Below are 69012 nucleotides of genomic sequence, written 5' to 3'. Positions count from 1 at the left end.
TCCTTCAGAGACACTGTGGAGTGCAGGCAATCATAGCGTTCTGGTATCATCCAGCCTGTCATCCCAATGCCGTCCCAGCGTGGGAGAATTATCCTGCACACCCGGTGACATCATTTGCCGACACCGCATGCGCAGGAGAATTCTCCCATGCTGTCAGTGACGTGCATGAGGTGACCTGAGTTCATTAGACATGAACTCGGCTCATCTGGATGCCATCACAGCGAGACAATGAGAAGCTTCTCAGTGTCTCTGCGGCATAGCAAGCTGGATGGCAGCGTTCTGCTACGATCCAGCCTGTCATCTCAATGTAGCAGAGCTGAAGCCGTCCTGAGTACCATGGAAAGGTAAGGATGAGGTTGGTTTATTATTTTACTATTATTGCAGAAGACATTGGCTTCAGCTGGAATAGGCGATACGGTAAGTAGAGTTTAATTTAGAACATTAAAGAAATGTGTGTTTATTTCAATTAAAGGATTTTATTTTGGGTGTTGGTGTTTTTATTTCACATTTCACTTTCACTATGGGGTTAGTAATGGGGGTGTCTTATAGACACCTCTCCATTACTAACCTGGCCTTGATGTCAGCTGGCATTATAAGCTGACATCAACCCCAGCCCTATTACCCCACTGCCACCACTACAGGGCGGTGGGAAGAGCGAGGGTAAGTGTCAGAATTGGCAGAACCTATGGATGCGCCATTTCTGGGGCGGCTGATGGCTGGTGTCTCTACCCTGATAGGGGGTCAATATTCATGGCACCCTTCCTGGGCTATTAATATCAGCCCCCAGCTGTCTGCCTAGCCTTTGCTAGCTATTAAAATAGGGGGAACCCACGTCAATTTTTGGGGGGTCCCCCATTTTAATAGCTAGTAAAGGCTAGGTATTCAGCTGGGGGCTGATATTAGTAGCCTGGGAAGCTCCATGGGCATTAACCCCTTACCAGGCTTCAAACATCTGCCCCAGCTGTCTGCTTAACCTCCGCTAGAGACTAAAATTATGGGGTACACCATGGCAATTTTTTTTTAGTAAATCCTTTATTTTAACACAAAATGACAAGTACAGTAACCAACACTATCACTGTACTTATTCTATCTGTGACTGACATGTTTCTATCTATCTAACCTATATGTGGTGCTCTATTCTTTCTATTCTAAATATTCAGGTACCAATGAATGCCGCTGATGAATTGCCGGCTTTTTTAAAGAGACGAGTGCATGAAAATCGGAGGGCACTAGTGTGTTCCAAGTGCCCTGTTTTGTTTTTCATGCACCTTCCTATATACCCTGCCTGCCTGTCTGCTTATATATTCTGCCTACCTGACATATAACTGAGCACTGTTCCCATCGATGTGGGCAATTTTTGACATTCTGCAGACCGCCGGGGGGGACCGCCAGAAAAATGCTAGAGTTTCCCATAGACTTACATTGGGCTCGTTGCTCGGGTCGAGCACCTTAGTATTCCAATGTGCTCGACCCGAGCTTCGAGCACCTGAGCATTTTACTGCTCGCTCATCAGTAGTCATAAGGCATTTGGCACAAAGACTTTTCCTAAATGTAATGACTCCATCCACAGGAAGATGAAAACCACAGCAACCGTGATTTTGACACTATAATCCATTTTGGACCTGAGAGAGCCACCTTCGTGGAAGTATCGACATAAGCAGCCACGTGCATGTTCCTGGAGAACCAAAAGACTGTGACCTGATTGGATGATTCTATTATGTGAGGATGTTATAGGGATAATCAATGTATGAAATATGTTTGACTCTGTAGCTTATATTAAGGAAGCACACCAAGCTAGCTAGGCAATTCCCAATTTCCACTACCCTTTCTTACTACCTTTTCCTTTTCCTTGTACCCTTGTTCCTTAGGTTTCCCTTCTGTACACTGATGAGCAAAAGGGTAACAATGGTTTGAACTTTTGACTTTCATGCTCCATATCTCACATCCACTGTAGCTTCCAACGTGAGACTATGACCATTTTATAGACAGCCATCTTGGCTATCTCGTACATAAATTTGACTTGAAACTATTTAGTATATTATTAGTAGAGATGAGCGTTGTTCTACTCGAACTGTTCGCCAATCTCAAATTCGAGCTGTTTTGGGCGGTGTTCGAGCCGGTCGGCGAACACGAACAATTTGAGAAAAATTCGGCTGTTCGAGGTTATGTTCGATAACTGTTCGTGCACCAAAATCATAACTGGATTTTTTCTCAGTAATGATGAAAATTAATGTTAATACGCAGTTTGAGTGTACAGCGGGGCGGGGGGAGGGGCAGGGGATGGATCTCTGCAGGAACAATGAAGATCTCCATTTTTTTTTCTCTTTCCCGCATTTGCAGTGGGGAGGTGCAATCTGTCAGCCTATCAGCAGCGCACACACGGAGCGAAGTGCTTTTTTTCACACAAGCAAGGGCATGTGTGATTGGCAGTGTATGTCACATGTCCTTGCCCTATAAGACCAAGCCATTTTCCCCGTCGCCACCATTTTCTCACTGCTGCAGCTGCGTGTTAGACGGCACCGCTGTTGCTGTGTGCGCTATACCTTGTTAATTTCAAGCCAATTTTCGCACAAATATACAGATAGCTTGGGAGTAGGGAATAGTTGTGATTGCAGTCATTTTAAGGACTAGGTTACAGCATTTCCTATGACTTTTATCAGGCAGGTCTGTGCTCTTAAATAGATAGATTGTGGGAGTAAAGACTAATTGTAATTGGAGTCCTTTTCAGGACTAGGTTACATCAGTTCCTATCAGTTTTTGCCAGGCAGGTCTGTGCCAGTGCTGTGCAAGTTTTTTTCACAGCATTTGGCTGAATCTAGCAAAGCTAATCCTTTTTGGCCTATTGCAGAGTGTGTTAGTCAGTGGAGTAGCCTATCTGTGTTGCAAGATATACCACCTGTGTATAGAATACCAATTTTTTTACTGCACCTAGTGAAGTAAAATCTTTTGGGCATAGCATCATTCTATTAGTCCATCTATACTGACCTCCATCAGGTTGCAAACTGAATATAATTTTTTTCTGCATCTAGCTCTGAAAAAATATTTGGGCTTCTAGCAGTGTGTGGGACTTGGTCTATTAGTCCATCTATACTGACCTCCATCAGGTTGCAAATTAAAAATAATTATTTGGGCTTCTAGCAGCGTGTGGGACTTGTTCTATTAGTCCATCTATACTGACCTCCATCAGGTTGCAAATTAAAAATAATTTTTTTCTGCATCTAGCTCTGAAAAAATATTTGAGCTTCTAGCAGTGTGTGGGACTTGGTCTATTAGTCCATCTATACTGACCTCCATCAGGTTGCAAATTAAAAATAATTTTTTTCTGCATCTAGCTCTGAAAAAATATTTGGGCTTCTAGCAGTGTGTGGGACTTGGTCTATTAGTCCATCTATACTGACCTCCATCAGGTTGCAAATTGAATAAAAAAAATTTCTGCATCTAGCTCTGAAAAAATATTTGGGCTTCTAGCGGTGTGTGGGACTTGGTCTATTAGTCCATCTATACTGACCTCCATCAGGTTGCAAATTAAAAATTATTTTTTTCTGCATCTAACCCAGCCAATAGTTTTGGCCTAATACCACAGTTTGGCCACTCAGCTCTGCTCGGTTACCATCCATTGTTTTTTTGTGCAAACAACTCCAGAGTTGTGAATTAGTTAACCACCAAAATGAGTGGAAAAAGGCCTGCTGCTGCTGGAAAGGGGAATAGGCGTGTTGGGAAGGGGAAAAAAGGTTGTGTCCGTGGGGTAGGTGCAGAAGAAAGACCATCTTCCAGCCAAACTAAAATGTCTACTTCTTTTAGCGGACAATGTGATAAGATCCCTTTCTTACGGCCACGCCAATCGCTACAAATTCCAGATGAGGCACAAAAACAGCAGGTGCTTCAACGGATATCAAGTGCTCCTTTAAGTGGGCTCTCCTCCACATCAACTTCAACATCACAAATACTCCAGTCCTCAAAGGTGTCACCCAAATCGCACTTGCTTCCTCACAGCTCCCAAATCTCCAGCTGCCCGTCTGAGTATGAGGTAGAACAGATGGTTGAGTCTGCAGAGCTGTTTACTCATACTATAGCCTGGGAATCAGAGGTCGACTCCAGCGCTTCTGTGAATCCAGACGAGGAAATGATCTGCACTGATGCCCAGAATCTTTATGAGTCGGATCCAGGACCAGACGCAGAAGGTTCTGACCATAATGTAGACCCTCATTCCCAAACTGTAACTCCTGTTGGTGGAGACAATGAGGAAGACGATGATAAGACTCAAATACCTGATTGGAGCGACAACTTTAGTTTTTTGTCAGGGCAGGAACAGGTTGGCTCTGAGGACGACGGGTGTGATAACGCACAGGGTGATGATGATGAGGTCGGAGATCCCACTTACTGTCAACCCACAGTCAGCCAAGAGATGAGGTCAGCAGAGGAGGTGGAGGAAGATGCTAGTGACAACGAGGTCAGGTTGCGCCTTCCTGGACAGAGACGTAGTACTGGAAGCACGTCAACAACTGCATCCTCAAACACAACTCTGCCTCTCACCACAAGTCGTGGTGGCTCTTCAGGTCGCATGGGTGCTAAGCCTTGCATAGCCTGGGCATTTTTTCAGATCGATAAAGATGACCCAACTCGTGTTATCTGTAACATTTGTCAGCAAAAGCTAAGTAGAGGCCAAAAAATACATAGTTTGAGTACTTCATGCATGAACCGGCACATGGACATGAAGCATAAGTTGCAGTGGGAAGCTCAGTGTGCTACAATGCGGTCTAGCCGGCCGGGCCAACCACCGTCTGCCATATCTTGTGCATCCGCGGCCTCTTCATCCTCTGAGACTGGGGGGACAGCAGTCACACCTGTTTTGGGGCGCAGACCTGCCACCTCTTTACCCGCAACAGCCAGCGTGATTGGCAGGTCATCATTTTCTTTGGAGGTGGTAACACCAGCTGGTCTTGAGCGCTGTCCGACATCGATAGCACCACCTTTGGATCAAGGCAACCTAACATGTCCGCCTGCATCTTCCTCACAGACCGGCAGTTTGCCGGGGACACCCTTATCAACCCCGTCTAAGCACAATAGCCAGCCCTCGGTCCCTCAGATGTGGACAAGTAAATGATCATTTCCTCCTAGCCATGAGAAAGCTAAGAGGTTGAATTTCACCATCTGCAAGCTCTTGGCTACAGAAATGCTGCCTTTCCGCCTGGTGGACACAGAGGATTTTCGAGACCTTATGTCCGTCGCAGTGCCCCAGTACCAGATGCCCAGTCGGCACTACTTCTCAAAGAAAGGTGTGCCTGCGCTCCACCAGCATGTCGCACACAACATCACCGCTTCTTTGAGAAACTCTGTGTGTGACAGGGTGCATTTCACCACAGACACTTGGACGAGTAGGCATGGACAGGGGCGTTACATGTCGCTGACTGGGCACTGGGTAACTATGGTGACAGCAGGACAAGGGGCTGCTGTCCAAGTCTTGCCGTCCCCACGAGTTGTGTGTCAATCCTCTTTATGTCATTTTTCCTCCACTGCTTCTGCCTCCTCAACCTCCTCTCGGTCTTCCACCTGCACCCAAAGCCTGTCTGGTCATGCCACAAGCTTTCTAACTGCGCAGAAGGGATCCTGCACACCTCCTTACTATGCTGGCAGTAGGGCTCAACGTCATCAGGCGGTTTTTACATTGAAATGTCTGGGAAATGTGAGTCACACAGCTGAGGAGTTGTGGTCAGCTCTGGAGAACCAATTTCATGAATGGTTGTCTCCACTGGACCTGAAACCAGGGAAGGCCGTGTGCGACAATGCTGCAAACCTGGGTGTGGCCCTTCGCCGGGGCAATGTCACACACGTGCCTTGTATGGCTCACGTGTTGAACCTGGTTGTCCAGCAATTTTTAGCCCACTATCCCAGACTAGATGGCCTTCTGCAGAGGGCACGGTCGCTGTGTGCTCACTTCCGCCGTTCGCATCCCGCAGCTCAGCGACTTACATCTCTACAGAAGTCGTTGGGCCTGCCACTTCACCGGCTAAAATGCGATGTGCCTACCCGGTGGAATTCAACTCTGCACATGTTGCAGCGACTGTGGCAGCACCGACAAGCCCTGGTGCAATACGTTCTGACGTATAGCCTGGGCCAACGAGATTCAGAGGTGGGGCAAATCACGCTGGAGGAGGGGTCTCAGATCAGGGACCTATGCACCCTTCTGCACAGTTTTGAAATGGCGACGAAGATGTTTAGTGCTGACGATGCCATTATCAGCATGACTATTCCGGTGATTTACATGCTGGAGCACATGTTAAACAGAATTCGGAGTCAGGTGGTGGCACAAGAGGAGGTGGAGGAAGTAGAGGAGGAGGAGTTGTATGCGGAAGGGCTAACATCTGCAAGGTCCAGACGGTCGGCAGCACCAGGGCGGCAGGCATGTGAGGGTGGGGGAAATGATTTTACCAGGGCGCATGGTAGCAGCCAAACTAGTGAGGAAGGTGCAGGAGCCCAGGAAGAAGTGGAGGACGAACTGATGGAAGACTCATCAGATGAGGGAGACCTTGATCACATTTCTGTTGTGCGAGGTTGGGGGGAGAGGACAGATTAAGGAAGCATGATTGTTACCTCGCCACCAACACAACAGGGACTTGGTGCTCCTGGATGCGCAACACACATGAGTGCCTTCTTGCTGCACTACCTGCAACATGACCCTCGAATTGTGAGAATTAGAAATAATCCTGACTACTGGGTTGCCACACTGTTAGATCCCCGGTACAAAAGTAAATTTGCAGAAATTATTCCTGCCATAGAAAGGGATGCACGCATGCAGGAGTATCAGCAGAGACTGTTGCAGAATCTTACATGTGCTTTTCCACAAAATACCAGTGGTGCACGTAGTGAATCTCACAGTTCCAACTTGCCAACCGTGGGACCGTCAAGTGTTCAGCACTCAAACCGTAACAGAACCACAGTATCTGCTGGTAACATCAATTTTGCGGAATCATTTCACCACTTTTTTAGCCCATCCTTTGCAAGGCCACAGGAGACAAGAAGTCTGACACATAGTCAACGCCTAGAGACGATGGTACAGGAGTATCTCCAAGTAAACATTGAAGCCACGACTGTGTCACTGGATCCTTGCTCTTTTTGGGCTTCCAATCTGGATAAATGGCCGGAGCTAGCCACATACGCCTTGGAGATCTTGTCATGCCCCGCAGCCAGCGTTCTGTCTGAACGTGTGTTCAGCGCTGCTGGTGGTGTGCTGACAGATAAGCGCACGCGGCTCTCCACTGATAATGTAGACAGACTCACGTTCATAAAGATGAACAAATCATGGATCCGAAACGACTTTCTACCCCTGTGTCATCCTGGGGAGAGTAAAAGCTTGATGATTGGTTAAAATCACCCTACCAACCGTTTTAAGCTTTCAAATTACTAATCATGTTTATCTGTATCTTGACTGGAAAATAATTTGGGCTTTGTAGCAGTGTGCAGCACTGATCCTATTAGGCCATCTATAATAAGCTTCACCAGATTTAAAATTAAAAATAATTTTTAGCTGCATCTAGCCCGGAAAATAATTTTGGGGCTCCGAGATGCGCAAGACACATAAGTGCCTTCTTGCTGCACTACCTGCAGCATGACCCTCATATTGTCAGAATTCGAAGTAATCATGACTACTGGGTTGCCACACTCTTAGATCCCCCAAACTTTTCGATCAACCTTTTCATTTTAATAAAGACCAAAAAAATGGTCATTTTTGAAATTATAAGCATTAGCAGGTTGTTAGAAACTGAAATCAAACAGTTTTCAACTCAAAACTTTATTCTAGGTGATGTTACATTTTCACATAGGACCCCTTGTTCGAAAGGAGCTTCTGAACTCTCTCGTCCATTGAATTTGTCAGGTTTTGGATGGTTTCTGCTTCAATTGTTTTGCATGAGGACAGAATACCCTCCCAGAGCTGTTGCTTAGATGTGAACTGCCTCCCGCCATCATAGACACTCCTTTTAATGATGCTCCAAAGGTTCTGAATGGGGTAGAGGTCAGGGGAGCATGGGGGTCACACCATAAGTTTGTCCCCTTTTATGCCCATATCAGCCAGAGATGCAGATGTTTTATGTGCAGCATGAGATGGTGCATTATCATGCAGAAAAATGATCTTGGTGTGAAATACACGGTTCTTCTTCTTGAACCATGGCAGGAAGTGCTGTTTGAGAAAATCCACATACATTATGGAGTTCATCTTTAGCGCCTTCAGGGATCCTAAAGGGGCCGACAATCTCTCTCTCCATGATTCCAGCCCAAAACATTACTCCACCTCCTCCTTGTTGGCGCTGTAGCCGTGTTTGCGTGGGGTGTCCATCAACCAGCCATCCTCCGCTCCATTCATCTGGACCATCGAGCGCTGCACGGCACTCATCCGTGAACAAAACAGTTTTGAAATCAGTCTTCATGTAATGTTTGGCCCACTGGAGCCGTTTCTGCTTGTGTGAAGTGGATAGAGGAGGTCGACAGGATGGCGTATGCACAGCTGCAAACCTCTGAAGGACCCTGCATCTTGTTGTTCGGGGGACGTTGGAGGCACAAGCAGCTTCAAAAACTTGTCTGCTGCTATGACAAGGCTTTTTTGCCGCTGCTCTTTCAACCTGACGTAATTGCCTGTAGGAAAGAGTCCTCAATTTGCCCTTATCAGCACGCACACGTGTGTACTGTGAATCAGCTACATACTTCTTGATTGCCAAGACACTTCATCCTGATCATCGCACAATGTTGATTGTAGTCATGCCTTGACCTAAACACTCCACAATTTGTTGCTTCTCAGCAGCCGACACATCCTTTTTCTTTCCCATTTTGGCAGAAAATGTAGGCTGCTTAATAATGTGAGAGAGCCTTCTTAAGTAGTCTTGCCTTTCATTGGACACACCTGCCAAACTAATTAGCACAGGTGTCTGCAATTGCTTACAGTGATATAAAGAGCCCTGACACACATCACCATCAATGAGTTTAACTGACAAACAAACAAATTCTTCCCTTATCACTCCTAAACACTTTTTGCATAATAATTTGGAACGCGGTGTACATGTGCTTTTCCACAAAACACCAGTGGTTCACGTAGTGAATCTTACAGTTCTAACTTGCCAACCGTGGTCTGTATGGAATTGTTCAAGAAAGGGCCCAAAATTAAGATAACATAGATGGGAGAGGTCTCTATGAATAGGAATTCCTAAGTATTTGATACCCTGTGAGGGCCAGGCAAAGGGAAAGTTGGACTGGATGGAATCCTATATGGATTTAGGGAGGGAGACATCGAGGGCCTCAGACTTCGCTGCATTGATTTTAAAATTTTACCATGTAACAAAGTGATCTATTTCAGCCATAACAGCAGGGATGGATATATGTGATTGAGTGATATATACTAGGACATCATCAGCAAATAGAGAGCACTTGTACTCGGTGCCTCCCACCTCAATCCACCTAATATTGGGGTTATGGCGAATTGATGAGAGCAGGTGCTCCGTCACTAGGATGTATAAGAGAGGGGACAGAGGACATCCCTGCCTTGTCCCATTGGTGATTGTGAAAGGTGATGAAAATGTTCTGACGCACCCCCTGGGCCTTGGGACACCCGGAGCCGGACCCTTTTTGGTGGATGCTGGTGGTTGTAGTCTTCGTGGCGGCGATCCGGTTCCGTGGCTCAGGGCGGTCAAACCAGTGGCGGAACTATTTATGTGGTTTTGATGTTTAAATGTCCGACTATGCCACCCGTGGATTGCGGTCAGAGTGAACCGCCGCTACAGGGCAGACCGCTAAGGTTGGTGTTGTGGGTGCAGCAGAGCATAGCATAACTCCCCACGGGAGGAGTATAGCCTCAGGGCAGTGTATGCGGAGGATGGGGGTGATGGTGCAGGGCAGCAGCAGTAACGACACGGAGTCAGTGATGCAGTTCAGGGCCTTTACTCACAGTTCTTATTATCCAGACCACGTCTGCAGGTAACGGCTGCCCACGTCGTACTGTGCTCACCAGGTGAGGGGCTCAGACAACTCCCAGATAACTTTGGAGCGCTTCACAGGACCCCCTTTGTGTGTCCTTTGTCTGGCCTTTCTTACCAACACTTCTGTCCGGCTGCCTCGGGCCTCCTCTTGGTAAACTTGGCGCCAGTTTCCCTGACCCTATGTGGTGCCTTCCTAGCGGGTGGAGCAAGGGGCTGCGCCACATAAAATGTCAGAGCCTCCGGTTTCTAGCTGAGGGTCGTTTCCTGCCTCCACTAGTTCGGGGACCGGTCTCCCCCTTTGGCCTGACCCCTCCACGCAGGTGGATTCGGGCGTGCGGTGGCGACTCGCCCGTCCGCACCCCTGGGATCCCTTCATTCCTCGTTCCTGGAGCCTTCTCCGCTCCTCTTCCTTCCTTCTCCCTCTTGCAGGCCTGGGCCTCTGTTACTAGGCCCGCCTCCGGAGCAGAGCTCATGCAGAGCCCCTGCTCCCTGCCACTTCTGCTCAGACTTCTCTGCACTGAACTAAGATGGTGCCCACCTTTTATACTCCCTTCTCAATGCACCCAGGAACTGCTTCCTCCCTGCTCCTGCACTGCAGGGTTCCCCTTCCTCAGTGTTCCCTCCCCCCACTCCAGCCAGGGACAGGGACTGTCGTGCCCATCTCAGGGGCATATTGGTCGCCCTGCCCCACGGCAATGTGGTGTAATGCATGCAGGTGTCGGGTCCTGATCCACACTCCATCCTTATCTGAGAGTGAGATATCACACCTCTGGGTGAGGTGCAATACGTCTGTAGCAACCGAGCCCTCGGTGCTACAGTTCCATTTATCTTCAGCCTAGGTGACGTATTGTGATACAGGGCCGTGATTTTGGCTATAAAAGGGTCCCCTAGACCCCTACACCAAGCTTTTTAAGAGAATCATATATGGCGTGCCAGGAGACTCTATGGAATGCTTTCTCAGCATCCAACGAGAGTATCTACTTACAAATTTTTAACTGCATCTAGCCCAGGAAATACTTTGTGCCTAGTAGCAGTGTCTGCTAGTCAGCGGATTATCCCGGCTGTTTAGCAAGCTACACCACCTGTAGTTTGGACACTTAATTTTTTCAAAGGAAATGCTTCGGGACCACGGGATACTTAGTGAAGAGCATCAGGAGGCACCCCAAGGCATAGGGGCTGGGACTGGCACTAGGATGCCTTGCGGTGGACAGCCGAGCTCGATCCTTATAAAAGCTTTTTAACTGCAGCAGCTTTAGTGGACGCTACTGGAGCTGGAATTACGCGGCTGCTGGCATGAGACTTGCCCTCCAATAGATCCTTGTAAATGGATTTAAAGTGTATTGATTCAAATTAGAGGGACAATTTAAATTAAAAAGCTTAGAGCTGCCTCCACCACAGGGGGGCTCTCTCGACCCACCAGCGGACAGGCACCAGTATTGGGAGAGGGGGGCTGGCCGTCAGGGTTCACCGCGGCTCTGGCACAAACCCGGCGACACGGAGGTGGCACGGGCAGGAGCGGACTGGCCGTCTCGGCTTCTCACTTTTTGGATTTTAGAAGGGCATGACATGCCTATATCTGCGTCTCCCCCTCCTTTTACTCCTCCACCTCTTTTCTTTTCGCATGACTATATGTACTTGTCACTTTTCCATGTGTTAGTTGTGTCTTCTGAGCAGTTTGTCAGCTTTTGGACACCTTTGAATGTGTTTTCTATGTGTTTCTATGTGTTTTTGTTTGCCTGCCATTGGTTTTAACGGTGTTCGAAGGTGTTCGACGAACAGTTCGACGAACAGTTCGGCGAACACACGGGTGTTCGACGAACCGAACCGAACCGAACTCGAACACTACGGGGGTGGCTCAACACTAATTATTAGTTATGCAGATTCTTGTCTTGTCACTGCATTCATACTGTTTTGCTCCTAAAAATCTAAATTAAAATATTTATTATTTACTCGTTCCTAAGAAAACAAAAACTATCAAAACTTAGATGGAAGAGGGACTCAGATACACCCTGTAGTAGAGATAAAGGAGGGCCTTATGCACATTCTGTTCAAATTGTCATGTAGTGGTACTCCTAGACTAATAAAGGCTATGCACTAAGTGCAAAGCCTGCCAAAAATTACAATCAGGGTAATCCATACACCATTGAAAAGACCAACTGTAGTACTTCATTCAAATATTGTGAACAAAGTGTAGTTGTTTTACTTCCACACTCATAAAATCTCTGCACACAGTGCAAAGCCTGCCAAAAATTATAAGCAGGGTCACCATACACCTTTGAAGGCACGAAGTAGAGTGTGTCATAAAAAAAAATTAAGAAAGTCTAAATGTGGCACTTCTACACTCATTAAGGCTCTGCACAAAGTGCAAAGCCATGAAAAAATAAGGGGTGGCACATGTTGGGGAGCTGAAACTCCAAAACCCTTCATCCAATTTTAATGTGGATACCCTCAAATGAAAGCAGAAAGTCTGAACGTCAACTGCATCTGAATTGTTTTGTTTAAAATTCATTGTGTTAAAGTCTAGAACCAAAATTAGAAAAATGTTGTCTCTGTCCAAATATATATGGACCTAACTGTAAACTCCAAAATGTACCACACAGCATGTAATATTCTATGGATGAGCGATTGAATCCAGAAAAAAATTCTCTGCTTTTTTGGAGTGTTATATGACACCGAAATGTACCACAAAGCACGTAATACTCTATGGTTGAATAACTGAATCCAGAAAAAAAATCACCTTTTTTTGGAGTATTATATACCTCAGGAATGTACCACAAAGCACGTATTACTCTATGGATGAGTAATTGACGTCAGAAAAAAATTTCATTGCATTTTTGGAGTATTATATACCTCAGAAATGTACCAAAAAGCATGTAATTTTCTAGAGATGAGTAATTGAATCCAAAAAAAATGTCAACGCTTGTTTGGAGTGTTATATTACACTGAAATGTACCACAAAGCACGTAATACTCTATGGATGTCAATTTATTACAAAGAGAAAAAAAAATGTGATCAACTGCCGGAGCTATATATTTATCTTTGGACTGCAAAGCCCTAAGTCCTGCCTAGAGACTGTATTCAGCCACTCTCCCTGCCCGTGCAACTGTCCCTCCCTAGACTAAATGCAAAATGTATCTGAGACAAACAGCAAAACACAAGATTAGCCCCTAGAAGGACTGTTAATAAGATTGTTCAGCATCAGTATCAACACTAGAGGACTCTGATTCATTAAACTCTGCACACATAGGCCTGGATAGGCACTCTCTCCCACCAATAAGAAGTGTCTCTGAGCTGTGCAATGATGTCAGTGTGCCAAGCCTGGTGGCTCTTGTCCTTTTGCAGCCCATGTTAATATCATAATGCAAGCCAATCACAGTAATGCTACTATCAAGATGGCTATTGCATCACATTGACCAGCAGGCAATCCCCACATGTTTATTGGCTGTGTAACAGAAGCAAGACATGCAGGGTGGGGATTCGAGTTTCAAATACGAACCCCACCTAATGTTCACAGAATACCGAGCACATCCAAGCACCAAGATACTCTAGTGATACCTGATTACCACCAACCATGTTTGCTCATCACTAATTGTCACTCTTTGGCTTGTCAGTGTGTGTAATTATATATATCCATTTTGTATTAAATCCCCTTTTAAAGATCCAGTAGTTCTTGTTAATTATTATTAACTGGCATCCCAAAATTTGGCAGATTCTACTTATATATTACTCCATCAAAGAATATAAAAATAAAGTTAATTGTATTATTCTATTTTTTTCTGCAATAACGTGTATCGAATACAATTTTTTTTCTTGGAGTAAATGACCTGAGTGATCAAGGGGACAATTATCTTCTTACTACTCCATTTTATTTTCTCAGTAGACTGAGATGTAAGAGGTATGAGATAGAATGATATCTACAATTCCCTTTAGTCTTCAGGGTATATATACCGGTCCTCATGCTCCATTATGAGGCTGATAATCACACATCATCCCACGCTTTGGTTTATTTGTGAAAATTTTCTTTAACTTTGAACATTTATTTCAAATGGATTAAGAAAAATTATATCGACTTACATTATTCTTATCAGTAGAAGATAATGGATACACTTGATGTAAGAAGTGTCACGGGCCCTTACTTGCATTGAGACCATGTGAAAATAAACAAAAACAGAGGGCGCTCCATGTGAAGAATGTCACAACACATGCGATGGGAGAAGAGGTGTTCAACTCACCTCTGATAGTTGTGCATGCCGGGCACAGCGCTGATGCTAAGCAATGTAAAGATGGCGGTCCTGGAGCGCTGCAGCACCTTCCGCCTGCTCCTGATGTCCTGCTCAGGAGCCGTGATGCAGTAAAAAAATGAATAAAGGTGGTAAATGGATGTCAACCGTCCACCCTTTTCATTTTTTGTCTTGAAACCTGTAATTCCAAATAATCTAAATTATTAATTTAACTTATGATGTATAAGGAAGATAAATCTAAGAGTTGCTGAGACACATTACTGTAGAAGTAAAGCTTTATTCTGTAGGTCATTTGTCATTGTCTTCATTGGGTAGACTTGCTCAGTGACTAGTTCTGGAAATCGTGGAGATGCAGGAAGACCTTCAAAGAATCATCATGTTGTAGATGTGTTATATCCGTTACTTGACATAAATTGTGCTTTTTATTTTTCCAGATCAGGTGATTTTTTTTTTCCCAGTGCACACCATCACTAAGCAAATTATTCTAGAAAATCTTCTCGCTAAAACTAGTATTGGTATTTCAAAAGTTGCCAGTAATCATTTTGTAGCGTGATCTTGCCCCTCATCGACAGCTTTGTGTATTTCACCCACATTAATTCACTATACTTTTATACAATGCTTCCTTTAGAGCACATTTCTGACTTTGTATGTATGTCTGCCAATGTTCAGCTCTGAAATGGTCTTCCTTTGTGACTGTATTTTCTTCCTCTCTCCATGTCTCTTTGTTTTTTTTTTGTCCCTTCCCATCTAGCTTCAGCTTTGTTACTAGCCTCCCTAAATCTGTATCTCACATTTTAGTCAAAACTAAAGTCAAGGAGTCATTAAAGTACCAAACAATGAAATATGGCTGCTGGTAAAATGGTGCCATAGTAGTTGTGTGTCCTCAGTATTGTGATGGCAATATCAGATTTGTATCATACCTGTTTGAATTGTAATTTAGGCTAAATATTACAAAGATGGGTTAAACAAAATAAATAAATTCTTTGGCATATACTGTAACTGCTTAAGAGTACAAACTAATGATATGTGGATGACTGCATTAAAAAAAGAAAACTAAATATAGCTAAGAAAAAAAAAACTTTAAAGAAATGAACCTCTCCTTTATCATTAAATATAAAGAAGGGGTTTAGTGAAGCTTTAGTTACCCTAATCTCTGTTGACATCAAATGAAACAAAATACTATTAGGAATAAAATGCAGAGTCTGAAAGTTTGTATTTATTGCAGGTCTGTGTTTCAAAAAAATCTCATGTAAAGCAACAATTACCAGCACTCTGATGGTTAGCTAAAAGGGATCAGAGTTTTCTATTTCCCCATCAGCAGCAGCAGGAGTGAGGCAGAGTATTACATTCATCCATCAACCAATGATTCAATGGTGACAGTGGCAATATCCATGTGAACGCATAGTGCCGGGCTGCCTGAGCACCTTAGTCATCGGGGGTGTAGAGGAAAGTTAGTAGGACTAAATCATCAAAACTGAAACAACCGGATTACTTGGCAGTTATTGAAATTGTTTTCTAAAACATTGAGGTTGAGTTTGGATAAATTATAATGATTCTTTTACATCCTTCTTTTTAATGATGTGATGTTCAGTTAATTTACTTATGCAAGTGCTTGACAATGACATACAGTGGGGGAAATAAGTTCTTGATACACTGGCTATTTTGCAAATTTTCCCACGTACAAAGAATGGAGAGGTGTGTAACCTTTATCGTAGGTTACTTCACCTGTGAGAGACAGAACCTTAAAAAATCCAGAAAAACACATTGTATGAATTTTGCATAATTAATTAGCATTTTATTGCTTGAAATATTTGATGCAATAGAAAAACAGAACTTAACATTTGGTTCAGAAACCTTTGTTGGCAATTACAGAGGTCAGATGTTTCCTGTAGTTCTTGATCAGGTTTGCACACACTGCAGCAGGGATTTTGGCCCCCTCCTCCATACAGATTTTCTCCAGATCTCTCAGGTTTTGGGGCTGTCACAGGGCAAGATTGTGTTTTAGCTCCCTCCAAAGATTTTCTATTGAGTTCAGGTCTGGAGACTGGCTAGGCCACTCCATGACCTTGAAATTCTTCATATGGAGCCACTCCTTAGTTCCCCTGGCTAAGTGTATTGGGTCATTGTCAGGTTGCAAGATCCAGCAATGACCCATCCTCAATGCTCTTACTAAGGGAAGGAGGTTGTTGGCCAAAATCTCGCGATACTTGACTTCATCCATCCTCCCTTCAATACGGTGCAGTCATCTTGCCCCTTTTCAGAAAAGTACCCCCAAAGTATTATGTTTCCCCCAGCATACTTCATGGTTTGGACAGTGTTCTTGGGATTTTACTCCTTATTCTTCCTCCAAACACGGCGAGTGTAGTTGATGCTGAAAAGTTCTATTATGGTCTCATCCGACCACATGACATTCTCCAGTGCCTCCTCTGGATCATCCAGATGGTTATTGGTGAACTTCAAATGGGCCTGGACATGTGCTGACGTGAACAGGGGGACCTTGTGTGCCAAGCAGGATTTTAATCCATGATGGCGTAAACTTTCAGACCTCTCCATTCTTTGTAGGTGGGAAAACTTGCAAAATCGACAGTGTATCAAATACTTATTTTCCCCACTGTATTACCCATCAATTGGATTGGAAGATAAACGGAGCTTTCAGCTGAATAATCATACGGCTTTCTAATGTTTGCATCTCTCTAGCTGAACCTTTATACTTCAACAAACTTAGCTGGTGTCAGATCCAAAATCTTTTATTGGTGCGAGTCTTTATGTCTATATGACTTAACGTCGACAGGAACTGAATAACGTTACGCCTTTTTTCCTTTCCTTTTAAATACAGGGAAGAAATCTTACTGTGGTCACAGATTTTTTACTACTAGGATTTCAAGCAAGCAAGAATTTAGGAATTTTGCTATTCTGCCTTTTCCTATTGCTTTACTGTGATACAATATGTGGGAATCTCCTGATCATCACCCTGGTGTCCACCAGCAAGAACCTCCATACCCCAATGTACTTCTTCATCTCACAATTATCTATCGGTGACATATTGGTGATTACAAATATTGTTCCTAAGATGCTTCAAATCTTTCTTTATTGTGGGAGAACCATTACTTTTATTGGTTGTATGACCCAACTTTATATCTTCTGTGCCTCAGAAGCATTTGAATGTCTTCTCCTCGCAGTTATGTCTTATGACAGATATGAGGCCATCTGTAATCCCCTCCATTATGCATCTATAATGACAAGGACTTGTTGTATGAAATTGGCCTTTATTTCATGGAGTTTTGGATTTTCCCTTTCAGTCATTCCTACCTCTCTTAACAACGATGTTAACATTTTGTGGACCTAATATAATTGACCATGTCTTCTGTGACATGAATCCTCTACTGGACGTTGCCTGCTCCGATACTTCCATTGTTCACCTTGAAATCACTTTGTTAGGTACTCCTACAGTAATGATCCCAATGATAATAATAATTGCTTCATATGCCAAGATTATTGTTGCCATATTAAGGATCTCATAAAGTACCGGTAGACAGAAAGCCTTCTCCACCTGTAGCTCCCACCTCACTGTGGTCTCCATATTCTACTGCACCATGTTCAGCGCTTATGTTTTCCCAACAAAAGGACAAACATCTACAATCAGTAAACTCCTATCATTGCTGTATACTGTGTTTACTCCTTTTATCAATCCCATTATATACAGTCTAAGGAACAAAAATATAAGTGAAGCTGTAAAAAAAAAAAAAAAAAAATTGTGTAAATTTTTTTATGTACAAAAATCAATAGAATAATTTGGATTCTTTGCATCTACAGTATTAGTGGCATGGTTGACAATCGTTCAGATATTTCAGGACAGTCCGGAAAAAGAGAGCGCTTTTTTGCTCAGTCCGTTAAATAGAAATTGAGGCGTCTGTGATTTTTTGAAGTTGAAGAAGGTTATACAGATTATTATGACCGGGAAGTTCACTGTGAATGCAGCTCATGTCTTCATATCAGAATTCTAGACTACGGACAAGTGTCACTTACAATCTTATTGATTTAATATAGTTTTTCAAAGTGTCAAAATTTTTTGATAAGTTGTCCAAAAAAAAAGGCAAAATGGTAACCCTGACTAGCGTTTATCAGTTTTTTAATTGACACATATCACATCTATTGGCCATATGTCAGTTACATGTATTTCAATGAAGAACTTGATACAAGACAAATGTTCTAGCCTGATAGTCAAAAGATAACTTTCCTTTTTGCACAGTGAGTCTAAAGCAGGACCACAGCAGGTCAAAGTATATTTATTAGACCACAGGGGAGCTTTAACAAGTAAATATTTGATCACATGGATAATAAATCGCACTAACTGAGTAGCGTGGTGGATTAGATCATGTTATCAAATTCTTTTTTTAATTGCGTAGAAATCAGCATCTGATAGATGTAGAGGCCATTGTTTAGTTCTCTTTTCCAAAGCAACATATCAACATTCCTTCATCGGTGTATGTGTGTGTGGGGGACAAATCAACACTCTTCCTTTATCAAACTCCTCATGTGCTTCTGTCCCTACTAGAACAAGTAAGAACAATGATCATTGTGGTTAAATTACAGCAGTAGCCTAACTACTAGGTTCAATAATAATTCTGCTAAAATTGCACTCAGCCAGATTTGTAACTGAGTTTAACAGGGTCATAAAGATGGTGGCACTGGAGGCATTTATCAGACCTTTAGGGTACCATGAAAAATTCTAAAATTTGGTGGAACACCAAGATTGCACTGTGGCGCTGAGACAAGCCGTGAGACAGGGTAGTCAAACGTTCCGAAGTGAGATACCAAGAGAGCACGTAATAAACTAAAGGGGAAAGAAAAAGGCAATGTCAAGTCATGGTCAAAGGTCAGAAAACCAAAAAGATAACTGATTATCGCAAAGGGAATAGGCAAATGGATGGTCAGAATGAGGTCTGAGGTCCGGCATGAATACATCAATAAACATAAAACAGAAATAAAAATAAAAACACTGATTAGATGTTACATGGATAATCACCTGCAACAGGGCACACCTGTAGGAAGCTCAGCACTTCCCATACTCAGATTGGACGGCTGAGCTGTCCATCAAATCAACAACAGCTCAGCACACCACTGCACCAGAGTGGATGACTGAGTTGTCAGGTTGCCATGTCCAAGACTCACTGATAGTATGAATTGGGTCAGTACCCCCTCTTCTAGGGGGGCCACCGAACCCCCAGATTTCCCAGTAAGTCTAAGATGGAAGACCCTGATCAAATATTCAGCCATCACAGAACGAACCAGAAACCAGGATTGTATCCCCATGAACCAGATATTGCACCTCATATTCTAAATGTAGAGTGTGTTTTTTTCTCAGGAATTTTCTGAAATTGGCGATTTCCAAAATCAGCAGCGCGAACAAGCCCACAAATCCTTCCTGATTTCTATGATACCCTACAAGAAATAGTGTGAAGAGTATGCAGAAAAATTAAAGTTGTTCAGAAAAAAGTATCATGGAAAAATGGGTCATCACTTTAAATTTTCTACTTTTTTTTCACCTTTTTTTCCTCTTTTAAAAAAAATGATATCTTGTCCCTAAATCTCTTTACGCATGACCTAAAAATTCAGACAGTTACACTTTCTTCTCCATTTAAACATATGGAAGTGATAATCTGCCCCAAATTAATAGGGGGGATACATATATACTGATCAATGAACTCTGGATAGCACCAAAGGTAATCAAAAGGCCTGCATCAAACAGATAGACCATAGGCTGTGAGGGGGTTGTAAAATCTATGACATAGGAGCCCAATTTTGTATCCAGTGGTGAACATTAGGTATAGGTATCCCTCTGTTCAGTTGATAGATTAAAGAGTACACTATTGATGAACGAGCATGCCCGTCACTACTCGTGATTCGCCTGAGCATCACTGCGCTCGGGATGTTCGTTACTCAGCGAGTATTTTTTGAATGTTCGGACAAGAGCTTGATTCCCCGCCCCGCATGGTTGGCTCTTTTTAGAGAGCCAATGAACATGCGAGGATTGCCTGCCAGTCACTGTATTGCCATAGCCATATTGGTTGTGGCATTACAGTGATTGGCTGGCCTCATAACGTCATCAAGTCTATATGAGACCCGGGACCCTATGCTCGTCACAGTCTACCCAGGAAATAGGAACAGAAGGGTGAGCTGCAGCTGAACGAGGGAGAGAATATTGACATGCAATTAGGCAGGGATTCCACACCACTTTTATTTATTTTATCTGCAACAACAGCCCTTGTAAGGGCTCATTGTAATCAATATTAAGCCTGCTGTTAGGGAGAGTTTGTGGAGGAATAGCGTAGGACAGGTTAGGGTTCATTGCACGTTCAATCAGCTGCTGGAAATCATATCTATAGCACTTCTCAGGTGATAATAATATTCTTTTTGCTCTTAATCCTGCACATTGTTTTGTAAAGAAATATAATACACCATTTATACTGGTACATTTCTGTGTAAAAAGCATGTAGCCAAACCTGGTAGATTTGAATAGCATGGCTATAAAGTAGAAATAGTGAAAAAGTCCACCTGAGTTGTGCTAAATTTTCAGCAATCCAAATACTGCAAAGTTTTCTTAGCAACAAAAAATTCTATGCTGTTCAAACTGCGACAGTTGTGCGTTTAACACAGATATAGATACTTGTCCAGTAACCGCTAGCATCACTATATTGCTAGTTCACTGTACCAAGATGATCTGAGGTGGGCAAATTTTACTGGGCATAAATACTGCAGTTTTCTCAGCATCTAAAAATTCTACACCATTTTATCTGTGCCAGTTGTGCATTCAAAATTTAAATCCAGACTTTTCTGGTGACCAGTAACATCGCTATATTGCTAGTTCACTGTACCAACTTGTTCTGAGGTAGGCAAATTTTACTGCTCTAAAAATAATGCAGTTTTTTCAGCATCTGACATGTCTGACATCTGTGCTATTCTCCAAAACTTTGAGGACTCGACAAAGATGGTGAGAAGCTATGATGCTATAATCAGTGTAAACATCCCGCTTCTCTGTCTATTGAAATGTGTAACATACCTGGCGGCATCCTTGCATAGTGGTCCATCTCCCACTGTGCAAGAGCGTGCACTTGATCTAAAATCCAGTCTGCTAGCCTGGCTTCCCTCCATGCTGTCTGCTTGCCTCTGTTTCTGCAGCTTAAGGGCGGCGCCCGATCACTTCCTGTTTCTTGTACCTGCTGCAGACACACTCCTGATGCGTCCTCAGCCTATTGCTGTCTGTCACCTGGTATTTAACCCAGCTCCTCCCAAGAAACCCTGCCTGAGCATTGTGTTCTGTCAGTTGGCTTCTGGTCACTGATATGCCAGGTCCCGTTTATGTTTCTGCCTTCGGTATCAGTTCCCGTGTCAGAACTGTGTCCTGTCTGTATTATCTTCTAGCCTGTTGTCTTCTGCCTATCTTGGAGGCTGTATTTCCAGGCCTGTGTGTACACGCTAATAGCCTGTTCTTTCCGCCTTCTAGGGGCTGCATACCTAGACCCGCTCCTGTATCTTGTCAGTCCTGTCTGAACACGCTCCTAGCCTGTTCCTTCCGCCTTCTAGGGGCTGCATACCTAGACCCGCTCCTGTATCTTGCTACTGTGTCTGTTCTTGTCTGAATACCCTCCTAGCCTGTTTCCTGTTTTTCTCTATGTCCGTACCTTCCCTTTTTCTGCAGAGTCTGAACTCGTACCTAACTCCTGCTCGTTGTCACTGTACTTCCGTTTGTGAGTTTGTGGTCCACTCACTACTTCACTGAAAGTACCTTGTGGGTATCTGGTTCTGCCTTTCCCTTCCTGTCTGTTCCATGTGAACAGAGCCCTGTCCCTCCTGCTCTGCCTTGCTCACCGCTCCGGCGGTTCTAGCCTGCTCTGCCTTGCTCACTGCTCCGGCAGTCTCGCTCCGCTCTGACCCTTTGCTCACTGCTCCGGCAGTCTCGCTCCGCTCTGACCCTTTGCTCACTGCTCCGGCAGTCTCGCTCCGCTCTGACCCTTTGCTCGCTGCTCCGGCAGTCTCGCTCCGCTCTGGCCCTTTGCTCGTTGCTCCGGCAGTCTCGCTCCGCTCTGTCCCTTTGCTCGCTGCTCCGGCTGTCTCGCTCCGCTCTGACCCTTTGCTTGCTGCTCCAGCAGTCTCGCTCCACTCTGACCCTTTGCCCGCTGCTCCGGCAGTCTCGCTCTGCTCTGACCCTTTGCTCGCTGCTCCGGCAGTCTCGCTCTGCTCTGACCCTTTGCTTGCTGCTCCGGCCGTCTCGCTCTGCTCTGACCCTTTGCTCGCTGCTTCGGCAGTCTCGTCCTGCTCCTCTCTCGCTCACCGCTCCAAGCGGCCTTGTCCTGATCTTCTCTCGCTCACCGCTCCGGGTGGTCTCGTCTTGTTCTGCTCTTGCTCACCGCTCTGGGCAGCCTCACTCTGCTGTTTGTCAACCGCATCTGCGGTTCTGTTCCTGAGTCCCAGTCTGTACTGGGTCCTATCCACTCGGTGCTCCAACCTGTCGTACCTGCCAGTACCTCCCTGCCTTCATACCAGTCGTGCTTACCAGCATCCACCCGTCTGTAATCCAGCCGTGTCTGCCTATACTCACCAGTCGGTGTGCCAGCCTAACCTGCCTGTTCCAGTATTCCCCTGTGTGGGTCAACAGCCGTGTCCGGGGTCTGACCTGGAGTAGCACCTGGTCCCTCTGCCCGGTTCCTCCCTGGTGCACTGGCGTCGTATGCCGTTGTGCGACCTTGGTCGGATCGGGCAGATACTTAGTTACGCCCCTCCAGGCACTCTCCGGTTCATGGCACAGTGGAATCACTACATACACAAGCACACGCCACTCAGCCCGGGCATGTGCATTACAAAATGCTTGCTGCTCACAATTAAAGAGGAGGCTTTAACTGAACCGAAATGCAACCGAAAAAAAAATCTTTTCTATTTCCTATTAATACCCCTGTTAGCTGCATTTTGTATAGGGACAGGTGCTAGGTATCAACTGCTTGAAATGAGTGTTGATTGTAGTCACATACATCTTTTATACTGTCTATAACTTGATTGCTTTTTTACAAAAACTTATTGACAGATTCATGTTATTTACTGTTATCTGCACTCAGAAAATCATCAAAACATGCAGGGTTGCTTGCGTCCATCCATAGTTTGTTGCTGCAACGTGCCAAAAAACTCTTTTCTGGGCCAGTTAAAATCTATTTTATATTCTACAATATTAATTCTCTTATCTGCAACACATGTACGGTGAGCTATTGCACAAGGGATAGAATATTGCAGGCATCTAGTCCGGGACTATTGGCTTATAGACCATGGTACTGCACCCAAAAAAAGAAAAAAAAGAAAAACAAATCTAATATATCCCCTATTAATAACACTGCTATCAGCATTTGATATAGAGATAGGTGCTAGGTATCATCTTCTGAAAATGAGTGTTCATTCTGGTCACATATATCTACAGAAATTCATCGAGGTTGACAGAAATGTAACAAAGTTTACAGAAATTCATCAAAGTTGACAGAAATTTTTCAAATTTGACAAATTCATCAAAGTTAACAAAATGTACTGATTTAATGTGTCACTAGCTGTTTCTCTTCAGCATTGCTATGTAAGAATTAGTGGTGGGAGACGTGACGCTACTGGAGCTGGAATTGCCACTTCAAAACTCTTCAGTGCTTTGTTTCCATCCATTTCTGGATGCCTCTTGAATTATGTTTAGGGTCATTGTCCTGCTGTAAGACCCATGACCTAGGATGCAAACCCAGCGTTCTAACACTGGGAACTACATAGTGACCCAAAATTCTTTGGGAATCTTCACATTTCATGATTCCTTGCACACAGGCAATTCACCCAGTGCTTTAACAAAAAGCTCCAACTTGGTCTCCTCTTTCCACAAGATGCCTGCTGGCAGTCTAAAAATAGTGGGGGCCAGCTGCTTACACTCTATAAATTGTGATGGCTACCGGCTGACCCTCCAAGTTTCAATCTGTACATAATATACAGTATATACGAAGAAGAAAATTTGACCACCTTTGATGGATCCATTACATTGCAGTAGCAATATACTGCTATGCAGAGCATAGCTGGCTGCTAGCCTTCCAAAAATGCTTAGTGAGAGCTGGCTGCTGGCCTCTAAATATGTTTAGTGAGGGCGAGTTGTTGGACCTGTAAAATTTAAGTGAGGGCCAATGGATGGCTATATGACAGTAGTGAGGGCTGCCTGCTGGCCCTCTAATAACAGTAATGGCCGCCTGATGGTCATCATAAATAAAACAGGATGTGTCTGATAATGTGTCACACATCACATTGCCAGATAAGGTTGTAAAATGTTAAAATGACATTTCCCGGTGAATGCATTTGTCTTAAAAAATTACGTAAAAAAACAAAACAATAGGATCTTTCTTTAGCATAGAAAACAGCGTCACCAATTTAACCTCAATGTAATCACATTGTTCCGCTCATGCACCTCCTCCTCCATCTCCAAAATGACCCCATCAGTCACAAGCTGACAGCACTTCAGCACTGCCTTGGGCAAGCGGCAGCAGGCTGTGCTGAAGATAACATGCTAAATGCTTAATTGACAAACCGCCTAGCTCTGCAGAGTTGTTGAAAGCTGTAACACAGCAGCCTGATCTGTGGCTCTCATCGAAGAACATACAGCCAGGCATGTTCGTGTGTGACAATGGGCGGAATCTGGTGATGGAGAAATGACAGCCGGAGTAGATACGGTTTCCCTCTATTGCAGTCATTTCACCGAACTAAAGAATATGGCTGTGGTAAAATACAACTCCCACTGAGAAGCTGTTTCAGATTGAAAAACATTGTGCTCACCAGAGGATTTGATTCTGAGGGCTCACCTTTCTCCCCCACTCAAGAGCCCCATAGCAATTGCATAGTTAGCGCTCTCATGAACTCTCCTGAGGTAGAAGCCAAGGCACACCAGAGGATTCTCTGGTGGGACCGTCCAACCCTGCCAAGAAGCAGTCCTCGCTAAGAAAATTGTGAGGAATGGTTCACGGACACTCTATGGCTGCTTTTTTAATGTGAAGCGGCAATGCTTAAGCATGTTATTTCTCAAAACGCATTACAGATCAGGTCATTGTCCAACTCTGTATTCAAGAAATTAAATGTGCAAAGAAAGATGTGTGTGTGTCAAAGCACCACCGACAATTGCGAGTTGATGTTGGACGAGCTGCCATTGCTTCTGCAACAAGATCAATTACAGGACTTCATGGGAGAAAAGACAAGCAGGGTGCATACAGTTTCCCTCTATGCCAGTCCTTTCACAGAGCAAAATACAACTCTTAGGAAAATAAGTTGAGGACTGGCTCCGTACCGTCCCTGGCCAAATTCACCTGTCCACGTGCTTGTGGTTAGGTGGTCCTTCCAAGTAAATGCACTGGGGAGGGCACGGGTAATGTTGTGGGACCCATTCTTGTGGCGATACCGGAAAATATAGTGGCGGCTGGGTACCGAGTATGGACACCTGGCCGCCGCCGGCATGAGGTTGTGAAAAGCTTCCGCCTCCACGAGCTTAAAAGGCCTTATTTCAAGTGCAAAGAGCTGCCCAGAAATCTGGCATTTTAGTGTTGCAGCCTGTAGGTTTGTGGGTGGCTGGTAGTGTTGAGCCACCCCCGTAGTGTTCGAGTTCAGTTCAGTTCTATGTTCGCCGAACTGTTCGTCGAACTGTTCGTCGAACACCTTCGAACACCGTTAAAACCAATGGCAGGCAAACAAAAACACATAGAAACACATAGAAAACACATAGAAAATACTTCAAAGGTGTCCAAAAGCTGAAAAACTGCTCAGAATACACAACTAACACATGGAAAAGTGACAAGTACATATAGCCATATGAAAAGAAAAGAGGTGGGGGAGTAAAATGAGGGGGGGACACAGATATAGGCATGTCATGCCCTTCTAAAACCAAAAAAGTGCGAAGCCGACACGGCCAGTCCGTTCCTGCCCGTGCGACCTCCGTGTCGCCGGGTTTTGTGCCAGAGCTGCAGTGGACCCTGACGGCCAGCCCCCCTCTCTCAATACTGGTGCCTGTCCGCAGGTGGGTCGAGCCCCCCCGCGGTGGGGGGGAGTAACATCTGCAGATGAAAGACCATCTTCCAGCCAAACTAAGATGTCTACTTCTTTTCGTGGACAATGTGATACGATCCCTTTCTTACGGACACGCCCATCGCTACAAATTCCAGATGAGGCACAAAAGCAGCAGGTGCTTCAACGTATATCAAATGCTCCTTCAAGTGGGCTCTCCTCCACCTCAACTTCAACATCACAAATACTCCAGTCCTCAGAGGTGTCACCCCAATCGCACTTGCTTCCTCACAGCTCCCAAGTCTCCAGCTGCCAGTCTGAGTATGGGGTAACACAGCTGTTTACTCATACTATAGCCTGGGAAACGGAGGTCTGCTCCAAATCTTCTGTCAATCCAGACGAGGAAATGATCTGCACTAATGCACAGAATCTTTATGAGTCGGATCCAGGACCAGTTGAAGAAGGTTCCGAGCATAATTTAGACCCTTGTTCCCAAACTGTAACTCCTGTTGGTGGAGACAATGATGAAGACGATGATGAGACTCAAATACCTGATTGGAGCGACAACTTGACTTTTCGGTCAGGGCAGGAAGAGTTTTGCTCTGAGGACGACGGGTGTGAGAACAGACAGGGTGATGATGACGAGGTTGGAGACCCCACTTACTGTCAACCCTCAGTCAGCCAGTCGATGAGTTCAGCAGAGGAGGTGGAGGAGGATATGACTAGACAAGGGGATGGGGATGACTCGGTAGCCAGGCCTTTGCCTGGGCTTTGGGATGACGCGGTGGTCGGCTCCCGGGCCCGTACCCTGGGGTCAGTCTATAAAAGGGTGGATAATTGTTGATTTTATAAGAGTTTGTGATGCCACCTGTGGTATCTGGTGAGAAGCACCAGCGCTGCAGTAGTCCAATGAGGCCGGTGATAAGGCAGCTCGATGGTATAGCTCCCCACTGGTGGAGCTAGGCCTCAGAAAAGCGTATGCAGGGGGAATGCAGGAAAGGCGAGACCCAGCTGGGTCAGAGCAAGAACGGGAATGGACACGGTAGTCACTTCAGTACCTTTAACTGGTGGAAATTCAGTCACATCCCGGAGCACTGTAGGGTGAAGGGTGCATATCAGGATCCTCCCCAATGAGCGGGTGTAGGGCCTCCTGTTGCTTGCCTCTGCGTAGTAAGTTTCTGACGTGCCTGGAGCTTGGCCTAACGTTGTCTCTGTCCTGCGCTGGCTGACCTTGTGGTAGGGCCTTGTCTTGGAGTTCACGCTCCCAGTATGCGGGGCCTAAGCGTCTCCTGGCTCTGTTACGTATTAGCACCTTAGCGATCCTGGAACTTGCAGTTCTCCAGGGATTCCGGTTATGCCTTACTGGGTCATAGAGATCCCGGTAAGCTCGGATCCGGTGTCCGGTTAAAGCTTCGGGGTGAGCTGGTTAAGCTCCTCTGCCCCTTATGTACTAACTCTCTACTCGCCTTCGGCCTACTCGGGCCCTCACTAGGCTATACACACTAACAGCAACATGCCGCGCTTCACCGATCTTATGGCGCCGGCACACCTTAAGCTCTAACTGGGCTCCCTGAATCTAGCTAAAAGGAGCCTCGTGCTCCACTGCTGAATTATTAACTGACTTCTCTAGACTAGGCTGAGCTCCACTGCAGACTGACCTCTCTTATGCTTCTCTACTGCAGGAACTCTTCAGAGGAACTGAACTGCCTAACTCCACCTTCCCTATTTATATCCCTAATGGGCTCCCTCTGCTGGTCTGAGGTGGAAGGTGGAGATGTGTGAATGTTTATGGGGGCCTCTTGTGGAGGATTCCATCAATGCACTCTTGTAGGATCTGTGATACCAAGCGCAGCTGGGCATCAGAGATGCTATTGACGATGAGGTTAGGTTGCGCCTTCCTGGACAGAGACGGAGTACTGGAAGCACGTCAACAACTGCATCCTCAACCACAACTCTTCCTCTGACCACAAGTCGTAGTGGCTCTTCATGGGTTCTAAGCCTTGCATAGCCTGGGTATTTTTTCAGATCGATAAGGATGACCCAACTCGTGTTATCAGTAATATTTGTCACCAAAAGCTAAGTAGAGGCCAAAAAATCCATAGTTTGAGTACTTCATGCATGAATCGTCACATGGATATGAAGCATAAGTTGCAGTGGGAAGCTCGCAGTGCTACAATGCAGCCTAGCGAGCCGTGCCAACCACCGTCTGCCCCATCTTGTGCATCTGCGGCCTCTTCATCCTCTGTGACTGGGGGGACAGCAGTCACACATGTTTTTGGACGCAGACCAGCCACCTATTTACCCGCAACAGCCAGTGTGATTGGCAGGTCACCCTTTCATTTGGAAGTGGAAACACCAGATGGTGTTGAGCGCTCTCCGACATCGAGAGCACCACCTTTGGATCAAGGCAACCTAACTTTTAAACCTGCATCTTCCTCACAGACCAGCAAGTTTGCCGGGGACACCCTTATCAACCCCATCTAAGCACAACAGCCAGCCCTCGGTCACTCAGATGTGGACAAGTATAAGACCATTTCCTCCTAGCCATGACAAAGCTAAGAGGTTGAATTTCACCATTTGCAAGCTGTTGGCTACAGAAATGCTGCCTTTCCGCCTGATGGACACAGAGGATTTTCGAGACCTTGTGTCCGTCGCAGTGCCCCAGTACCAGATGCCCAGTCGGCACTACTTCTCAAAGAAAGGTGTGCCTGCGCTCCACCAGCATGTCGCACACAACATCACCGCTTCTTTGAGAAACTCTGTGTGTGACAGGGTGCATTTCACCACTGACACTCTGGCGAGTAGGCATGGACAGGGGCGTTACATGTCGCTGACTGGGCACTGGGTAACTATGGTGACAGCAGGACAAGGGGCTGCTGTCCAATTATTGCCGTCCCCACGAGTTTTGCGTCAATCCTCTTTATGTCAAAGTTCCTCCACTGCTTCTGCCTCCTCAACCTCCTCTCGGTCCTCCACCTGCACCCAAAGCCTGTCTGGTAATGCCACCCGCTTTCTAACTGCGCAGAAGGAATCCTGCACACCTCCTTACTATACTGGCAGCAAGGCTCAATGGCATCAGGCGGTGTTTACTTTGAAATGTCTTGGAAATGTGAGTCACACAGCTGAGAAGTTGTGGTCAGCTGTGGAGACCCAGATTCATGAATGGTTGTCTCCACTGGACCTGCAACCAGTTAAGGCCGTGTGTGACAATGCTGCAAACCTGGGTGCGGCCCTTCGCCGGGACAATGTCACACACGTGCCTTGTATGGCTCACGTGTTGAACCTGGTTGCCAAGCAACTTTTAGCCCACTATCACGGACTAGATGGCCTTCTTCAGAGGCCACGGTCGCTGTGTGCTCACTTCCGCCGTTCGCATCCCGCAGCTCAACGACTTACATCTCTACAGAAGTCGTTGGTCCTGCCAGTTCACCGGCTGAAATGCGATGTGCCAACATGGTGGAATTCAACTCTGCACATGTTGCAGCGACTGTGCCAGCACCAACAAGCCCTGGTGCAATACGTTCAGACGTATAGCCTGGGCCAACGAGATCCAGAGGTGGGGCAAATCACACTGCAGGAGTGGTCTCAGATCAGGGACCTATGATGTTGACGCGCCCCCTGGGCCGTGGGGTACCCGGAGCCGGACCGGTAGACGCTGGGGGTTGTAGTCACTGTGGCGGCGACCCGGTCTGTGACCCAGGGCGGTCAATCCAAGGGTAATTTGTATGTATGGGTTTTATAATGTCCGACTACGCCACCTGTGGAGTGCGGCCAAAGGGGCCGCCGCTGCGGAACAGTCCTCTGAAGCTGGTGGTTTTGCAGCAATGGTATTATTACTCCCCACAGGAAGATTGTAGCTTCAGGGAAGTGTGGGTGGATGATGGTGGTTGTAGTGCAGGGAGTCAGTAATGAACACAGAGTCTGTGTGATGCAGTCCCAAGATCTTTACTCACAGTTGTTGCAGTCCAGATTACAGGTACCAAAACAATCTCCCCTGTCGTGCTGTGCATACTCAGGGAGGGAATCAGTCCACCCCCAGATAGCTCCGCAGTACTTAGCAGGACCCCCTTCTGTGTGTCCTTCCTCTGGCCTTCTCCCTGCACCTCACACCCAGTGACACTTCTATCCGGTATCCTCGGGCCTTGGCGGGCGACGTGTGTTCCGTCCCCTGGGTCCTATGTGGCTACCTTCTTAGTGAGACTGGTGTGGACTTTGGCCTGCAGTACATGAAATGCTGCAGCCTCCAGTTTCTAGTTGAGCCTTGCTGTTTCTCCGCTAGTTGAGGGACCAGTTTCCCTTATCTGGCCTGACCCCTCTACCTTCTGGTAGCAGCGGGCTTACGGGTGGCCATCTGCACGGCCCGTATCCCTAGGGTCCCTTTGGTTCCGGGAGCCTTCCTGCTCCCACTTCACTCTTCTCTCCTTCAGTCCTGGGCCTTCCAGTCTAGGCCTGCCTCCAGAGCTGAGCTCATGCAGAGCCTCTGCTCTTGTCACTTGTCCACCTCTGACTGGCTTGCTCTTTCTAAGATGGCTTCCAATTTATACTCTCCCTGTCATGTGCTCCCCTAAGCTGCTTTCTCCACCCACACCCACTACATAGGACCCTCCCACCAGCTAGGGACCTGGGACTGTGCTCTCCCTTAGGAGCAATCTCGCCCTACCCCCACTGCGGGTATGTTTAGGATGCAGGTGTTAGGGTCCCGAGCCATACCCTTTCTTACCTGAGGGTGAGATACCACACGTCTGGGTGAGATGCAGTACCACTGTGGCGACTAAACCCTCAGGGGCGACACACACCCTTCTGCACAGTTTTGAAATGGTTATGAAGATGTTTAGTGCTGATGACGATGCCATTATCAGCATCACTATTCTTGTGATTTACATGCTGGAGCACACGTAAAACTGAATTCAGAGTCAGGTGGTGGGACAAGAGGAGGTGGAGGAAGTAGAGGAGTCGTCGTATGCGGAAGGGATAACATCTCCAAGGTCCAGACGGTCGGCAGCACCAAGGCAGCAGGCATGGGAGGGTGGGGGAGAGGGATTAACCAGGGCGCATGGTAGCAGCCAAACTGTTGAGGAAGGTGCAGGAGCCGATGAAGAAGTGGAGGACGCACTGGCGATGGGCATGTAAGACTCATCAGATGAGGGAGACCTTGATCACATTTCTGTTGTGTGAGGTTGGGGGGAGAGGGCAGAGGAAGGAAGCATGATTCTTACCTCGCTACCAACACAACAAGGACTTGGACCTCCTGGATGCGCAAGACACATGAGTGCCTTCTTGCTGCACTACCTGCAACATGACCCTCGGATTGTCTGAATTCGAAGTAATCCCGACTACTGGGTTGCCACACTCTTAGATTCCCGTACAAAAGTAAATTTGCCGAAATAATTCCTGCCATAGAAATGGATTCACGCATGCAGGAGTATCAGCAGAGGCCGTTGCAGAATCTTACATGTGCTTTTCCACAAAACACCAGTGATGCACGTAGTGAATCTCACAGTTCTAACTTGCAAACCGTGGGACTGTCGAGTCTTCATCCCTAAAACCGTAACAGTAACACAGTATCTGCTGGTAACAGCAATTTTGTGGAATCAATTCACCACTTTTTTAGACCATCCTTTGCAAGGCCACAGGAGACAAGAAGTCTGACACATAGTCAACGCCTAGAGAGGATGGTACAGGAGTATCTCCAAGTGAACATCGAAGCTATGTCTGTGTCACTGGACCCTTGCACATTTTGGGCTTCCAATCTAGAAAAATGGCCGGAGCTCGCCACTCACGCTTTGGAGATCTTGTCATGCCCTGCAGCCAGCGTTCTCTCTGAACGTGTGTTCAGCGCTGCTGGTGGTGTGCTGACAGGTAAGCGCACGCGGCTGTCCACTGAGAATGTAGACACACTCAAGTTCATAAAGATGAACAAATCATGGAACCGCAAGGACTTTTCTACCCCTGTGTCATCCTGGGGAGACTAAAAGCTTGAGGATTGGTAAAATCACCTCACCAACCGTTTTAAGCAACTCTGGGGCAATTGAAGCCACTTAAGTGGTGTCTGTGCCACAATTTTTGGAAAAAATCCAGACTCTTTTTGGAGTCCCCTTTCTGTGTTTTACGTGACGTTGGCTTCATCAATTCCAGGTGGGTTGGGTCGCTCCCCCCAACTTTTAACTGTAAGAAACTACATACAGTATGGCTTGGGGTAACACAGATGGTTGAGTCCGAAGAGCTGTTTACTTAGATGTCTGCTCCAAATCTTCAGTGTCTGCTAGTGAGCGTAGAATTTTTAACTGCATCTAGCCTAGGCAATACTTTGGGCGTAGTAGCCCAGCTGCGAAGCAAGCTGCACCGCCTGTGTATCTAATAAGAATTTTCAAATGCATCTAGCCTAGGCAGACTGTGGGGACCCCCAACCAAACCCCGACGCTCAGCCACCCTACCGCCCCCCTTTCCTTGACAATACAATAATGTCACTCTTACAACTGGATGGGTGAGGATCGGTCACAGCTTTATTAACTCTTTATACTCATTCCATTAGAAAGGCATTTTATTTCTAAAATAATTCAGCTTGTTGCAGCATGCCCTGGGTCACCACACCGGCAAGTTGGCCAACAAGTGTAACGCTCCAACATGTCCTTTCTATTTCCAGGCCACGGAGGATCCTGCGTACTCGTATGCAGGACTATGACCCCCACCAATCACTCTTAACGCTTGTTCCACTCCGTCCTGGAGTCCTGACAGGAATATGTCCAGTCCAATATCCATTAAGTGAACACCGTCGGGCCGTATGAGGCCTTCTTTACCTCCTTCCAGTTGTCTGTGTCGTATCACTACACCGCCTCTGTCTCTTCTAAATTTTTCCATCCGAATAATTATTACCCACCTTGTCCGTTCGATGGCCGTGATGTCTCGCGCACCTTGACATACCGCTATCGGCACAATCTCTGACCATACTATAGTTAGTTTTGTGAAAAATTCTCTGAAGCGCTCAGTGTCTACTTTCATTATTGCCATTAGTAATGCGCTCTTGTGATCACCTAGGTCATTTCCCCAGGCCTGTATAACTAAGATGACCGGACCTCTTGCCTCTCTCCCTACCTTGATTACCTCCATTAGTACCTGTGGCCTTAGCAGGCCTCCAATACCTCTCCAGTTGAAATATGTGTTATGAAACTATAATTTCCTCCCGCCTGGGCGGACTTTCGCCCTTTTTTCTGCCCAATATATATACGAGTGGGCTATCACCAACACTGTTGGCTTAGCGTCACCTGTAAAAGAAACAAACCACGTTAGGATAACAAGTCCGGTCTTATGTATCTCGCCAAACACTTGGATCGCCATCTCAATATCCTCTGAACTTCCGTTTCTGACAGTCCTGCTCCTGCTGCTTCCGTGGCCGCGCCTATGCGGAATGAGTGTGTCCCGTAATCTTTGGGGTGGTTCCCTGCTGATGTTATGCATTTATTAAATATAGCTTGGAACTGGTATCTTGATAATGGCGTTCCATCAATGTGTGATAGGAAGAAATTACTTTGTGATCAGATGGTTATATATGTTTTTACTGTTGTTACCCGACTCAGTGTACCGTTTGTGGGTTGTAGAAGTACCCAAGTGCCCCTGCCCGCTGGAACCGTTTTCGATTGGAGTATGCGTAGACGTATTGCATTATTGGCTATGACTACATCCTGGTGTAATAAGCCTCCACTGGTGATAATTTTGGATTGAGGGACTAATTCGCTTATGCATAGCGCCCCGAAGAAGGCGATAGCAAATGCAGTAGACAGTAGTGTTGCTTCAGATTGTGAGTGTCATGTTAATGGTGTTAGGGATATGATGTGAGAAATCAGTTTTAGTTACACGGGACGGGACGTCTACACTCCTGACTTGGCTGACCCCTTTTCCACCCTTTTATGGATTGTCTGATGATTAGTGTTGAGCATTCCGATACTGAAATATCGGGTATCGGCCGATATTCGCGGTATCGGAATTCCGATACTTAATTCCGATACTTTTGCAATATCGTATACCGGAATCGGAAGTTCCCATAATGCAATGAGACATTTTCATTTTATTCAGCCAATGAGGATCCTAAGAAGTGTGGGCACATCCTGTTAGGCATGTAGGCATCTTAACTAATGGCATGGCTGTGATTGGCTGCTGAAATGATGTCATGATGCACTATAAAAGCCACCGCCGCCATTTTCAGCTCACTCTGCTGTGAATTCAGTTAGGGATAGGACGCTGTTGTTCTGAGGGACAGTTTTAGCTACCTATTTGCTCTATACTGCTTTACCCAAGCTACTTTCTAAATCACTGTGCCTTGCAGTGCTAGTGCACAGTTCCCTGTGCTGTTCACCGCTGTCTGCAAGGTCTGTGTGTGTGAGTGCAGCTCACCCTGTAGTGTGTGCTTCAGCCAAGTCTGGTTGTAGTGCACTCAGTGTGTGTCACTGCCTCATACATTGTCCTTTTTTGCCAATTCATAATTTTTCCTGATATCTCCTATTAGTGTGGTGGTTCCATCCGTATTCAGCTAAATTGGTTTCAAACACACTATATAGGAGTAGATAGAGAAATTTTTTTGGTCTTGCAGCGCTAGTGCACAGTGCTCTGCATCTGTACTGTTCACCGCTGTCTGCAAGGTCTGGTGTGTGAGTGCAGCTCACCCTGTAGTGTGTGCTTCAACCCTGTCTGGTTGTAGTGCACTCAGTGTGTGTCACTGCCTCATACATTGTCCTTTATTGCCAATTCATAATTTTTCCTGATATCTCCTATTAGTGTGGTGGTTCCATCCGTATTCAGCTAAATTGATTACAAACACACTATATAGGAGTAGATAGAGGAGCCTTTCTGCAGCATTGGGCCCTGCAGCCCCAGCCAGATTAGTATTAGCCTATTTTTTGCAGCCTCATATATTGCATTGTAGGTTACCTTCCTACATTGTAATAGCTACAAAAAGTTTGTGATACTATCGTTATTACATCTTTAGGCACATCCAGTGTCTTTTTGTGACAAAAAAAAACCTAAATAAAGTTCACCAAACACTGCACTTTACAGTTGTGTAGGCCACATTAGCTCATATTAAAGTCTAGTCAACACTTTATAAAATTAGTGTTTCTTATACCTGTTAGCAGCTGTTCAGGAATAAGCACACTAAGCCCTTAGTACTTTTCTGCCTATCTTTATCAGTCTACCAAGATGAAGAAGGCAGGGAGTAAGGCATGTGGTCATGGGCGTGGGCGTGGACGTGGGCATGGGCGTGGAGTTTCTGCAAGGAGAGGACGTGAGGATTCTGTGCCTGCAGGGAGAGGACGTGGGGATTCTGTGCCTGCTGCGGGCACCAGTGACTCAGCATCCCCCAGTTTTACCAGGGAACAGTCCTTTATGCGCAGCTTTGTAGGAGCTAGCCGTACCCCACTGCTGCGCGAGGACCAAATTGAAGCCGTTGTCGGATGGATGGCAGCTAACGCATCGACTTCAATTAGTTCCAGATCCTCTCAGGTCCTGAGCACTGAAGAGCACCCATCTGTCTCTTCACCACCTGCCAAATTGCCCAGGCAGTCAGAGAGCCCTGGACAGGAGCCATCTCTACTTCTGTTCCCTGAATCTCTTGGCTTGGAAAGAGGGGGCCAGCCAAGCAGAATTCGAGAATTTGAAGAAGAGGTAGTATGCAGTGATGCGCAACCGTTTTGTCTCTCTGAATCTGAAGAGGCGGGTGGGCCAGTGCCTATGGTCAGCAGCACACCTCAGTACGCATCTGATGATGAGACTCAGGTGCCACTTTCTGGTGCGTACTGTGCTGTCGAGACTACCCAGGAGAAGCAGTTGTATGAAGAGGGTGGTGTAGATGATGAGGTCCTTGACCCATCATGGCGTGAGGGACAGGAAGGTGGTGGGAGCAGCTCTGAGGAAGAGATTCCCCGAACGGCCCAAAAAGGAGGGAGAGGGAGGGGGCAGACTTGGTTGCCTGTAGCCTCCACTTCGGCACCCATTAGGAGCATGGCTCTTCCAAAATCCAAAGCGGGCGCTCCCAAGACTTGCAGTGCCTGGTCCTTTTTTGACACAGTTGCAGATGATATTTGCATTGTCAAATGCAAGTTGCGTAATCAGAAGGTGAAAAGAGGGAAAAGTGTCAGCAACCTCAATACCACAAATATGTGGAAACATGTGCGGACCAAGCACGTGGTGGAGTTACACAAACACACTGAAGACCTAGGCCAACCTACAGCGCCACCTACCACCTCTTCAGCTCGTGTTGTAGCCTCTTCCTCCAGCTCACACACAGCTGGTTCGGCTTCCTCACAGGATCGCCATGGAAGAATCTCTGGCACTGTTGTACAGAGACACAGTGTAATTCCACCCACAGCACCACTTTCTCAGTCATCCTCACACTCCCAGGCCAGTCTACAGCCATCGTTAGCACAGGCATGGGAGAAAAGGCGCCCATACTCGGCAAACCACCCCCGAGCACAGGCTCTGAATGCTGGCATTGCTAAACTACTGGCCCTTGAAATGCTATCATTCAGGCTGGTGGAGACTGACACATTCCGTAACTTTATGGCATTGGCAGTCCCACAATACAACGTGCCCAGCCGCTTTTATTTCAGCAGGCAAGCCGTCCCTGCCCTGCAACATCATGTGGAGGGAAAAATTAAACATGCGCTACAAAACGCCGTCAGTAGCAAGGTCCACCTGACCACTGATGCGTGGACCAGTAAGCATGGACAGGGACGATACCTTTCCCTCACTGCCCATTGGGTAAATGTTGTGGAGCCGGGTACAAATCTTGAGAGTGGCGCTGTACGTGTTCTGCCAACTCCAAGGATTGCAGGAATCCAGTCTGTACACATTGACTCCTCCTCATGCTCCAGTTCCTCTGAATCAGCGCTGCAGGAGCCGTCACGGTTAGTGTTGAGCCACCCCCGTAGTGTTCGAGTTCGGTTCGGTTCGTCGAACACCCGTGTGTTCGCCGAACTGTTCGTCGAACTGTTCGTCGAACACCTTCGAACACCGTTAAAACCAATGGCAGGCAAACAAAAACACATAGAAACACATAGAAAACACCTTCAAAGGTGTCCAAAAGCTGACAAACTGCTCAGAAGACACAACTAACACATGGAAAAGTGACAAGTACATATAGTCATGCGAAAAGAAAAGAGGTGGAGGAGTAAAAGGAGGGGGAGACACAGATATAGGCATGTCATGCCCTTCTAAAATCCAAAAAGTGAGAAGCCGAGACGGCCAGTCCGCTCCTGCCCGTGCCACCTCCGTGTCGCCGGGTTTGTGCCAGAGCCGCGGTGAACCCTGACGGCCAGCCCCCCTCTCCCAATACTGGTGCCTGTCCGCTGGTGGGTCGAGAGAGCCCCCCTGTGGTGGAGGCAGCTCTAAGCTTTTTAATTTAAATTGTCCCTCTAATTTGAATGAATACACTTTAAATCCATTTACAAGGATCTATTGGAGGGCAAGTCTCATGCCAGCAGCCGCGTAATTCCAGCTCCAGTAGCGTCCACTAAAGCTGCTGCAGTTAAAAAGCTTTTATAAGGATCGAGCTCGGCTGTCCACCGCAAGGCATCCTAGTGCCAGTCCCAGCCCCTATGCCTTGGGGTGCCTCCTGATGCTCTTCACTAAGTATCCCGTGGTCCCGAAGCATTTCCTTTGAAAAAATTAAGTGTCCAAACTACAGGTGGTGTAGCTTGCTTAACAGCCGGGATAATCCGCTGACTAGCAGACACTGCTACTAGGCACAAAGTATTTCCTGGGCTAGATGCAGTTAAAAATTTGTAAGTAGATACTCTCGTTGGATGCTGAGAAAGCATTCCATAGAGTCTCCTGGCACGCCATATATGATTCTCTTAAAAAGCTTGGGGTAGGGGTCTAGGGGACCCTTTTATAGCCAAAATCACGGCCCTGTATCACAATACGTCACCTAGGCTGAAGATAAATGGAACTGTAGCACCGAGGGCTCGGTTGCTACAGACGTATTGCACCTCACCCAGAGGTGTGATATCTCACTCTCAGATAAGGATGGAGTGTGGATCAGGACCCGACACCTGCATGCATTACACCACATTGCCGTGGGGCAGGGCGACCAATATGCCCCTGAGATGGGCACGACAGTCCCTGTCCCTGGCTGGAGTGGGGGGAGGGAACACTGAGGAAGGGGAACCCTGCAGTGCAGGAGCAGGGAGGAAGCAGTTCCTGGGTGCATTGAGAAGGGAGTATAAAAGGTGGGCACCATCTTAGTTCAGTGCAGAGAAGTCTGAGCAGAAGTGGCAGGGAACAGGGGCTCTGCATGAGCTCTGCTCCGGAGGCGGGCCTAGTAACAGAGGCCCAGGCCTGCAAGAGGGAGAAGGAAGGAAGAGGAGCGGAGAAGGCTCCAGGAACGAGGAATGAAGGGATCCCAGGGGTGCGGACGGGTGAGTCGCCACCGCACGCCCGAATCCACCTGCGTGGAGGGGTCAGGCCAAAGGGGGAGACCGGTCCCCGAACTAGTGGAGGCAGGAAACGACCCTCAGCTAGAAACCGGAGGCTCTGACATTTTATGTGGCGCAGCCCCTTGCTCCACCCGCTAGGAAGGCACCACATAGGGTCAGGGAAACTGGCGCCAAGTTTACCAAGAGGAGGCCCGAGGCAGCCGGACAGAAGTGTTGGTAAGAAAGGCCAGACAAAGGACACACAAAGGGGGTCCTGTGAAGCGCTCCAAACTTATCTGGGAGTTGTCTGAGCCCCTCACCTGGTGAGCACAGTACGACGTGGGCAGCCGTTACCTGCAGACGTGGTCTGGATAATAAGAACTGTGAGTAAAGGCCCTGAACTGCATCACTGACTCCGTGTCGTTACTGCTGCTGCCCTGCACCATCACCCCCATCCTCCGCATACACTGCCCTGAGGCTATACTCCTCCCGTGGGGAGTTATGCTACGCTCTGCTGCACCCACAACACCAGCCTTAGCGGTCTGCCCTGTAGCGGCGGTTCACTCTGACCGCAATCCACGGGTGGCGTAGTCGGACATTTAAACATCAAAACCACATAAATAGTTCCGCCACTGGTTTGACCGCCCTGAGCCACGGAACCGGATCGCCGCCACGAAGACTACAACCACCAGCATCCACCAAAAAGGGTCCGGCTCCGGGTGTCCCAAGGCCCAGGGGGTGCGTCAGAACATTTTCATCACCTTTCACAATCACCAATGGGACAAGGCAGGGATGTCCTCTGTCCCCTCTCTTATACATCCTAGTGACGGAGCACCTGCTCTCATCAATTGGCCATAACCCCAATATTAGGTGGATTGAGGTGGGAGGCACCGAGTACAAGTGCTCTCTATTTGCTGATGATGTCCTAGTATATATCACTCAATCACATATATCCATCCCTGCTGTTATGGCTGAAATAGATCACTTTGTTACATGGTAAAATTTTAAAATCAATGCAGCGAAGTCTGAGGCCCTCGATGTCTCCCTCCCTAAATCCATATAGGATTCCATCCAGTCCAACTTTCCCTTTGCCTGGCCCTCACAGGGTATCAAATACTTAGGAATTCCTATTCATAGAGACCTCTCCCATCTATGTTATCTTAATTTTGGGCCCTTTATTGAACAATTCCATACAGACCACGGTTGGCAAGTTAGAACTGTAAGATTCACTACGTGAACCACTGGTGTTTTGTGGAAAAGCACATGTACACCGCGTTCCAAATTATTATGCAAAAAGTGTTTAGGAGTGATAAGGGAAGAATTTGTTTGTTTGTCAGTTAAACTCATTGATGGCGATGTGTGTCAGGGCTCTTTATATCACTGTAAGCAATTGCAGACACCTGTGCTAATTAGTTTGGCAGGTGTGTCCAATGAAAGGCAAGACTACTTAAGAAGGCTCTCTCACATTATTAAGCAGCCTACATTTTCTGCCCAAATGGGAAAGAAAAAGGATGTGTCGGCTGCTGAGAAGCAACAAATTGTGGAGTGTTTAGGTCAAGGCATGACTACAATCAACATTGTGCGATGATCAGGATGAAGTGTCTTGGCAATCAAGAAGTATGTAGCTGATTCACAGTACACACGTGTGCGTGCTGATAAGGGCAAATTGAGGACTCTTTCCTACAGGCAATTACGTCAGGTTGAAAGAGCAGCGGCAAAAAAGCCTTGTCATAGCAGCAGACAAGTTTTTGAAGCTGCTTGTGCCTCCAACGTCCCCCGAACAACGAGATGCAGGGTCCTTCAGAGGTTTGCAGCTGTGCATACGCCATCCTGTCGACCTCCTCTATCCACTTCACACAAGCAGAAACGGCTCCAGTGGGCCAAACATTACATGAAGACTGATTTCAAAACTGTTTTGTTCACGGATGAGTGCCGTGCAGCGCTCGATTGTCCAGATGAATGGAGTGGAGGATGGCTGGTTGATGGACACCCCACGCAAACACGGCTACAGCGCCAACAAGGAGGAGGTGGAGTAATGTTTTGGGCTGGAATCATGGGGAGAGAGATTGTCGGCCCCTTTAGGATCCCTGAAGGCGCTAAAGATGAACTCCATAATTTATGTGGATTTTCTCAAACAGCACTTCCTGCCATGGTTCAAGAAGAAGAACCGTGTATTTCACAGCAAGATCATTTTTCTGCATGATAATGCACCATCTCATGCTGCACATAAAACATCTGCATCTCTGGCTGATATGGGCATAAAAGGGGACAAACTTATGGTGTGACCCCCATGCTCCCCTGACCTCTACCCCATTCAGAACCTTTGGAGCATCATTAAAAGGAGTGTCTATGATGGCGGGAGGCAGTTCACATCTAAGCAACAGCTCTGGGAGGGTATTCTGTCCTCATGCAAAACAATTGAAGCAGAAACCATCCAAAACCTGACAAATTCAATGGACGAGAGAGTTCAGAAGCTCCTTTCGAACAAGGGGTCCTATGTGAAAATGTAACATCACCTAGAATAAAGTTTTGAGTTGAAAACTGTTTGATTTCAGTTTCTAACAACCTGCTAATGCTTATAATTTCAAAAATGACCATTTTTTTGGTCTTTATTAAAATGAAAAGGTTGATCGAAAAGTTTGGGGGATCTAAGAGTGTGGCAACCCAGTAGTAATGATTACTTCGAATTCTGACAATATGAGGGTCATGCTGCAGGTAGTGCAGCAAGAAGGCACTTATGTGTCTTGCGCATCTCGGAGCCCCAAAATTATTTTCCGGGCTAGATGCAGCTAAAAATTATTTTTAATTTTAAATCTGGTGAAGCTTATTAAAGATGGCCTAATAGGATCAGTGCTGCACACTACTACAAAGCCCAAATTATTTTCCAGTCAAGATACAGATAAACATGATTAGTAATTTGAAAGCTTAAAACGGTTGGTAGGGTGATTTTAACCAATCATCAAGCTTTTACTCTCCCCAGGATGACACAGGGGTAGAAAATTCATTTCGGATCCATGATTTGTTCATCTTTATGAACGTGAGTCTGTCTACATTATCAGTGGAGAGCCGCGTGCGCTTATCTGTCAGCACACCACCAGCAGCGCTGAACACACGTTCAGACAGAACGCTGGCTGCGGGGCATGACAAGATCTCCAAGGCGTAAGTGGCTAGCTCCGGCCATTTATCCAGATTGGAATCCCAAAAAGAGCAAGGGTCCAGTGACACAGTCGTGGCTTCAATGTTTACTTGGAGATACTCCTGTACCATCGTCTCTAGGCGTTGACTATGTGTCAGACTTCTTGTCTCCTGTGGCCTTGCAAAGGATGGGCTAAAAAAGTGGTGAAATGATTCTGCAAAATTGATGTTACCAGCAGATACTGTGGTTCTGTTACGGTTTGAGTGCTGAACACTTGACGGTCCCACGGTTGGCAAGTTGGAACTGTGAGATTCACTACGTGCACCACTGGTATTTTGTGGAAAAGCACATGTAAGATTCTGCAACAGTCTCTGCTGATACTCCTGCATGCGTGCATCCCTTTCTATGGCAGGAATAATTTCTGCAAATTTACTTTTGTACCGGGGATCTAACAGTGTGGCAACCCAGTAGTCAGGATTATTTCTAATTCTCACAATTCGAGGGTCATGTTGCAGGTAGTGCAGCAAGAAGGCACTCATGTGTGTTGCGCATCCAGGAGCACCAAGTCCCTGTTGTGTTGGTCGCGAGGTAACAATCATGCTTCCTTCCTCTGTCCTCTCCCCCCAACCTCGCACAACAGAAATGTGATCAAGGTCTCCCTCATCTGATGAGTCTTCCATCAGTTCGTCCTCCACTTCTTCCTGGGCTCCTGCACCTTCCTCACTAGTTTGGCTGCTACCATGCGCCCTGGTAAAACCATCTCCCCCACCCTCACATGCCTGCCGCCTTGGTGCTGCCGACCGTCTGGACCTTGCAGATGTTAGCCCTTCCGCATACAACTCCTCCTCCTCTACTTCCTCCACCTCCTCTTGTGCCACCACCTGACTCCGAATTCTGTTTAACATGTGCTCCAGCATGTAAATCACCGGAATAGTCATGCTGATAATGGCATCGTCAGCACTAAACATCTTCGTCGCCATTTCAAAACTGTGCAGAAGGGTGCATAGGTCCCTGATCTGAGACCACTCCTCCAGCGTGATTTGCCCCACCTCTGAATCTCGTTGGCCCAGGCTATACGTCAGAACGTATTGCACCAGGGCTTGTCGGTGCTGCCACAGTCGCTGCAACATGTGCAGAGTTGAATTCCACCGGGTAGGCACATCGCATTTTAGCCGGTGAAGTGGCAGGCCCAACGACTTCTGTAGAGATGTAAGTCGCTGAGCTGCGGGATGCGAACGGCGGAAGTGAGCACACAGCGACCGTGCCCTCTGCAGAAGGCCATCTAGTCTGGGATAGTGGGCGAAAAATTGCTGGACAACCAGGTTCAACACGTGAGCCATATAAGGCACGTGTGTGACATTGCCCCGGCGAAGGGCCGCACCCAGGTTTGCAGCATTGTCGCACACGGCCTTCCCTGGTTTCAGGTTCAGTGGAGACAACCATTCATGAAATTGGTTCTCCAGAGCTGACCACAACTCCTCAGCTGTGTGACTCACATTTCCCAGACATTTCAATGTAAAAACCGCCTGATGACGTTGAGCCCTACTGCCAGCATAGTAAGGAGGTGTGCAGGATCCCTTCTGTGCAGTTAGAAAGCATGTGGCATGACCAGACAGGCTTTGGGTGCAGGTGGAAGACCGAGAGGAGGTTGAGGAGGCAGAAGCAGTGGAGGAACACTGACATAAAGAGGATTGACGCACAACTCGTGGGGACGGCAAGACTTGGACAGCAGCCCCTTGTCCTGCTGTCACCATAGTTACCCAGTGCCCAGTCAGCGACATGTAACGCCCCTGTCCATGCCTACTCGTCCAAGTGTCTGTGGTGAAATGCACCCTGTCACACACAGAGTTTCTCAAAGAAGCGGTGATGTTGTGTGCGACATGCTGGTGGAGCGCAGGCACACCTTTCTTTGAGAAGTAGTGACGACTGGGCATCTGGTACTGGGGCACTGCGACGGACATAAGGTCTCGAAAATCCTCTGTGTCCACCAGGTGGAAAGACAGCATTTCTGTAGCCAAGAGCTTGCAGATGGTGAAATTCAACCTCTTAGCTTTCTCATGGCTAGGAGGAAATGGTCTTTTACTTGTCCACATCTGAGGGACCGAGGGCTGGCTATTGTGCTTAGACGGGGTTGATAAGGGTGTCCCCGGCAAACTGCCGGTCTGTGAGGAAGATGCAGGCGGACATGTTAGGTTGCCTTGATCCAAAGGTGGTGCTATCGATGTCGGACAGCGCTCAAGACCAGCTGGTGTTACCACCTCCAAAGAAAATGATGACCTGCCAATCACCCTGGCTGTTGCGGGTAAAGAGGTGGCAGGTCTGCGCCCCAAAACAGGTGTGACTGCTGTCCCCCCAGTCACAGAGGATGAAGAGGCCGCGGATGCACAAGATATGGCAGACGGTGGTTGGCCTGGCCGGCTAGACCGCATTGTAGCACACTGAGCTTCCCACTGCAACTTATGCTTCATGTCCATGTGCCGGTTCATGCATGAAGTACTCAAACTATGTATTTTTTGGCCTCTACTTAGCTTTTGCTGACAAATGTTACAGATAACACGAGTTGGGTCATCTTTATCGATCTGAAAAAGTGCCCAGGCTATGCAAGGCTTAGCACCCATGCGACCTGAAGAGCCACCACGACTTGTGGTGAGAGGCAGAGTTGTGTTTGAGGATGCAGTTGTTGACGTGCTTCCAGTACTACGTCTCTGTCCAGGAAGGCGCAACCTGACCTCGTCGTCACTAGCATCCTCCTCCACCTCCTCTGCTGACCTCATCTCTTGGCTGACTGTGGGTTGACAGTAAGTGGGATCTCCGACCTCATCATCATCACCCTGTGCGTTATCACACCCGTCGTCCTCAGAGCCAACCTGTTCCTGCCCTGACAAAAAACTAAAGTTGTCGCTCCAATCAGGTACTTGAGTCTTATCATCGTCTTCCTCATTGTCTCCACCAACAGGAGTTACAGTTTGGGAATGAGGGTCTACATTATGGTCAGAACCTTCTGCGTCTGGTCCTGGATCCGACTCATAAAGATTCTGGGCATCAGTGCAGATCATTTCCTCATCTGGATTCACAGAAGCGCTGGAGTCGACCTCTGATTCCCAGGCTATAGTATGAGTAAACAGCTCTGCAGACTCAACCATCTGTTCTACCTCATACTCAGACGGGCAGCTGGAGATTTGGGAGCTGTGAGGAAGCAAGTGCGATTTGGGTGACACCTTTGAGGACTGGAGTATTTGTGATGTTGAAGTTGATGTGGAGGAGAGCCCACTTAAAGGAGCACTTGATATCCGTTGAAGCACCTGCTGTTTTTGTGCCTCATCTGGAATTTGTAGCGATTGGCGTGGCCGTAAGAAAGGGATCTTATCACATTGTCCGCTAAAAGAAGTAGACATTTTAGTTTGGCTGGAAGATGGTCTTTCTTCTGCACCTACCCCACGGACACAACCTTTTTTCCCCTTCCCAACACGCCTATTCCCCTTTCCACGAGCAGCAGGCCTTTTTCCACTCATTTTGGTGGTTAACTAATTCACAACTCTGGAGTTGTTTGCACAAAAAAACAATGGATGGTAACCGAGCAGAGCTGAGTGGCCAAACTGTGGTATTAGGCCAAAACTATTGGCTGGGTTAGATGCAGAAAAAAATTATTTTTAATTTGCAACCTGATGGAGGTCAGTATAGATGGACTAATAGACCAAGTCCCACACACCGCTAGAAGCCCAAATATTTTTTCAGAGCTAGATGCAGAAAATTTTTTTATTCAATTTGCAACCTGATGGAGGTCAGTATAGATGGACTAATAGACCAAGTCCCACACACTGCTAGAAGCCCAAATATTTTTTCAGAGCTAGATGCAGAAAAAAATTATTTTTAATTTGCAACCTGATGGAGGTCATTATAGATGGACTAATAGACCAAGTCCCACACACCGCTAGAAGCCCAAATATTTTTTCAGAGCTAGATGCAGAAAAAAATTATTTTTAATTTGCAACCTGATGGAGGTCAGTATAGATGGACTAATAGACCAAGTCCCACACACCGCTAGAAGCCCAAATATTTTTTCAGAGCTAGATGCAGAAAAAAATTATATTCAATTTGCAACCTGCTGGAGGTCAGTATAGAAGGACTAATAGAACAAGTCCCACACACTGCTAGAAGCCCAAATATTTTTTCAGAGCTAAATGAAGAAAAAAAATATTTTTAATTTGCAACCTGATGGAGGTCAGTATAGATAGACTAATAGACCAAGTCCCACACACTGCTAGAAGCCCAAATATTTTTTCAGAGCTAGATGCAGAAAAAAATTATTTTTAATTTGCAACCTGATGGAGGTCAGTATAGATGGACTAATAGACCAAGTCCCACACACTGCTAGAAGCCCAAATATTTTTTCAGAGCTAGATGCAGAAAAAAATTATTTTTAATTTGCAACCTGATGGAGGTCAGTATAGATGGACTAATAGACCAAGTCCCACACACCGCTAGAAGCCCAAATATTTTTTCAGAGCTAGATGCAGAAAAAAATTATATTCAATTTGCAACCTGCTGGACGTCAGTATAGAAGGACTAATAGAACAAGTCCCACACACTGCTAGAAGCCCAAATATTTTTTCAGAGCTAAATGAAGAAAAAAATTATTTTTAATTTGCAACCTGATGGAGGTCAGTATAGATGGACTAATAGACCAAGTCCCACACACTGCTAGAAGCCCAAATATTTTTTCAGAGCTAGATGCAGAAAAAAATTATTTTTAATTTGCAACCTGATGGAGGTCAGTATAGATGGACTAATAGACCAAGTCCCACACACCGCTAGAAGCCCAAATATTTTTTCAGAGCTAGATGCAGAAATTTTTTTTATTCAATTTGCAACCTGATGGAGGTCAGTATAGATGGACTAATAGAACAAGTCCCACACGCTGCTAGAAGCCCAAATATTTTTTCAGAGATAAATGAAGAAAAAAAATATTTTTAATTTGCAACCTGATGGAGGTCAGTATAGATGGACTAATAGACCAAGTCCCACACACCGCTAGAAGCCCAAATATTTTTTCAGAGCTAGATGCAGAAAAAAATTATATTCAATTTGCAACCTGCTGGAGGTCAGTATAGAAGGACTAATAGAACAAGTCCCACACACTGCTAGAAGCCCAAATATTTTTTCAGAGCTAAATGAAGAAAAAAATTATTTTTAATTTGCAACCTGATGGAGGTCAGTATAGATGGACTAATAGACCAAGTCCCACACACTGCTAGAAGCCCAAATATTTTTTCAGAGCTAGATGCAGAAAAAAATTATATTCAGTTTGCAACCTGATGGAGGTCAGTATAGATGGACTAAAAGAATGATGCTATGCCCAAAAGATTTTACTTCACTAGGTGCAGTAAAAAAATTGGTATTCTATACACAGGTGGTATATCTTGCAACACAGATAGGCTACTCCACTGACTAACACACTCTGCAATAGGCCAAAAAGGATTAGCTTTGCTAGATTCAGCCAAATGCTGTGAAAAAAACTTGCACAGCACTGGCACAGACCTGCCTGGCAAAAACTGATAGGAACTGATGTAACCTAGTCCTGAAAAGGACTCCAATTACAATTAGTCTTTACTCCCACAATCTATCTATTTAAGAGCACAGACCTGCCTGATAAAAGTCGTAGGAAATGCTGTAACCTAGTCCTTAAAAGGACTGCAATTACAACTATTCCCTACTCCCAAGCTATCTGTATATTTGTGCGAAAATTGGCTTGAAATTAACAAGGTATAGCGCACACAGCAACAGCGGTGCCGTCTAACACGCAGCTGCAGCAGTGAGAAAATGGTGGCGACGGGGAAAATGGCTTGGTCTTATAGGGCAAGGACATGTGACATACATTGCCAATCACACATGCCCTTGCTTGTGTGAAAAAAAGCACTTCGCTCCGTGTGTGCGCTGCTGATAGGCTGACAGAATGCACCTCCCCACTGCAAATGCGGGAAAGAGAAAAAAAAATGGAGATCTTCATTGTTCCTGCAGAGATCCATCCCCTGCCCCTCCCCCCGCCCCGCTGTACACTCAAACTGCGTATTAACATTAATTTTCATCATTACTGAGAAAAAATCCAGTTATGATTTTGGTGCACGAACAGTTATCGAACATAACCTCGAACAGCCGAATTTTTCTCAAATTGTTCGTGTTCGCCGACCGGCTCGAACACCGCCCAAAACAGCTCGAATTTGAGATTGGCGAACAGTTCGAGTAGAACAACGCTCATCTCTAGTCACGGTCTACCTCCACATCGACCCGTGAACGGTTACCTGTTATGATGACCGATATGAGCACAGCCGTGGCCAAACGTCAACAGGCCGTATTAAAATTAATTTCTTTGGGGAATCGAAGCCACACAGCGCAGGAGCTCTGGAATGCCATCAAGCAGCAGAGTGACGTGTGGTTTGTGCCAGCGAATCTCCAGCCAGGCATGGTAGTGTGTGACAATGGCCGAAATCTGGTGGCAGCTCTGGGCCTAGGCAACCTCACTCACATCCCATGTCTGGCACATGTGCTCAACTTGGTCGTGCAGAGTTTTTTGAGGGACTATCCGGATCTTGATGCACTGCTTCACAAGGTCCGCATAGAGTGCGCTCACTTGCGGCGTTCCAGCAATGCAAGATCACGCATTGCAGCTCTGCAGCGCCGATTATGTCTTCCGGAACATCGCATCATATGTGACCTACCCACCAGGTGGAATTCAACGTTACATATGTTGGAGAGGTTGTGTGAGCAGCAGGCAGCAGTAATGGAGTACCAGCTGCAGCAGGCGCAAACAAGTCGCAGTGCACGCCGTTCACACTTCACCACCACTGAGTGGGCCTCTATGAAGGACATTTGCCACGTTTTGCGTGCCTTCGATTATTCCACGCGGATGGCGAGTGCAGATGATGCACTAGTCAGCATGACTATCCCCCTTATCTGCCTGCTTGAAAAAACACTGCAAGCACTAAGGGACGAGGTTTTGGAAGAGGTGGAGGATAAGGAGTCACAAATGCCATCTGCTTCTCTACAGTCTGCGCAACGTGGTTCCTCACAAAGGCCTAGGCAGGGGACACTTTGTGAGGAGGATGAGGAGGAGTCAATGGATGAGGAAGACATCTGTCCAGAGGAGGGAGGTACACAATGCTCTAGTAGTCAGTATCTAGAGCGAGGGTGGGGTGATGCAGAGCAGGCAGAGATCACGCCTCAAGCAGGGGACAGCGTTTCTTGGCCAGTTGGCAGTCTGCAGCACATGGTTGATTTCATGCTGCAGTGCCTGAGAAACGACCGCCGCATCGCCCACATTCTCAACACGGCTGATTATTGGGTGTCCACCCTCCTAGATCCTCGCTACCGGGACAACTTACAAAGCCTCATAACACCGTTGAACCGGGAGCGTAAAATGCGGGAGTACCAAGACGCACTGGTGCATTCCATCATGTTCTCCATTCCAACCGAGAGCAGTGCTGCTAGTGCTTTACAAAGCAGCACAGTGCGTCGAGGCAGTGGAGGAAGCTCTGCACAAAGAGGGAGCAGAAGCAGCGCCTCAGCACAAGGCAAGACCAGTATGGCTGAAATGTGGCAAAGTTTTGTGTCCCCGCCGCCACAAATGTCTACACCATCATAGACGGCTCCAGTCAGCAGGAGGCAACGTTTCCGTCAGATGGTGACAGACTACATGTCTTGCCCTCTTAGTGTACTCCCAGACGGCTCTTCTCCCTTCAAGTTTTGGGTCTGTAAGCTGGATACATGGCCAGAGCTTAGTCAGTATGCACTGGAGGTGCTAGCTTGCCCTGCTGCTAGTGTATTATCGGAACGCGTCATTAGTGCCGCAGGTGGTTTACTAACAGACCGTCGGATGCGACTATCCTCCGATAACGTTGACCGGCTTACTTTTCTCAAAATGAACAAGGCCTGGATCTCTCATGAATTTGCCAGTCCTCTTCCAGAATAAATAATTGGTTGGCAACAGTATCCAGGTCTCCTGTTCTGTTCATGTTTCTACCACCTGAACTGTAATCCCTGAGCTCCAACACCGCTAGTTGGCGCTCGGAAGTGCCGTCTGCACAGTCAACACTTGCTACCATGTTATTGTTGTTCAGTAACGTCAGCCATTCCCCTGCTGTGCGGACGGCAATTTCTCCTGCTCTGTCCACATTCTCACTACTACAGATTTTAAAGTTGCTCCAATTACACCTCTGGCTCCTCTGTTTTCAGTATTATCCCTGAGCTCCAACACCGCCAGTTGGCGCTCGGAAGTGCCGTCTGCACAGTCAACACTTGCTACCATGTTATTGGGGTTCAGTAACGTCAGCTGTTCCCCTGCTGTGCGGACGGCAATTTCTCCTGCTCTGTCCACATTCTCACTACTACAGATTTTAAAGTTGCTCCAATTACACCTCTGGCTCCTCTGTTTTCAGTATTATCCCTGAGCTCCAACACCGCCAGTTGGCGCTCGGAAGTGCCGTCTGCACAGTCAACACTTGCTACCATGTTATTGGGGTTCAGTAACGTCAGCTGTTCCCCTGCTGTGCGGACGGCAATTTCTCCTGCTCTGTCCACATTCTCACTACTACAGATTTTAAAGTTGCTCCAATTACACCTCTGGCTCCTCTGTTTTCAGTATTATCCCTGAGCTCCAACACCGCCAGTTGGCGCTCGGAAGTGCCGTCTGCACAGTCAACACTTGCTGCAGTGTTATTGGGGTTCAGTAACGTCAGCTGTTCCCCTGCTGTGCGGACGGCAATTTCTCCTGCTCTGTCCACATTCTCACTACTACAGAGTTTAAAGTTGCTCCAATTACACCTCTGGCTCCTCTGTTTTCAGTATTATCCCTGAGCTCCAACACCGCCAGTTGGTGTTCGGAAGTGCCGTCTGCACAGTCAACACTTGCTACCATGTTATTGGGGTTCGGTAACGTCAGCTGTTCCCCTGCTGTGCGGACGGCAATTTCTCCTGCTCTGTCCACATTCTCACTACTACAGATATTAAAGTTGCTCCAATTACACCTCTGGGTCCTCTGTTTTCAGTATTATCCCTGAGGTCCAACACCACCAGTTGGCACTCGGAAGTGCCGTCTGCACAGTCAACACTTGCTACCATGTTATTGGGGTTCAGTAACGTCAGCTGTTCCCCTGCTGTGTGGACGGCAATTTCTCCTGCTCTGTCCACATTCTCACTACTACAGATTTTAAAGTTGCTCCAATTACACCTCTGGCTCCTCTGTTTTCAGTATTATCCCTGAGCTCCAACACCGCCAGTTGGCGCTCGGAAGTGCCGTCTGCACAGTCAACACTTGCTACCATGTTATTGGGGTTCAGTAACGTCAGCTGTTCCCCTGCTGTGCGGACGGCAATTTCTCCTGCTCTGTCCACATTCTCACTACTACAGATTTTAAAGTTGCTCCAATTACACCTCTGGCTCCTCTGTTTTCAGTATTATCCCTGAGCTCCAACACCGCCAGTTGGCGCTCGGAAGTGCCGTCTGCACAGTCAACACTTGCTGCCGTGTTATTGGGGTTCAGTAACGTCAGCTGTTCCCCTGCTGTGTTCACGGCAATTTCTCCTGCTCTGTCCATATTCACTGTGCTACTTATTTAAAACTTGCTCCAATTACACCTCTGGCTCCTCTCTATTTTTATTCTTATCCCTGGGCTCCAGCACCGCCAGTTGGCGCTCGGAAGTGCCGTCTGCACAGTCAACACTTGCTGCCGTGTTATTGGGGTTCGGTAACGTCAGCTGTTCCCCTGCTGTGTTCACGGCAATTTCTCCTGCTCTGTCCATATTCACTGTGCTACTTATTTAAAACTTTCTCCAATTACACCTCTGGCTCCTATCTATTTTTATTCTTAACCCTGGGCTCCAGCACCGCCAGTTGGTGCTCGGAAGTGCTGTCTGCACAGTCAACACTTGCTGCCGTGTTATTGGGGTTCGGTAACGTCAGCTGTTCCCCTGCTGTACGGACGGCAATTTCTCCTGCTTTGTCCACATCCACTGTACTACACATTTTAAAGTTGCTCCAATTACACCTCTGGCTCCTCTGTTTTCATTCTTATCCCTGGGCTCCAGCACCGCCAGTTGGCGCTCGGAAGTGCCGTCTGCACAGTCAACACTTGCTGCGGTGTTATTGGGGTTCGGTAACGTCAGCTGTTCCCCTGCTGTGTTCACGGCAATTTCTCCAGCTCTGTCCATATTCACTGTGCTACTTATTTAAAACTTGCTCCAATTACACCTCTGGCTCCTCCGTTTTTAGTATTTACCCTGGGCTCCAATACTGCTAGTTGCTGCTCAGAAGTGCGGTCTGCACAGTCAACACTTGCTGCCGTGTTATTGGGGTTCGGTAACGTCAGCTGTTCCCCTGCTGTACGGACGGCAATTTCTCCTGCTTTGTCCACATCCACTGTACTACACATTTTAAAGTTGCTCCAATTACACCTCTGGCTCCTCTGTTTTCATTCTTATCCCTGGGCTCCAGCACCGCCAGTTGGCGCTCGGAAGTGCCGTCTGCACAGTCAACACTTGCTGCCGTGTTATTGGGGTTCAGTAACGTCAGCTGTTCCCCTGCTGTGCAGACGGCAATTTCTCCTGCTCTGTCCACATCCACTGTACTACTGATTTAAAACCTCCTCCAAATACACCTCTGGCTCCTCTGTTTTCAGTATTATCCCTGAGCTCCAACACCGCCAGTTGGCGCTCGGAAGTGCCGTCTGCACAGTCAACACTTGCTACCATGTTATTGGGGTTCAGTAACGTCAGCTGTTCCCCTGCTGTGTTCCCGGCAATTTCTCCTGCTCTGTCCATATTCACTGTGCTACTTATTTAAAACTTGCTCCAATTACACCTCTGGCTCCTCCGTTTTTAGTATTTACCCTGGGCACCAATACCGCTAGTTGCTGCTTAGAAGTGCCATCTGCACAGTCAACACTTGCTGCCGTGTTATTGGGGTTCGGTAACGTCAGCTGTTCCCCTGCTGTACGGACGGCAATTTCTCCTGCTTTGTCCACATCCACTGTACAACACATTTTAAAGTTGCTCCAATTACACCTCTGGCTCCTCTGCTTTCATTCTTATCCCTGGGCTTCAGCACCGCCAGTTGGCGCTCGGAAGTGCCGTCTGCACAGTCAACACTTGCTGCGGTGTTATTGGGGTTCGGTAACGTCAGCTGTTCCCCTGCTGTGTTCACGGCAATTTCTCCTGCTCTGTCCATATTCACTGTGCTACTTATTTAAAACTTGCTCCAATTACACCTCTGGCTCCTCCGTTTTTAGTATTTACCCTGGGCTCCAATACCGCTAGTTGCTGCTCAGAAGTGCCGTCTGCACAGTCAACACTTGCTGCCGTGTTATTGGGGTTCGGTAACGTCAGCTGTTCCCCTGCTGTACGGACGGCAATTTCTCCTGGTTTTTCCACATCCACTGTACTACACATTTTAAAGTTGCTCCAATTACACCTCTGGCTCCTCTGTTTTCATTCTTATCCCTGGGCTCCAGCACCGCCAGTTGGCGCTCGGAAGTGCCGTCTGCACAGTCAACACTTGCTGCCGTGTTATTGGTGTTCAGTAACGTCAGCTGTTCCCCTGCTGTGTGGACGGCAATTTCTCCTGCTCTGTCCACATCCACTGTACTACTGATTTAAAACCTCCTCCAAATACACCTCTGGCTCCTCTGTTTTCAGTATTATCCCTGAGCTCCAACACCGCCAGTTGGCGCTCGGAAGTGCCGTCTGCACAGTCAACACTTGCTACCATGTTATTGGGGTTCAGTAACGTCAGCTGTTCCCCTGCTGTGTTCACGTCAATTTCTCCTGCTCTGTCCATATTCACTGTGCTACTTATTTAAAACTTGCTCCAATTACACCTCTGGCTCCTCCGTTTTTAGTATTTACCCTGGGCTCCAATACCGCTAGTTGCTGCTCAGAAGTGCCGTCTGCACAGTCAACACTTGCTGCCGTGTTATTGGGGTTCGGTAACGTCAGCTGTTCCCCTGCTGTACGGACGGCAATTTCTCCTGCTTTGTCCACATCCACTGTACTACACATTTTAAAGTTGCTCCAATTACACCTCTGGCTCCTCTGTTTTCATTCTTATCCCTGGGCTCCAGCACCGCCAGTTGGCGCTCGGAAGTGCCATCTGCACAGTCAACACTTGCTGCGGTGTTATTGGGGTTCGGTAACGTCAGCTGTTCCCCTGCTGTGTTCACGGCAATTTCTCCTGCTCTGTCCATATTCACTGTGCTACTTATTTAAAACTTGCTCCAATTACACCTCTGGCTCCTCCATTTTTAGTATTTACCCTGGGCTCCAATACCGCTAGTTGCTGCTCAGAAGTGCCGTCTGCACAGTCAACGCTTGCTCCAGTGTTATTGGGGTTCAGTAACGTCAGCTGATCCCCTGCTGTGTGTCCGGTAAATTCTCCTGCTTTGTCCACATCCACTGTACTACGGATTTAAAACCTCCTCCAAATACACCTCTGGCTCCTCTGTTTTTAGTATTTTCCCTGGGCTCCAGCACCGCCAGCTGGTTCTCGGCAGTTCCATTGGCTCTTGTACCTTCTGCTACCCATCCGGGTTCCAGTACCGTCAGCTGGTCCTCGGTAGTTCCATTTGCTCTTGTATCTTCTGCTACCCATCCGGGTTCCAGTACCGTCAGCTGGTTCTCGGCAGTGTCTTTGGCACGGGTACTCCCTCCTGCCCAGCCTGGTTCCAGCACGCCAGCTGTTTCCGGGTAGTGTCAACGTCACTTTGCCTCCAATGCGTTGTCCTGTCGTGTTGCGGTCGGGTTAGCCGACTCTATGGTGCCTGCAGTTTAGGTGACTCCTATGTGGGCTGCGGGATCTGGCAATGAAGGCTGGTTCCATAGTGCCAAAAGGACAAGCACCCCCTGTAGGACTGTGGGTTTTGGTAACTGCAGCCGGCACGCGGCCTTGAACTTTTTTTTACATGGGTACCTTCTGCTACCCATCCGGGTTCCGGTACCGTCAGCTGGTTCTCGGCAGTGCCTTTGGATTAGGTGCCTCCTTCTCGGTATCCAAGTTCCACCAACGTCTGCTGGTCCTTGGTAGTGCTTTCTGGCACAGGTACCTCCTGCTTAGTAACCGAGTTCCAGTAACATCAGCTGGTCCTCGGTAGTTCCATTGGCTCTTGTACCTTCTGCTACCCATCCGGGTTCCAGTACCGTCAGCTGGTCCTCAGTAGTTCCATTGGCTCTTGTACCTTCTGCTACCCATCCGGGTTCCAGTACCGTCAGCTGGTCCTCGGTAGTTCCTCAGCTTTCTTGTACCTTCTGCTACATTTCAAAGTTCAAGCTTTTTGAAGTGGTTCTTGGTAATCACTCTGGATCTCCCTGACGAGGACCCTGAAGACGAGGACCCTGAAGACCAACCCTAAGAAGACGAGGACCCCGAAGACAATGACCCTGAAGACGAGGACCCTGAAGACCACCCCGAAGAAGACGAGGACCCTGAAGACCACCCCGAAGAAGACGAGGACCCTGAAGACCACCCCGAAGAAGACGAGGACCCCGAAGACGAGGACCCAGAAGACCAACCCGAAGAAGACGAGGACCCCGAAGACGAGGACCCCCGAAGACGACGACCCTGAAGACCACCCCGAAGAAGACCAAGAAGATGACCCTGAAGAAGTTGACCAAGAAGACAAAAAAGAGAAGACAAGCACCAAGATACAGAAGAACAAGAGACAGAAAACCAAGAAGCAGAAATACAAGAAGCTGCAGAACAAAAAGCGGAAGAACATTAAGCATAAGACTAAAAATCAGAGCAAAAGATAATATCTAAATTATAAGCAGAAGATGACTAAACAGTGTATGGGGGTGAGTCCGTTCCTCCTCGTGGTGCCCCTGGAAAAGACCTGCTGCTGCAGGCCAAACTGAACGCGGACAAATCCTGTTGTAAATCTTTTGTGACGGGCAGAACGAAAGGTGTAATGTCCAACCTTTTATAGATAACAACTACAGGAATGCCTGTCACAAATAAGAATATGATGAAGAAGAAGAATATGAAGAAGATGAAGAAGTAGAATATGAAGAATGTAAAAAAAAGAATAATACGAAGAAGGTGAAGAAGAAGAAGGTGAAGAAGAAGTGGAAGAAAAAGATGCTGAGGATGATGAAGGAGAAAGTGTGGGAGAAGTAAAAAAGAAGGTGAAGAGCATGGAAGTAGTGAAACATAAATATCTGACAAAATATAAAAATACTTAACATAGTTAATATTTCCGTAACTCAGAACATAATAAAAAAATAGTAATTCCTGCTATTCCATTTGACTGGGCTAAACCTCTATGCCTTTATTGTCTCCCCCACCTCCCCCAATACATTCTACATTATTCTTAGTTGTTTTCCTTCATGTAGAAATAACCTACAAGGAAAGAAAGGGTTTATTTTAGTTCCGATATTTATGTCCCATTGACTTGCATTGGTTTCCGGTATCGGAATCGGCGATATCCGATACTTTTTCGGTATCGGTCCGATCCAATCCGATCCGATATTTCCCGATATCGGAAGGTATCGCTCAACACTACTGATGATGAATCTCTCTGTCACATCTCCCCATTTCTGTAGTTGGAAGTGAAATGCTACTCCAGTCAGACACCTCTGCTCTGATTCACCCGATATGCCCCTCATCAATAGCTGGTGGAGAAATTCTATGGTGACTTGTAATCTGGCTTGTTCACATTGGTCACCCCGTCTGCCTGCTACTAGTCGTGTCCACTCTTCCCATGCCTTACCGTATGCTTGCCACGTTGACGGGGCAACTGACGCTCTGATTAATGGCATCAACTATTCGCCACTAGATCCCATACGGAGGGTGGGCAACTGTTGCCCGATGGGTGTGCGTTGGGGAGGAGCTCTGTGAAAATCTGCCAATTGAATTGTGATAAAGCATTAGCAGCAGCTTTAGACCCCTCATCATCGTGGCTAGCGCGGACCCATACATTGTGTTTTAGGCACAGGAATGCTAGCCGGCATAGACGGCAGAGTCGATGATGCCATCTTATTAATGCAGTGCGCTAGGCTGGTGTTTTTTGTTATGAAGCGTATATTTTTTTAGCCAGGATCGCGCCCCATATTTCTATTGCTACCACTATTGGGAAGAAAATTTTTTTCCGGGCTAGATGCAGCTAAAAATTATTAGTAATTTGAAAGCTTGTTGAGCTTCGTATAGATGGCCTAATAGAATGAGTACCACACACTGCTAATATGCCCAAAATTAGTTTACAGGCAAGATGCAGCTAAAAATTATTTTGAATTTGCAACCTGGTGGAGGTTAGTATAGATGGACTAATAGAACAAGTCCCACACACTGCTACATGCCGATGCCCAAATATTTTTTCAGAGCTAGATGCAGATAAAAATTATTTTGAATTTGCAGCCTGGTGGAGGTTAGTATAGATGGACTAATAGAACAAGTCCCACACACTGCTACAAGCCCAAGCCCAAATATTTTTTCAGAGCTAGATGCAGATAAAAATTATTTTGAATTTGCAATCTGGTGGAAGTTAGTTTAGATGGACTAATAGAACAAGTCCCACACACTGCTACAAGCCGAACCCAAAATATTTTTTCAGAGCTAGATGCAGATAAAAATAATTTTGAATTTGCAACCTGGTGGACGTTAGTATAGATGTACTAATAGAATGATGCTATGCCCAAAAGGTTTTACTTCACTAGGTGCAGTAAAAAAAATTGTATTCTATACACAGTTGGTGTAGCTTGCCATACAGATAGGCTACTCCACTGACTAACACACACTGCATGAGGCCAAAAAGGATTTGCTTTGCTAGATTTAGCCAAATTCTGTGAAAAAAACTTGCACAGCACTGGCACAGACCTGCCTGGCAAAAAGTGATAGGAACTGATGTAACCTACCCCTCAAAAGAACTGCAATTACAATTAGTCTTCACTCCCAACCTATCTATTAAAGAGCACAGACCTGCCTGATAAAAGTCGTAGGAAATGATGTAACCTAGTCCTCAAAAGGACTGCAATCACAACTACTCCCAAGCTATCTGTAGATTTGTGCGAAAATTGGCTTGAAATTAACACTGAAAGTATAGCGCACACAGCAACAGCGGTGCCGTCTAACAAACAGCTGCAGCAGTGAGAAAATGGTGGCGACGGGGAAAATGGCTGGGTCTTATAGGGCAAGGACATGTGACATACACTGCCAATGACACATGCCCTTGCTTGTGTGAAAAAAAGCACTTCTCTCCGTTTGTGTGCTGCTGATAGGCTGACAGATTGCACCTCCCCACTGTAAATGCGGGAAAGAGAAAAAAAAATGGAGATCGGAGATCTTCATTATTTATGCAGAGATCCATCCCCTGCCCCTCCCCTCGCCCCGCTGTACACTCAAACTGCGTATTAACATTAATTTTCAGCATTAATGAGAAAAAATCCAGTTATGATTTTGTTGCACGAAAAGTTATCGAACATAACCTCGAACAGCCAAACTTTTTTCAAATTGTTCGTGTTCGCCGAACGGCTTGAACACCGTCTAAAACAGCTCGAATTTGATATTGGCGAATAGTTCGAGTCGAACACCGCTCAACTCTAGTGGCTGGCTGCATACTTGCACTTGTATTCCAAGTAACAGAAAACGAAGCAGATGGTAGCCTCTATCATCATCATGGCCTCACCTCGGCACTATGAACTCTCCTGAAGGAAAAGCCAGGGCCTGCCGGTGGAGTCTCCGGTTCTGTGGTGGGCCCGTCCCACCCTGCCGAAAAGCAGCCCTGGCTAAGAAAAGTGTGGGGGAAAGTTCCCGGACACTCGATGGCTGCTTTTTTTATGTGGATCGGCCATGCTTATGCATGTTATTTCTCAAAATGCATTACAGATCAGGCCATTGTCCAACTCTGTATTCAAGAAAATAAATGTGCAAAGAAACATGTGTGTGTGTCAAAGCACCAACGACAAGGGCGAGTTGTTGTTGGACGAGCTGCCATTGCTTCTGCAGCAAGCTCAATTACGGGACTTCCTGGGAGAAATTACACTCAGGGTAGAAACGGTTTCCCTCAATGCCAGTCCTTTCATCGCGCTAAATAAAACTCTTAGCAAAAAAAAGTTGTGGACTGCCTCCGTACCGTCCCTGGCCACATTCACCTGTTCACATGTTTGTGGTTAGGCGGTCCTTCTCAGTAAGTTCACTGGGGAGGGCATGGGTAATGTTGTGGGACCCGTGCTTGTGGAAGGTGGAGGCGATACCAGGAAATATAGTAGTGGCTGAGGACCGAGCAGGGACACCCGGCCGCTGCCGGCATGAGGTTTTGAATAGCTTCCGCCTCCACGAGCCAAAAAGGCCATATTTCAAGTGCAAGCATCTGTCAAAAATTTGCAGTATAGCATTGCAGCATGTTGGAGGGTGGGTGGCTGGCTGCATACTTGCGCTTGCATTCCAAGAAATGGGGTAGGAACAACTGAACGCTGCACTGGGACAAGGACGTGGATGGTGTTTGTTGCATGTCTGCAATGACAGGTGCATGGCGGGAGGCATTTTCGCATGCGCCAAGGATCACTTAAGATGGGCACACATTTAGGCCGTTACATGGGAGTCAGAGATGCTTCCAGAGGCCTTCCCCATGCTGTTCCCATGTCTTTTCTGCACTGTATGCATGTGTCACATGCCACATGGCCAGATAAGGTTGTAAAATGTTAAAATGACATTTCCTGGTGAATGCATTTGTCTTGGTTGAAAGCAATGCAAAAGTGCAAAAACGCATAAAAAACGCTACGTGTGAACATAGCCCAAGGTGTGGAGCAGTATTTTTGTTTTTGGTTATTTATTTTGCCTTATATACAAGTCATTACCCTGGAAAGGATGTTCCTTAACATATTTCCCAGGAAAATCCAATTTGGTTTCGTTTTTGTATGTTTTATTGTGAGTCCGTAAAAGTGGCGAAATACTCTGACAACGTTGTTGACAGCAGTGATCTGGGAGTCAGAGATGCTTCCAGGGGTCTTCCCCATGCTGTTCCCATGTCATTTGAGCACTGTTTTCATAGATTTGGGCAATTTTCAGGCCCTCTGCAGACTGCCGTGGAGAGCCGCCTGAAAAATGGTCGAGTTTCCCATAGACTTACATTGGGCTCGTTGCTCGGGTCGAGCACCCGAGTATTCCAATTTGCTTGACCCAAGCAACGAGTAACGGAGCATTTTAGTGCTCGCTCATCACTAGTGACTACCTCTTGAAGCTCATCAATAGAATGCTAAGAGTGTGCAAAGCAGTCATCAAAGCAAAAGATGGCTACTTTGAAGAACCTAGAATATAAGACATATTTTCATTGTTTCACACTTTTTTGTTAAGTATATAATTCCACATGTGTTAATTCATAGTTTTGATGCCTTCAGTGTGAATGTACAATTTTCATAGTCATGAAAATACAGAAAAATCTTTAAATGAGAAGGAGTGTCCAAACTTTTGGTCTGTACTGTATATTAGGCCTTCAAAGAATAAAATAATAAATGTATTATTTTTTTTTTCTGCAACGACCTGAATCTAATTCAATTTTTTTTCTAGGAGTAAATGAGCTGAGTGATCATGGGGACAATTATCTTTTTACTACTCCATTTTATTTTCTCAGTAGACTGAGACGCATGAGATATAAGATGCAACAATATCTACAATTCCCGTCTGTCATCAGGGTATATATAGAGGTCCTCATGCTCCATTATAAGGCTGATAATCACACATCATCGCCCACGTTGGTTTATTTGAGAAAATTTTCTTTCACTTTGATAATTTAATTTAAATGGATTAAGAAAAATTCCATCAACTTACATTATTCTTATCAGTAGAAGATCATGGATACACTTGATGTAAGTACTGTCATGGACCCTTACAGGCATTGAGACCAGTAATTCCAAATATTCTCATTTATTAATTTAGCTTATGATATATAATGCAGATATACAATACCTAAGAGTTGGTGAGACACATTACTGTAAGAATAAAGCTTTATTCTGTAGGTCATTTGACATTGTCTTCATTGGATAGACTTTCTCAGTCACTAGTTTTGGAGATGGTGGAGATGCAGGAAGACCTTCAAAGAATCATTTCTTGACACAAACTGTGTTTTTTATTTCGCCACAATTGGTGATATTTTTGCCGATTGCAAACAGTCACTAAGCAAATTATCCAAGAAAATGTTCTCGATAAAATTTTATGGTATTTCAAGGGATGCCAGTTTTCAATCTGTATGGTGGTCTTCCCTCTCATCGACAGCTTTGTGTATTTCACACATTTTAATTCACTAAACCTTTATACATTGCTTCCTTTTCAGTTTAAATGATTTTTTTCCAATTTCAAGACTTTGTAAGTATGTCTGCCCATCTTCAGCATCTCACTCAGTAATGGTCTTGCTTTGTGACAATAGTTTTCCTCACTACTTATTCTTTGGTTTTTGACTCTTCTCAACAAGGTCCAGCTTTGTTACAATTTTCTCGACCTTTGTACTTCACATTTTAGTCATAACTAATATACATTAAAGTTATTGGGCCAACAAAGTACCGAGCCATAAAATTCAGCTGCTGGTGCCATAAATGTTGTGTGTCCCTGGTATTGTGATGGCAGTATAAGATTTGTAACATACCTGTTTGGTTGTATTTTGGCTAAATATTACAAAGATGTGTATAACAAAAAAAACTTTTTGGCATATACTGTATCTGCTGTATACAAACTAATGATATGTGGACCACTACACAAAACATAACTAACAAAAAAAGCATTAAAAAATAAACTTCTCCTTTATCATTAATTATAGAAAAGGGGTTTAAAGAAGATTTCAGAGATTTTTTGCTGCCTCTTGTGCTTTAGTATCTCTAATCTCTGTCCTTCAATCAATGATCTAATGGACACGGTGTCAGTTTATTTTTGATAGCTTCAATTGGTATTCCCATCTCTAAGATCCTATCCCAATATGTAGTAGGTGTAATATTAATATTAGCAAATACCTCTATTTAGAAATGTGGTATAGTTCTCCTGAAAATCTATGTGGTTTAACCCATGAGCAGAGCATCGCAGTAACTTAGGTATCCACACATATAGTGATTGTTAGTTGTTAGTGTTCGTAATCATGGATACCTAAGCTACTGCAATGCCCTTTACATGGGGAAAAATGACAGAGTGTATCAGAAGAACTATACTACATTTCTAATTGGAGGTGTTTGCTAATATTATTATTAATACACCTACTTCATATTAGGATAGAATCTTGGAAATGGGAATACCCTTTTAACGCAATAGTACCTGTGCTGGCTGAGCACCTTGATCACCAGCGTGTGGAGGGTCAGACCCTTATACCAGGGTCACACGAGTATATAAAAAATCCGTCCGATATTCATTTAGAAAAGTGGGACCATTTTTTTCTCACATGTCACCTGCATACAATCAGGTTTTTTTCTTTAGCAGCTATTAACCATTTACAGGACCATTTACAGTTTCACATCTTATAGAATTGCAATGTATTCATAAAAATCAGATGTCAAACAGATCGTCTGATCGGCATTAGATTTTTTTTTCTCACTCCCATCAGATTTCGGAGTGAAATCGAAGCATGCTGCTATTTTTTTCTCACACTGAGAAAAAAAATCAGATCTGCACTGCATCACTGAATAACATTGATCCGAGTGTAATCCCTTTTTTTAATCGGATTGCTCTCAACCACGTTATACGGTCGTGTGAACAAGCCCTTAGTATGATTAAATCATCAAAACTGAGACAACTGGATTAGCTGGTTGTTATTGAAATCATTGAGTTCGAGTCCATTATAAATATTCTTTTACATCCTTCTTTTTAACCCCTTTATGACATAGGATATATTAGTACGTCCTGTGTCATCACACCCGGATCAGTGAGGGCTCCGGCGCTAAGCATGCACTGAACTGGGCACATGTCAGCTGATTATTACAGCGGACATGTGCCCGCAACAGCTGCGGGTGGAATCGTGATCCACCCGTGGCTGTTAACTAGTTAATTGCCGCTGTCAATCTCTGACAGCGGCATTTAACATCGCTGCGCCGGAAGTGCGGCATTAGCCACGCCTATCTGTGACCCCCGTCACGTGATCGCGGGTCACTGATGGGTCGGCATGACAACCCGTGGTCTGCAGCACACCCCAGTGGTTGTCATGAAAAGATTGCTATGAGCGCCACCTAGTGGTCAGCGCTCATAGCACAGGAGCATTTGTACTACATAGAGGTGATCTGCTGATCATCTGTATGTAGCAGAGTCGATCAGGTAATTGCTGCTTCTAGTCTCCTATGGAGACTATAGAAGCATGCAAAAAGTTTCAAAAAAATGTTTTTAAAAATACTTTAAAAATTTAAAAAATAAAAAAGTTTAAATCACCCCCCTTTTGCCCTATTAAAAATAAAATGAGAAAAAATAAACCCCACATACACTTATTTGGTATTGCTGCGTTAAGAATCGCCCGATCTATCAATATAAATGAAGAATTAATCCGATCGGTAAATGGCGTAATGAGAAAAAAATTCCCAACGCCAGAATTATGTTTTTTTGGTCGCCGCAACATTGCAATAACATGTAATAACTGGTGATCAAAACATCGAATCTACCCCAAAATGGGACCAACAAAAACGTCAGCCCGGCGCACAAAAAATAAGCCCTCACCTGGCCCCAGATCCCGAAAAATGGAGACCCTACGGGTCTTGGAAAATTGCCCCATTTATTTATTTTTTTTTATCAAACTTTGGAATTTTTTTTCACCACTTAAATAAAATGGAACCTATACATGTTTGGTGTTTATGAACTCGTAATGACCAGGAGAATAATAATGGCAGGTCAGTTTTAGCATTCAGAGAACGTGGAAAAAAAATCAAAAAAAAAATCTGTGGTATTGAACTTTTTTTGAAATTTCACAGCACTTGGAATTTTTTTCCCGTTTTCCCGTACATGATATGGTAAAACTAGTAATGGCGTTGAAAAGTACAACTCGTCCCGCAAAAAATAAGCCTTCACACGGCCATATTGACTTAAAAAATAAAAACGCTATGGCTCTGGGAACAAGGGGAGCAAAATATGAAAATGCAAATACGGAAAATGTTCCGGTAATGATGTGATGATCAGGTAATTTAAATATATTTATATACAGTGCAGACCAAAAGTTTGGACACACCTTCTCATTTAAAGATTTTTCTGTATTTTCATGACTATGAAAATTGTACATTCACACTGAAGGCATCAAAACTATGAATTAACACATGTGGAATTATATACTTAACAAAAAAGTGTGAAACAACTGAAAATATGTCTTATATTCGAGGTTCTTCAAAGTAGCCACCTTTTGCTTTGATGACTGCTTTGCACACTCTTGGCATTTTCTTGATGAGCTTCAAGAGGTAGTCACCAGAAATGGTCTTCCAACAATCTTGAAGGAGTTCCCAGAGATGCTTAGCACTTGTTGGCACTTTTGCCTTCACTCTGCGGTCCAGCTCACCCCAAACCATCTCGATTGGGCTCATGTCTGGTGACTGTGGAGGCCAGGTCATCTGGCGTAGCACCCCATCACTCTCCTTCTTGGTTAAATGGCTCTTACACAACCTGGAGGTGTGTTTGGGGTCATTGTCCTGTTGAAAAATAAATGATGGTCCAACTAAAAGCAAACTGGATGGAATAGCATGCCGCTGCAAGATGCTGTGGTAGCCATGCTGGTTCAGTATGCCTTCAATTTTGAATAAATCCCCAACAGTGTCACCAGCAAAGCACCCCCACACCATCACACCTCCTCCTCCATGCTTCACGGTGGGAACCAGGCATGTAGAGTCCATCCGTTCACCTTTTCGACGTCGCACAAAGACAGTGGTTGGAACCAAAGATCTCAAATTTGGACTCATCAGACCAAAGCACAGATTTCCACTGGTCTAATGCCCATTCCTTGTGTTCTTTAGCCCAAAGAAGTCTCTTCTGCTTGTTGCCTGTCCTTAGCAGTGGTTTCCTAGCAGCTATTTTACCATGAAGGCCTGCTGCACAAAGTCTCCTCTTAACAGTTGTTGTAGAGATGGGTCTGCTGCTAGAATTCTGTGTGGCATTGACCTAGTCTCTAATCTGAGCTGCTGTTAACCTGCGATTTCTGAGGCTGGTGACTCGGATAAACTTATCCTCAGAAGCAGAGGTGACTCTTGGTCTTCCTTTCCTGGGGCGGTCCTCATGTCAGCCAGTTTCTTTGTAGCACTTGATGGTTTTTGCAACTGCACTTGGGGATAGTTTCAAAGTTTGCCCAATTTTTTACACTGACTGACCTTCATTTCTTAAAGCAATGATGAGCACTCGTTTTTCTTTACTTAGAATTTGTATTATGGCAAGAAAAAAGCAGCTAACAGTCTATTCAGTAGGACTATCAGCTGTGTATCCACCTGACTTCAGCACAATACAACTGACGGTCCCAACCCCATTTATAAGGAAAGAAATCCCACTTATTAAACCTGAAAGGGCACACCTGTGAAGTGAAAACCATTTCCGGTGACTACCTCTTGAATCTCATCAAGAGAATGCCAAGAGTGTGCAAAGCAGTCATCAAAGCAAAAGGTGGCTACTTTGAAGAATCAAGAATATAAGACATATTTTCAGTTGTTTCACGCTTTTTTTGCAAAGTATATAACTCCACATGTGTTAATTCATAGTTTTGATGCCTTCAGTGCGAATGTACAATTTTCAGAGTCATGAAAATACAGAAAAATCTTTAAATGAGAAGGTGTGTCCAAACTTTTGGTCTGTACTGTATATAATTTTATATATGCAAGTGCCAACAAATTTAGCTGGTGTCAGTTATATCTAAAATATTTTATTGGTGCGTGTCTTTATGTCTATATGACTTAATGTCGACAGGAACTGAATAATGTTCTGCCTTATTTCCTTTCCTTTTAAATACAGGGAAGAAATCTTACTGTGGTGACAGTTTTTTTCCTACTAGGATTTCAAGCAAGCAAAAGTTTAGGAACTTTACTATTCTGCCTTTTCCTATTGCTTTACTGTGGAACAATATGTGGAAACCTCTTGATCATCGCCCTGGTGTCCACCAGCAAGAACCTCCACACTCCAATGTACTTCTTCATCTCACAATTATCTATCGGTGACATATTGGTGGTTACAAATGTAGTTCCTAAAATGCTTCAAATCTTTCTATATTGTGGGAGAACCATTACTTTTATTGGTTGTATGACACAACTTTATATCTTCTGTGCCTCAGAAGCATTTGAATGCGTTCTCCTCGCAGTGATGTCTTATGACAGATATGTGGCCATCTGTAATCCCCTCCGTTATGCTTCTATAATGACAAAGACTTGTTGTATGAAATTGGCCGTCATCTCTTGGATTTGTGGATTTTCCCTTGCAGTCACTCCATCTGTCTCAACATCAATGCTAACATTTTGTGGTCCCAATATTATTGACCATTTTTTCTGTGACATGAATCCTCTGCTGGACGTTGCCTGCTCCAACACCTTCATTGTTTATCTTGTAACCATATTATTAGGTTCTCCTACAGTAATGATCCCAACCATAATAATAATTGTATCATATACGAAGATTATTGTTGCCATATTAAGGATCCCATCCAGTATCGGTAGACAGAAAGCCTTCTCCACCTGTAGTTCCCACCTCATTGTCGTCTCCATATTCTACTGGACCATGTTCTGCGTTTATATTTTTCCCACAAAAGGACAAACATCTGCAATGAGCAAATTCATATCGTTGTTATATACTATGTTAACTCCTTTCATCAATCCTATAATATACAGTCTAAGGAACAAAAATATAAGTGAAGCTGTAAAAAAAATAATTTAAATGTAATTTTTTTTATTTATTAAAATTTATATAATAATTTGGATTCTTTGCATCTACAGAATTAATAGCATGATCGCCAACCGTCCAGAATTTTAAGGACAGACCGTAAAAATAAAGCTTTTTTTGCCCCATCCGTAAAAAAAAATTGAGGTGTTCGTGATTTTTTTTGAAGTTGAGGAAGCTTATACAGATTATGATGACTGTAATTATCATCATTTTAAGTTTATAGTAAATTCAGCTCATGTCTTCATATCAGAATTATAGACTATAGATATGTAGCACTTACAATATTATTGATTTAATATGGTTTTCCAAAGTGTCCGTAAAAAATATTGTCTCTCCTTCATTTTTTGATAAGCTGTCCAGAAGAAATAAAAAGCCAAAATGGCAACTCTGATTTTTACCAGTTTTTTAGTTGACACATATAACATCTATTGGCTATATATCAGTTACTTGTATTCCAATGAAGAACTTGATACAAGACAAATGTTCTAGCCTGATATTCAATAGATAGCTTTCCTTTTGGCATAATGAGTCTAAAGCAGGATCACAGCAGGTCACATTTTTCCCCTCTGGATGCTGTGGCCTACAGCGACATTGGTCCATTCTGTATTTTTAGGATTATAAGTAGTGTTGAGCGATACCTTCCGATATCGGGAAATATCGGATCGGATTGGATCGGACCGATACCGAAAAAGTATCGGATATCGCCGATTCCGATACCGGAAACCAATGCAAGTCAATGGGACATAAATATCGGAATTAAAATAAACCCTTTCTTTCCTTGTAGGTTAATTCTACATGAAGGAAAACAACTAAGAATAATGTAGAATGTATTGGGGGAGGTGGGGGAGACAATAAAGGCATAGAGGTTTAGCCCAATCAAATGGAATAGCAGGAATTACTATTTTTTTAAGATGTTCTGAGTTACGGAAATATTAACTATGTTAAGTATTTTTATATTTTGTCAGATATTTATGTTTCACTACTTCCATGCTCTTCACCTTCTTTTTTACTTCTCCCACACTTTCTCCTTCATCATCCTCAGCATCTTTTTCATCCACTTCTTCTTCACCTTCTTCTTCTTCACCTTCTTCGTATTATTCTTTTTTCTACATTCTTCATATTCTACTTCTTCATCTTCTTCATATTCTTCTTCTTCATCATATTTGTTAGAACCTTGCTGTTAGGTTTTTTTTCCTTTGCTGGTCACATGACCTTGTTGGCCTATTTAATCCTGCTCCGCCCTTCTGGCTTTGCTGGACTTCATTGTATATCTACTTTCTAGCTAGCCTGTGCTCTGTGTCTTGCTCTGTTAGTTTGCTTGGTCTACTGACCTCTATGTTCTATATATTTTGTTTGTTCGTCTGTCTGCTACTATTTCTGTTAGGAGGTGTCCCATATTCCTCCCAGTCCTTAGTACTTGTAGGGATTCCTCCCCCACATCTATAGGTCTTCGTACAGACTAGCTTAGGACTTTAGCAGGTCTGATCGCAGGATCAGGTTCCCTGTTACATCGTAGGGATTCAGCTGAGTTCTATCGTAGGGACAGATCTCCTCTCTTTCCTTAGCTCTGGTAGCAGAACATAACAGTAAGTCCAGCCAGCAAATTCTCTAAGGAAAGATTTTTTTTGTTCCATCATGGTGTCGGTTCAGGATTTGGCTAAACACCTGCAGGGACTCTCTCTGGAAGTGGCCGAGCTCCGTCAGCACGTGAGTAACTGTCCTGGAGCATATTTCTTGGAGCCTAAGGTATGTTTGCCGGATTTATTTTTTGGTGAACATCGAGAATTTTTTTCATTTAAAAATGCTTGCTTATTGTATTTTCGTTTGAGACCCAAGTCCTCTGGGGATGAATCCCAGCGCGTAGGGTTCATAATGTCACTTTTGCGCAAAGAGCCTCAGGAGTGGGCCTTTTCTTTGCAACCTAGTGATACATGCTTCAGATCAGTGGATAGTTTTTTTTCTGCTTTAGGACTATTATATGATGATCCTGACCGTGTCGCATCAGCTGAGACTGAGTTGAGACGTTTAAAACAAGGATCAGGTAATGTCGAAAAATATTGTACTCATTTTCGTCGTTGGTCCACTCAAACAGGGTGGAACGATTCTGCTCTGAAAAGTCTATTTCTTGCTGGGCTCAGTGAAAGGGTTAAAGACCTGCTAATTGCTTATCCTACACCTGAGGATTTGCAACAGGCTATGCAATTAGCTATACGGGTGGATAGAAGACTGCGTGCTAGGGTTAATGAGAGCAAATCCTCTGCTATGTCAGTTTCTGGTTATGATAATGTGTGTACTAACAGTGGTGAACCGATGGAGATTGGATCGGTGGCACCTCGCTCTCAAGAAAAAGACCGTCGTTTTTCGGAAGGCTTGTGTTTCTATTGCGGAAAATC

General features: G+C 45.6%; 1 protein-coding gene and 1 pseudogene across 1 annotated transcript; both read left to right on the top strand.

The window, feature by feature from the left end:
- The first annotated feature begins 14245 nt into the window (after positions 1-14245).
- Positions 14246-18207, top strand: LOC141167506 (olfactory receptor 6B2-like; annotated as a pseudogene).
- An 862-nt stretch (positions 18208-19069) lies between these two features.
- Positions 19070-66613, top strand: LOC141167505 (olfactory receptor 6B2-like). Its single transcript, XM_073654904.1, has 2 exons — positions 19070-19144; positions 65702-66613. Exons 1-2 carry the CDS (start codon positions 19070-19072, stop codon positions 66611-66613), a joined length of 987 nt encoding a protein of 328 aa, XP_073511005.1.
- The last annotated feature ends 2399 nt before the right edge of the window (positions 66614-69012 follow it).

This window comes from Phyllobates terribilis, unplaced genomic scaffold (assembly GCF_046119375.1).
Source record: "Phyllobates terribilis strain yellow unplaced genomic scaffold, ASM4611937v1 Scaffold_11__3_contigs__length_659146591, whole genome shotgun sequence".
NCBI lineage: Eukaryota > Metazoa > Chordata > Amphibia > Anura > Dendrobatidae > Phyllobates > Phyllobates terribilis.
The sequence above is the reverse complement of the archived record's forward strand: the minus strand, read 5'-3'. Positions and strand labels throughout refer to the sequence as shown.

What these genes read in the sequence shown, in the direction of transcription:
- LOC141167505 (XM_073654904.1), top strand. Translation starts at nt 19,070, where the DNA reads ATGGTCAAAGGTCAGAAAACCAAAAAGATAACTGATTATCGCAAAGGG. An exon ending in AAATGGATGGTCAGAATGAG is followed by an intron (nt 19,145 to 65,701) that starts GTCTGAGGTCCG and finishes TTTTAAATACAG; the next exon opens with GGAAGAAATCTTACTGTGGT.